Source organism: Podarcis raffonei, chromosome 3 (assembly GCF_027172205.1).
Source record: "Podarcis raffonei isolate rPodRaf1 chromosome 3, rPodRaf1.pri, whole genome shotgun sequence".
Classification (NCBI taxonomy): domain Eukaryota; kingdom Metazoa; phylum Chordata; class Lepidosauria; order Squamata; family Lacertidae; genus Podarcis; species Podarcis raffonei.
In genome coordinates, this window is record NC_070604.1 from 3,502,329 (window position 1) to 3,558,893 (window position 56,565).

The window sequence follows — 56,565 nt, forward strand, 5'->3', positions numbered from 1 at the left end:
TTGCTTCAGGATGAGAAAAGAAATCATGTGGCAGTGGCGCGGCGGCAGTGGAAGCCCCGTTAGCTAAAGTGGTACCTCAGGTTAAGAACAGTTTCAGGTTAAGAACGGACCTGCAAAATGAATTAAGTTCTTAACCCGAGGTACCACTGTATGTACAAATGGTTCTGAATCAGACCTCAGTCATGGTGCAAAGATATAGCACTACAGTTTGTAATAATTAAGATGAAATCTAAAAGTATTCTGTGTGAATTGGTATGGAGGATTTGAAATGCGATGTAATTATGAAATACAAGGGACTGCCACCCCTGGCCAACTCCTCCTCCCTTGACACTGCCCCCACCCCTTGCCCCTCTTCCCTTGCCAAAAGCGCCTTCACTCACAGATCACCCCCATCCTCCACTTGCCTTTAAATGAGGGAGGCACTTCACAGAGTGGCTTGCTAAACCTTTCTATGAAATGCTTCCCCCACTCCTTGGTTCAAGGCCTCCCCCCAGCGCTGCTGCTTCCTCACTCTCTTGCCTGCTGTTGGTCACACTGGAGTTGGTGTAGTCAGCTGTTTAAAGGTAAAGTTACCCCTGACGTTAGGTCCAGTCACGGACAACTTGGGGGTTGCACACTCATCTCACTCTATAGGCCGAGGGAGCCGGTGTTTGTCCGCAGACAGCTTCCGGGTCATGTGGCCAGCATGACTAAGCCGCTTGTGGTGAACCAGAGCAGCGCACAGAAATGCCATTTACCTTCCCGCCAGAGTGGTACCTATTTATCTACTTGCACTTTGACGTGCTTTCAAACTGCTAGGTTGGCAGGAGCTGGGACCGAACAACAGGAGCTCACCCCGTCGCAGGGATTCGAACCGCTGACCTTCTGATCAGCAAGCCCTAGGCTCTGTGGTTTAGACCACACAGCGCCCTCAGTCAGCTGTTTACAGACACGCAAACTGGATTAAGAAGTGTTGGATACCTAAGTCAAAGGGTTGTGATTTGCTTCCTGCAGCGGTATTGTTCAGTGAGCAACACAGAATGGCATGATGCAACACAACCCTGCTAAAATATCCCAAAGATGTATTCAGTGCTAGCCATACAGAACTGTGAGCAGTCATTGAGTAACACCCCACTTGGTTAATTAGACTAGAGATAGATAAACCTGTACATGGCCTTGCTGAATCAGCAGCGCAGCATTTGGGGAGAGATAAGGAAGCCAGGGAAGAAGTCTGATGTGAAGAAACTTTTTGGAGAGGCAGATACTAGTATAAATGAAGTGTGCTGGATTTCAGCCTTAGGGATACTATAAAAGGGCAGTTTTGCCTCTGTGTTGATGTTAGATTTCTACTGATGTTAAAAACTCTTTCACTTTTATTCCAAATCAGTGGAAGGCTGCAAATTAGGAACAAAAGGATTAGAAGCGAGCCAAGAGTTGTATTCTGCCTATCCAGTCTCCAGTCCAGCAACAGGAAAACTCTTCTGTCAAATCTAACAGCTGCTTCACACAATACCCTCAATCATGCACACAGACCTGTGTATTAAAGGCATATTAAAGTCATGCCATAGTATTCTCCTGCATATGTGTGGAAGTACAAAACAGTTGTGCAATTTTGAGGCAGAAGGTGCACACATTTCACCTCCAAACCCATGTAAGGCAAAATGTTATGTGTTAAAACAACTGAAGGTTAGTTGAAGGAGAAGGAGAATTGGCTGGGCCAAGAAGAGCATGGAGTAAAGGGGGGGGGGGGCAGAACAATGTGATATGAGCCGATAGCAGAACTGTGTTAATAATAAGTTAAAAAGCAGGTTAATCAAAAGCTAGACTGAGATGCTGTTTTACCAATTTTGGTTTTCTTTCACTCACAGCCAGCACTGCATTTTCCAGCAAAGTTGCCAAGTAGAAGACATTTCCATATCATATGGAATTCTTTCAATTTTATCTCAGGCACAATCATACTTACAGAAAGTCTGGACGTTTAGGCAAATAACTGATTTTTTTTTCCTCTTTCAAAGCCGCTTGGTTGGAGAATTTATGTCTTCTCTTAAGCACCCTAACTCCCACTAAAGGTTATGAAATGTGGCTTAGTTGCTTTGCAGATACCTTTTTGCATACCAAATTCTTCCCCTCCTCCATTATTACAGGGTGGTGTTTTGTTTCATGTTGTAAACATCCTTCATGTCTCAAGCCACAGCAGGGCATTTATTGCCATCATGATTGTAGCACAAAAAGTGGTTGTGTGACGTGATACAGATACTCAAAGCATATTATATATTATGAGATTAATTCAGAATGATGCAACTCTCTTAAATGACCACACCACTTAGGGAAGGAATATCCTTTTATTACTTTTGAATGCTGGAGATGCACTTTTGCCACAATACTGCAGTATAAAAGCACTTGTAAAGAAAATGTATGTATTTAATTTATTATTACTTTCTTACTCAGGAAGCAAAACTAAGATTGTTTTCCACCTGCATTTATTTTGTGAAAATGGTGGACTACAAGTTATGTTTATGCAAGTACAACTGAAAGGTACCCAATTCATACTTTTTAAGGAGATGTGACATTTGAACATATTATTATTAAAATTTGTATACTGCCCTTTATCTGCAAATCTCAGGGTGGTTCACATAAAATCACATAAAATTATAATTCATGAGAATCTCTTGTCCACCACTCTTTCAAAGGACTCTTGCGTTTCCATTTCAATGAACCTCTTTTTCCATGGAAACAGGGCTCAGGATTCCCAAGGAGACCACCAGCCTCGCTCCTCTCCTATGAGTGAAGAAAATAAAAGTAACTGTGTTGAAAAATAACATAGCTCCCTTGGTCTCATGTAAGCAAGCTGTAATTTAATCACTTGGGACCAATCAGAGCTTGATAAAGAACAGTGTTATCCTTGACGTAATTTTTTTCCCTTCTGCCTCTTAAATCCTGAGATATATATATTCAACAAACCTCTAGTTCCAGTGAATTCTGCACACAAAGAGACAGGATAACTTTTAATTGTGCTTCAAGCTTAGCTTCTTACTGAACTTTCCATGCCAGTGGCAACCCACAGGATGATCTTCAGATGTTCTTAGCTTCTCCTCACCAGGAACGCCCAATAGGCAGGCAGGAGAGGAGCTAGAGTCCAGCAACATCTGGAGGCATGGTTCTTAGGAAAATTCTATTATTCCAGTTGTCTAAGGACCAAAGACTATGTGATAATTATTGTTGCAGTTGTTATGCAAGTGGCCACTGCAGGGAAACCGGAAGGTCCTGGGAGTGGAAAGGAGAAAGCGTTTAGCTTCCACCCACTGCGATCTTACAAACAAATTGTCTTTCTGAAGCAGCTATTTGCATTTCATGGGAAGCCTTCACAGCCACCATCTTTGCTTCCTTCAAAATGCAAATGGCAAAAAACCCCCAACAAATATTAAAAAGCCACCATGTCTCAGAGGGGAAACCATCAATTCAATCCCTGCATTGGAGGGGGTTGGACTAGATGACCCTTGGGTCCCTTCCACCTCTGAGATTCTATGATTCTATGAATCCCTTCCCCTCCAAGTTGCTCAGGCTTGTGGTAAAGGGCAAACACAATCCATATTCCTTGTATAACATATGGCAAATGTTTATTGAATACATAAATCGTTCAGGCTGTGGCAGGAATCCACCCAGCACTCATGGGAAAATGTGGCGTGATCTCTTAGAGCAATCAAATGAAACTTTAACACCTGGCATGATAAATGTCTGTAATTTTATCAGGACAGGTTACTAATTTTTCTGTACCATGAAAATAAATAAAAACAGTATTTTAAAAAGTTGCTCAGGCTTCCCTGTAAATACTATTTGCATTAAAATATGCAGTTAACCTCACACCTAGTATGACCCTAAAAGAATATGATCAGCACCAGGTTAGAAGAGGCGCTATTCTTCGCACCCTGTGCCTGTCTCATGTGTTCCTAGTTCACAGGCTCACTTTTGCTTATGCTAAGAAAGAATAGACCTAAAGAATGATAAATCAGACGCACAGCCTGATGCATTGCAGAGGAGACTGATCTTCCTGCATTTCTTAAACTGCACACTTGCTCCACAGAAACAAGAGAGCGTGTAATTGTAGGAGCATTCAACATCCATTGTAGGAGCATTTCAAACAGGCACAGATCTTTCTGGTATTTGTTTAAATTTCTCAAGTATTTTAAACCTTGCATTGTAATGTGAGTTTCACTTTAGAACCTGAAGTACATTGCCTGCCTATATATACCCTAAAAAGCAAAACACTCCACAGTTAAGTATGTGGAAAAGCTGGATGTGCATTCACATTTTGAAAAGGGCCTTTGTGAACATGAAATTATTTCATGCGATTTTTTTTTCGTAAGAGAAGGAACTACTTTAAAATATGGATTTGTTTATCATTTATGTACGTACCTAAGTAGTGCTTTGCTAGCTATTACCATTGTCTAATTGATCCCTGTGGAACCTTTTCAGACAAGAAGCATGTTTTTGAATATTGTCCAAGCAACCCAGGCAGGCCTTGCTCAAAACAAGACGAAAGAAGAAAGAAGCGTTTTATCCAGTCCTGCTGTGCCAGGTCAAGTTGAAGGCACTCAAATCTGAAAAGCTCACACCCTGTCTCCCACTCTCCACTCCAGTATTTATTTACACTGCCTCATCTAACATTATCTCCATATTAAACTGCTGTTCTAAAGTGGAGAATGCTTAACATATTCTGCTCATGAAACATGTTGGAGAAAAAAGACTACAGTGAAAGATTAACTTATTTTAGAAACCTAATCACAGATATTAACAACAAACAGAACTGAAGTCATAACTATTGTTGTCAGAGAATTACAATGCTATTTGATCGCGTTATAGCACTATCATACAATTATATATAAAGATACAGCTGCCGAAGATGCTGTGGTTTGTTAATCCATGGCTTTCCATGATGTCCAAACCAAGTATTGCTTACAAACCAGGATTGGGTTTAACAAACCACAGTACAGCAGTTATCAAAAGAAAATTCTCTGGGCCATACTTTCAGAATAATCTTGCACCACACCCAGTTTTTTATTGGTAAGGAATACACTGAAAAACAAAAAAGAAACAACTCCTAGCTGTGCTTGATTCATAATACAGAACACAATTACTTTATAATAGGATCATGGAATATCCAGAAAGTATAAAATAATGCAACTACATAAGAACATGAATCATTCCCAAAATATAATTATAAACAAGCCTCTTATATTTGAACCTTAATATGTGTACAAACTCATTGAGAGGTGTGAACTTGCTTTTGCTGGATAATCTCATTTATATTAGGTCTAATTTGAGACAAAGAAATCATCTCCTAATCAACAAAAAGAAACCTTTCTCTTTTCTGAGCTATCATATTCATCAGTTGAAAATCCGTGTTCAGAACAATATGTCCTAAATATCACTTGGTGCTCTTGTTCTCATTTTGAAAAGATATCTATCCATATTCTGCATATATATATATATATAATATTATCTGAAACGTTTAAATGTTTCTTTGATTGTCCTTGAATCTTGCCAGATCTTGCTAGTGTGGCACATCAGTCACACCCTTTGAGAACCAGTCCCATAGTATCTTCTCAAAGCCAAGAAAGGGGATAAATGAGTGCCCAAGGCTCAGTCTACTCAATAAACTATTTTGATTCATGGTTTATGGAGGTTTCATATGTCTTTATTAAGACTACTGTTATTTGATCCATATATTATAGGATTTATATTTTTATTATCTTAACAGCAAAGGCTTACTCTCAATGGTGCAACTGTTTCTTTTAAAATTATTGAAGGATATTAACAAAGTGTAAAAAGGTAAAGGTATCCCTAACCATTAGGTCCAGTTGTGACCGACTCCGGGGTTGCAGTGCTCATCTCGCTTTACTGGTTGAGGGATCCGGTGTAAAGCTTCCGGGTCATGTGGCCAGCATGACTGAGCCGCTTCTGGCGAACCAACGCAGTGCATGGAAACGCCGTTTACCTTCCCGCCAGAGCGGTAATTATTTATCTACTTGCACTTTGACATGCTTTCGAACTGCTAGGTTGGCAGCAGAAGGGACAGAGCAACGGGAGCTCACCCCGTCATTGCGGGGATTTGAACTGCTGACCTTCTGATCGGCAAGCCCTAGGCTCTGTGGTTTAACCCAGAGCTCCACCCATGTCCCTTATTAACAAGGTGTATACTCAGTCAAAACAAATTAAGCACCTGTTCCCTATTAGGAGTTACTGCCTTAGGCAACAGTCTAAATTGTCTGAATTTCCTTACACTCATTAAGTTATTGGCAACTTACTGTTGTGTTAAGGACTTTACCATTTATTTATTTATTTATTTTATTATCACATTTATATTGTATTTTTCCTCTCTAAGAAGCTCAGAGCAGCATACATGGAATTTACTCAATGGCCAGGTGTTGTTTTCAGTTTTATTTTTGGATAGTGTCTAGTGATTTCAGCACTGAAATCAATGAGACTGAAGTCAAAAGTAACTTGACTCACCTATTTCAGTGGAGCCAAAGTGCTGCTACCAACATAAAGTGGAATATGTTCCTGCTTTTGCATACACAGAACGTACCAGATAGAACCAATCTGCTGTAAAGTCAAAGTATTAAATTACCGCAAACAAGTTTCTAATCAAATCTTACAGCAACACACTTTTCAAATTCAAAGACATTTTATTTACAAAAATAGAATTAAAAAAACTCATTTTTATCTCTTGATAAAACATAGAGATTGCAGACAATATGAACTTGGTGGTGCAGTAAGCGTGGAGTAAAGCAACAAAACGGAATACAGAAAAATGGGGACAAACTAGGTGAGCGGCAAGGACTAAGATGAACAAGCTTACTGTGTGTTTTCTCAGAAGTGTGTTGCAATGTATTCTTTGGGGCTTATCCATAGGCAAGTGTTCACAGGATACGGGCCTTAAAGTCCAGTCCTCTACATGTCTACTCAGGAATAAGCCCCTTTTGAGTTCAATGGTGCTTGTTCCATGTAAGGGGGAACAGAACAGTGGCCTTAGAGTAGGGGAATATACTAATGAGTGCTGCTACTGCAATGGGGCTTCCCCCTTCCTCTCCTCCACCCCCACCCCAAATTGGCTGTGGGGTATAAGAACAACCTCCAGAAATGCATGCGGGGGAAGGTTTCCGCTTGCAAGCTGAAAAGCTTGTGCTAATGACTGCCATGATGAATTCCTCCCTCAGCAATTTTCTTTCTTAACGTAAGCATACAACTATATCAGGATAGAATATTTTTAAGAATGAACAGATTTCCCTTCAAATCTAAACATCAAAAAGATAGAAACCCCTCTAAGGAGACTGGAGCCTATCTCAAAACAATGTGGAAGAATGCCACTGCTCTAAGTTTTGGATTATCATCAAGACGAGCATTATATATGCCCCTGTAAGCCCCTTTACTACCAAGGCTGCTGCCTGAAGATCTCTTTCTCAGTCTCTCTGCCACTGAAATGTTACCTCATAATACCACTAAGCCTCCCCTACACCATGGAAATGGAAATGGAAATGAACTTGGACAACTTTGCTGCACCCACAGAAACAGAGGGGCTTTTCCAGTGCAAAATGTCACTCCTTGTTGACTGGTTATAATTTGCTCCTAGCAAGCAGTGCAATGGTAGAAATTGCACCAGTGTGATGGACAAGAACATGGCCCCATCTTATGGGGCAACAAACCACAGACCCAGGCCATAAGAGCTCTCAAGTAAATTAAAGTTGACATACTGATGGTGATCATTATAGTGTGAATTATTTAGACTTGTCTATACAAATTGGGATGTACACACATATACTTTTTGAAATTCAAAAACAATTAACTTTATTTAACTTTTTATATTTCAACACATTTAAAATAGTTTACTCTATTTAAATATGACTGACAACACTATACAAATATTTCTTAAATATATTTAAGAAAATGTTTTGGTCTTCCATCTGAACAATAAATACAGGCACTTCTACGTATATAAAGAAAGCAGTCATTGTTTTGAATAATTGTCTGATATAACACAGATGAAGATATGGCAGATAGAGTGTTTTAGGACCTGTGCCTTTGAGATACCCTTAATAATTATAGGGGTCATTTGAGTGATTTGGAATCTCAGAAATTGCACATTTTCATAAGGTTCTAACCCTAGACCATAAGGAAGGCCCAGTTTTTGTAAGCCAATTAACAATTCACATATCAGTTAATTTTATCAGTGAAGTTGCCTGATTTTTTTAAACAACATAAAAGACAACAGAGCAAATGTTAAGCCTACTGTGGAAATAAAGAGACTGTGTAGGTCTGGTACCAGTTTAAGAAAAAGTGTAAAACGCTTGACCATTAGCTAAGTCTGATGCAAAGCAACACTTAACCTCCCAAAATACACTTTAAACTATACAGCTTCTCAGCCATAGATATGTATCATCTGATATTTTAAACACAGTTACATACAGATTACACAGATCTCCATCACATTTAACTGAATACTGTTCAGTGGGAGGATATAACGAGACAGTGGAAAAGGAAAGCCATAAAAACCAACTGTTTGGTGACATGAGTTGCATTTTACTCAGGAGTAGGTCCATTTAAATCCATAAACTTAAATTACTTGTAACTTAATTCCAATAGGAGTACTCAGAGTATGAGAGCTGAATACTCCACCCAAGTTTATTTATTTTGAAGTTACTTTCTGAGTTCCAAAACAGTCTCCGAGATATCTTATCTCAGGAAAACAAATCAGTGTATAGCTTCTATCACCACAATTAAATAATTATTATAATTAGAAAACAGGAAAGGTCTTCTAATATTTGAGCTAAATGGTCATTAAATTAATAGTTTAATCACAACTTCTGAAGGGTATGCTTTTTCAGGTTTTTATTCGGTGAAAGTATTGAACACATGACAGTGGAAAGATAAAGGATTGCATCTACATGCCATATCCTCATGATGTGCATTGTTACTGATGTAATTGTTCTTTTAGACGTTCTGGACAAACCATTTATAGCGAGTTTTGCTTTGCAAAACAAACCATTCAAAGTACTAACCATTTAGCCAAGAAATTAAACCCAAATTTGGAGAGAACTTTTGAACATATATGTACTCAACAGCTTAAATCTGGATCTTGCAAGTTCGTCCAAATCTTAATAATTTCTTGGGGTTGCCTGCTGTGGACCAACATTAGATTTGTGTAGGAACAAATATTATCCCTGTGTTTCTCTTCAATGCCAAAAGTCTTGAAGCCTTTATGTTTTTCGGGAGCAAGCCCAAGTTTCTGAAGGCACATTCCAGTATAGACATCATCAATGGGATAGAGTAGGACTTGGTCAGATGCATTGGCTAATCTTAATGCAAGATCACCAGAATAGAGAAACCCACCACCTCCTGCATATGGAGGGTAAGAGCCTTCATAAATACTTTCTGGGATATAGTACTTCAGTGTCTTGTCACGATGAGGTCCAGCATCTTTGATCACATCACCTATGAACAAGTCTTTGGCTTTATCCTTGGTTAAACTCTTCAAGTAATCCAGGATCTGATGCGTGTTCACAAAAACATCATCATCTCCCTTAAAAATAAACTGGGCACCTGGGCAGGTATTGCTCACCCATTTCAGAAACAGTACCTCTTTCAGGGTCAAATTGAAGAAAGTATCTTTGTAGTCCCATAAAAGAATATCTTGGTGGGTTTCACTCTCAAATTTCAACATATCTGAGAGATCAGGAAAGTTATCCTCCGGAGAGTTCTGGCCTAACAGGAAGACCCTCACAACAGTTGCATCTCCCGATTTAATTTCTTTCCCCCAAGACTGTCGGATTGCTTGTCTTCTGTCAAAATGGGGAATAAGTGATTTGACAGCCAGAAGCAGAAAAGGTTTATGTTTGCACTTGTGTGGTTGGTCCACTAATAATGAATAGTTTCTACATCTCAAGTAATGCAAGAAGTCTTTAAATCTATCTGGCAAGTCTTTAAAGCCATTAATTTGTAGAGCTACAAATGGGTCAGGATCACACGCATTTGAAAAGCTGCCATTAGAAGATAAGCTTTCTTCCACTGTCATATTTGTAAGCAATGCAAAAATCGGATTGGATAAGCGTTCCAGCTTCTGCTGCTGTTTATTCCAATATGCCTTGTGAGGAACAAATTTTCTCCAGAATTTGGCCTGTGGTATTATAACGTGCCTTTTTGAATTCTTTGCTTGGCCGCTGCTCTTTGACACCTCCACAATCACATATATAAAGAAGTTGACCATCATTAGAATTCCCAGCAACTTTAATCTTCTGCGTCCAACACTCATGTCTCATATCTAGAAAAAAGAAAGAGCCATTAACATCTGAAAAACATGTAATGGTATATATAGCAAGATATTGTTCCAGATGAATGCAATTATTGTGTGACTAGGTATTTGGAAGAATGCGAAGCTCAGTAAATCAAAATCTCATCCTGAACTGGGAATACAGTAATGCACAAGCTGCTTACAGCAACCAGTATGAATGAAAGGTATAAAACTGAACAAACAACAAGATTTTATTTCATAGAACTATAGAGTTGGAAGGGACCCAAGGGTCATCTAGTCCAACCCCTTGCAGTTTATTGAAATAGTTAAAAACCACATTTTCATATAAAATATCACAGGGCAATATACAGACTAAAAACACAGTATTAAAATAAAAATGTGAAGCGTATCACTGAGAATTGATTGGCAAAGAATCTCAGATCTGAAAGGCCTGTCTGAATAAAAGTTTTTAGAAGGTGTCTAAAAATGTGCAAGCAATGCTCCTGCCAAACCACTATAATAAAATAAATGCTGGGTAGGAATTGTTTTTGTTTGCCATTATGTTATAGTATGTTTGTGTTTTTCTATTGTAAACTGCCCTGTGATTCACAGATGTATGGTGGTATAGAAATTTAATAAATAGATAATAAAATATAAGCTAGGAGTTCCACAGGGCAGGGGGGCACACACACTAAAGGTTTGGCCCTGATAAAGGCAGCCAAACTTCAAGGGTACCTCCATCTCTCGGACACATGCTCTTATATCCCACTAGGAGAACAAGCTACCTAACAAAATAGTTCTTAATGTACTGGATTAGTCAGTTGTATTACTGATAAGGCATACCATATTATCCACCAAAGTGGAACTGAATATGGAGTATAAAATAAACTTAGAGAAAGTTATTTTCATAGTACTACTTGTAGTTTTCATTATAAGTTTTGACTTGCAAAGCACTGCCCATATGCTGCATTGCAGTGTGTGGAATAAATATATTATTACAAGTACAGTATTATGTATGCCTCTAGGCAATGTACAGTTTAAAACAGATTAACGGTATAGAACATCATGATCAAATTACAGCTAGCAACACAATCCCACCACAAGCGCTCTCTCTCTCTCTCTCTCTCTCTCTCTCTCTCTCTCTCTCATACACACACACACACACACACACACACACACACACACACACACAAATCGCTCTTAGGTTATATAATTCCAATAAGCAATATTAAAACACTGGCTGAAAAAGATGCTAAGATTTTTTTAATGTTGAAAACAATTAAAAGACTTCTGAGAAAAGAAAGGTTTCTCTCTGGCACCAGGGAGACTTCAAGGGGTGGGGCAGGAGAAGAAGCTCCCTTGGGGAGAATGATCCACAGGCAGTGAATGGGCATGGCCGAAAAGGCCGTCATTCATTGACACTGTCCAAATCTCAACAGAAGAGCACTCAGCAGATCTCTGAGGATGATACAGATGATACAAGCCTTCTTTTGACGTTCTTCAATATGATCAGATAAAGGATCTTGCTATGACCATTCTAATTCTAAGTCACTGTTGCAACATGAACATGTAATTTCAGAACAAATTAAGTAAAATGTTGCTTAATAACTAGGATGTTAATGAAGGTCCCCTGAACCCCATCTTACCAATGTTTGATCTTACTCTAAAGGAGGCAATTGTGAAAACAGCTCACAACAAGTGTGTAAGTGGTTAGAAAACTAGCCTGAGTTTACCTTCATATAGCTCTAGCTCATTGGTTGTTTTTTCCTCCCATTTCCAAAGGGAGTGTTTGAACAAGGAGAGGCTTTTGTCAACTCTCATTTTCATTTTTGGAGGATCCAAAAATATTGCTTTTGATCATCCTAGGGGAAAAAGTAGCACAATTTCCCCAACCTATAGCCCCCTCAGATGTTTTGAGCTACAACGCCCATCAGCACCAACAAACATATTGCACTAACTGGAAGTTATGGGTCAGGAAAGGCTGAAGGAGTCTGTAAAGTAAAACTTGATGTATACAGTTGATTTAAGCATGCGAATTATGTAACAGAGACCTTTCATATATTGGCACCTTAAAATTTATATGAAGGATTGTGTGTTTAACATTCCCCTCCCCCTCCCAGCCCTGAAAAATATTTCAAAATTCCCTTTCATATAAAAGCTTGCATTAAATTCTAATGCAACAGACTGGGAATTAATGCTTTTCAATTTGCTCCTAAATTTTATCATTCAACCGCAGAGACCCAAGGGTTGGTCGTCTTCTGTAGCTGCAGCAGTGCCCTTGTAAGATTCTAGAACTAGAGCCAGTGTGGCATTATGGGCAGTGCCAGGCTTGAACCAGAAAGACTCGGGTTCAGATCCCCCCTCAGTCATGAAGCTCACCTTGGCCTGCCACTCATTCTCAGCATAACCAACTATCAAGGCTGGTGCAAGGATAAAAATGAGTGCTGGGGGTGGGGGAGACAGGACGGGACACATCCATCTGTACCAGACTATCTCGGCGGAGGAAGGTTTGCTGTTTGCTAAATAATACCCAAACCCTTCCCACATGTGTGTAGCAGGTCAGACTGAAAACAAGGGGTGCCTTTAGACATCTGTGGCACTTTACAGCGTAGAACACATAAATAACAGCAGCAAAGTTACTTGTTTGGAAGTTGTAATACCAGTTCCACCGTACAGTACTGGTTAAGCAGCAATCTTTACCCTACAGGCCTAAGGGAATGTGCAAGAGTAGCAATTAGAATTTCTTTTTTAAAAATACTCAATGGCAGTCAGGGCATTACTCAGTTGGATATCACACAAATAATTCCTGAATGCCCCTTGGAATTATGCCACTTGCATTACTTTCATTTAAAAATATTTACAACATGCTTTTCTGCTAAACAGAACATTTAAAGAAGTGGCCACAATCTCAATGATATATGTATAAAAAGTTCATGTAGGTAGGATAGATAAACCCAAATAGCTGAGAGCAAAACAAGCACAGAAACAAATGCAGCAAACAGAAAGTAAACTATTCCCAAAGCCCTCAAAACAGTCTTTGGCTGCAATATTATACTCACTTATCTGGGACTAAGTTCCATCGAACTCAGTGGAGCTTACTTCTGAGTAGAAATGTATAGGATTGCGCTATTAGTGTGGAGACAGAAGCCAGGAGTGAAGAGGCCAGATTTCACTGAGGTGAGGGAGATCCAGAGCCTGTGTGCAATGGCTGATAAGGCCCTGCCCTAGTAAAACACCCACACACACACCAAAATGCAGGAGAACACAGCCTTTCCTCATAATTAAAGAGTCAAAACAGTCTGTGGAATTAACTACCAACTAATTATTTTATGCCTGATTTTTAATTAAAGCATTCCGAAGATAAAGGCAAGCTCCTTAGTTATTTAAAAGAGAGCAAAATTATTTATAGGGTGATAAAAAGCAACTACGCTTTTATCTTGGGGCAATAACTTTGCCCAGTATTTAATACTAAACTGGGAATGAGGAACAGTAGCAGGAATGTAAGCTTACCTTAAACGTAGCTTGAAATCAAGATGGATCCTAAGAAACTAGAGGCTTTCCCACCTCCTCCTTTCCACTGAAGTTCCCTGTTCCCCCTTGAAAAGCCAATCCAGAGGGCTTGTAAACCCTAAGGAACAGCATGGGGAGCTACTACTGGAAGGAGTTGGCAAAAGCTGAGAAACCCGCCCCCTGCCAGCAGCTGTCTGGATCCAACCTGCACCCTGGTACACAACTGTACTGTGTGTGTTGTTCTGTAGCCACCTTCATCTGGTATGCCTAGAGGTGTCTTGACAGGCAGACGGTGATCTATATTGCTCTCATTCCTTCTCCTGCATGCTTCCTATACACACAAAAAATCAGAGAAGGAGCAGGCAAGTAAAAGAAGTTAGGGTCCCCACCATTTAAGTCCTCACTACTGCTAACCATGGGAGAAATTTAAGAAGCAAGACAAGATCAATCAAGAGCAGTTAGATAGGAAATTATAAATGCTTCTTGTGCAAAATGCCTTCATACCAATTTTTTCCTCCTCCAATTCCAACCATTTTCTGGGGGTTCCTCAACACCTGGGATAAGCTTTGGGGGTTGTATAGGGAGTGGGAAAGTCATGCTGCACTGTAAAAAACCTAAAGTCTTAATATAGCAATTCCGGTGGCAATTCTTATTCACCACAGATTATCAGGCAAGTGGCTGTTTGCAAGTCCAGCGTTAAAATATCCATTTGAATTTTCCCATAAAGGCGTAACCTTAAATTTTCATTTTATGTTCACATTGTATTTTTATATTTTATATTGGGGGGGGGGTACATGGTGTGAAAAAGAGTAATTATTGTTGATAGTATAAAAATGCTGTAATAAATAGTAAAAATAAATAACTGAACTCCAGGACAGAACCACTTCTAAAAACAAAATAATTATGACCAGAGTAATTGCCAGGAATGAGCTATTTAAATGTAAATTAATCCATTTACGTCTAAATAGGAGACAGGTGCAAAAAAAATAAGGTAGGCATCAATCTTATGTCTGATTTTGTTGCACACTAAGGAGAAGGAATCTTGGCTATCTAGAGGAATTTTACTCACTTGTTGAGATAAAGCAGACTGCAGGCTTCAGCTACACTTAAGGGTTGTGTTTGCATGCAAAGTTAAACCATGATTTTAGCCCAATTGTGGTTCTCCTGATCCCCCCAAACCAATTCTGGGGGTGCTGGGGAGGAGAGGAGAAGCCCCGTTGAACAACTGGAAGCCCTTGCACAGGGCTTCCATTGATGGAACTCGTTAGCTGAATCCTGTCCTATGTGACTTAGTTGCATCTGGAGTATTGTGCCCAGTCGGGGGCACCACATTAAAAGAATGACACTTATTAACTACAGTGCTTCCAAAGAAGGAAGATCAGCATGGTGAGAGGTCTGGTAACTAAGTGATATGTGTTATGTACATTTAGTCTCAAGAAGATTAAAGGAGTACATGACTGTGGTCTTCAAATATCTGAAGGGTTCTCATGTATAAGTGTTCCCTGTTGCTCCAGAGGGTGGGATTAGAACAGATGGGTGGAAAATACAGAGAAGCAGATTTCTGTTAACATTAGTAGAAACCAGAGTGGGGGCCAGACATTGCACACCTAAGACTGGGCCCAGCCTCCTAATACTGCTGTGCTGCCTTGCATATTCCTTTCTTTGCTCACCAAACCTGAGAATGCGCCTGGCTTCTCTGGAGAAAGGGAGAGCAAGGCATTGCGGAAGAGTCGTCCAGAGAGTGCCAGTGTGGCCCTCACTTTGCAGCACTTGAATCACAGCTTAAATACACAATTATAAACTTCTTCAAAACACTAAAGTTTTAAGAAAATGTTGACGTGTATTCTGAAGCAAAAACTGTGCAAGCACACTCTGGGTGACTGCTTCCACAAGACCTCACTCTAGAGAACTCTTTGTCAAAGTGAAGCCAGGCCTTCTAGTGCCACTGCAGCTGGTGGGAGCAGGTGAGTGAGTAGGGGAAGTGGCAGCAGTAGATGGGCAGACCAGCCACCATATTTTTCGCTCTATAAGATGCACCCTACCATAAGATGCACCTAGTTTTAGAGGAGGAGAACAAGGGAAAAAAATATTCTCTCCCTCTCTGCTCAGCGCCTCTCCAGCAAAGCGGGAGGAGAAACGGAAGGGGCTCCGTTTCTCCTCCCGCTTCGCTGAAGGGGCCTGAGCACAGCGGGAGCGAAAGCAACACGAAGCCTCCTGAGCACAGCGGGAGGCTCCCGCTGCGCTCAGAAGCAGTGGCGTAGCGTGGGTTGTCAGCACCCGGGGCAAGGCAAGTAATTTGCGCCCCCTAACCCGTGGATTTTAGCACTCGAGTGCGAGCGCCCCCCCAGATGTTGTGGCCGGTGCGGCCGGCCCCCCTGCACCCCCCCACGCTATGCCACTGGGGCTGGGGGCGAGCGAAGGAGCCAAGGACCCCCCCCAAAGGCTCAGCAGGAATTTATTAAATTTATTATTTGCGGAGCCCCCGGGCCGAGGCAGCCGAAGCCCCCTCCCCTCGGGCGCCTCCCCGCCCCCTCCTCTCCTTGGGCTGTAGGTGGAGCCCGCGCTCCGAGGCGCTCCAGATCCGGGCTTGGCGAGCGCCTCTCCTCCTCCCGGCCGGGTCCGGGGGCTTCCAGCCGAGCTCCGTCCTCGCCCCCCCCGCCCCGCGGCTGAGACTTGCGCTGAGAGCCGGAGCCAGCGGCGCCCCCTTCCGCCGGGAGACCCTCGCCCGCCCGCCGGCTTCCTCTCGGAGGGTTTTGGGGAGCGCAGGGCGCGTCGAGGCCCCTCGGAGCTCTCCTCCCTCCCAGTCGGCAGAAGCAGCCGCCACCTGTGGCTGGGCCGAGGGGATGGCGTCGGCATCGGGGTGCGGAGGCTGCCCGCGCCCGGCCAGGCGTCGGCGCTGCTGCAGCGGCTGCTCCTCCTGCGAGCAGTGAGTGGAGCACAGCCGCAGCGGCGGTGGGGGGCGGCGCGCGCGCTAGGGCGCAAGGCTGGCGGTGGCGACGGGGAGCCCGGCGGAGGAAGGAACTTGTCCCTTCCCTCTGGACTCGCGCCCCCCCAGATGTTGCGCCCGGTGCGGCCGGCACCCCTGGCACCCCCCACACTACGCCACTGCTCAGAAGGCTTTGGGCGTCTATCCCTGAAGCCAGGACAGCAAGAAGAACCGATCCCTCTTGCTCTCCTGGCTTCAGCGAAAGCTGCGCAGCCTGCATTCGCTCCATAAGATGCACACACATTTCCCCTTACTTTTTAGGAGGGGAAAAGTGTGTCTTATAGAGCGAAAAATATGGTAATTATGTTAGCGGACAGCCAGCTGGTTTGTTAATAGCAGTGGTGGTGGTTGGCTGGCCCTGTGACTAGAAGATGGTGGGTCATATGATCTCTGAGTCTTCCCCATCCACTTCATTCAGTGTGGGCCTGGAAGAAATTTTCTCACAGCATTATTACTGATTGAATTAGTTTTTTTATGTGCTGCATTTTAATCCATGGCTTAAGTATTACGTGCAAACACAACCTCACTGCTTCAGATGGCACACAGTTGGCCTTTTGACTATGAATCAACAGCCAATCAGATAAGCAGTTAATAATATTGTATATAGCAAAAGGAAACTTACCAAGTACTTCCAGATGGTTGAAGGCAATATGGAAGATACTCAAATTAAGCAAACATAAAACTTCATTCTAGCTCAATGTTTATCAAACTACTATATAAAATACAGACAGGATGGCATTAATGAGCTATGATATCAGGCTAGCAAACCTGAATTTATTACAATTTCAGATTGAAAGGAGAGGTATTGACTCTTCCTAACAGAAAAACTGTAAGGCATACAGGGGAGAAGCTGCTACATAAAACTGCACTGGCACTTTCTCCTGTATGCCATGACATCAGAGTGCATTGTTAGCACATATTAGGAGCTGGATACACTGAAGTGATATTTAAAAGTCCTCTCCAGACTTCAGAAAGAAGGGACACCGTCTGCAACACAGCATGAGTTTCATGTACCAGCACCAACACAATTGGGTAGGAAGTGTAAGATTTTAGATATCCAACACACTCGTGAAAACTGATTTCAAGTAACAGCAAACTATATAGGTAGGCCAATATTATGTATTCAGGTAGGTCAATATTAGTAGCTGCTGCCCATATTTGGAGCTACAGAGATTGTGTAATTCAGAGGCTTTCGCAAATGTCATCTGATAAACTGCCATGAAAAAGAACAACTCTTCTAAACAATTTTACACAATAATTTACATATGTGTAGTTTATTTTGTTTTTTGAGCTAAATTTGTAAATACAAAGTGTGTCATGAAGCCCACAGCATTAAATGGAACTTCTGCATAATGATGTGAGACTGTGCACTTATGTGGAAGCAAGTCAAACTGAACTTTGTGGAGCTTACATCTTGAGTAAACATGCATAGGATCAGGCTGTCCATCTCTAGAAACTAAACAGTACAATCCTAAACATGACTACTAAAAATATATCGTATTGAACTTGATAGGGCAGGTAAATGGGGTTGGGGTTGCAGTCTTTAGTCAATCTACGAAATCGTTTTAAATTACAATGCACAGTGCATTGTTTCTGGGATTCAAGCACAAAAATGTATGTGATTCCTAAGGAGTCACTTGCTTTCAAGGCTTCTAGATATTCACCTTCAGATCCTCAACTTTCAACACAGGGTCTGCTTTCTCCACCTAACTTTCAGCTGCCTCCACTTCCTAAGACAGTCTAGGTGGGAAGGAGAAACTAGATAAGATGATGATGATAATGAATTATTAAATTTCTATACTGCCCTTCATCCAAGCATCACAGACAGGTTTACAATCTAAAAAAGGCAAAAATACATAACATAGCAACAAACAAAAACAATACCCCCTCTAACAGTTTAAAAGACCATAGATTGGCTAATTAGCCAAAGGAAAGAAGAAGATGTATGTTTTTGCCTGGCACCTAAAGATATGTAAAATATGTAAGATAAGGTGCTTGGGGAGAGCATTCCACAAGCAGGGAGCCACCGCAGAAAAGGTGTTCAGTGTGTGGATGCCTTTTGTTGAATATGTACCATTCAGGTTATTATAACTGTACAGGCAGCGACCATTTTGTGAACGTCTGATTGACACACAACCACCAACACTTGGGTCGTTTTAGACCCAGAAGAGGGCAGAACAAGGGATGGAACAGCGCACGCTTATGCATGCTCCACTAATGGGAATGGAATGGAACCCCCGTGCAAAATGGTTGCTACCTATATTATGTGTTTTACTTATTTTAAAATTATAATTGCTTTACTTGTTTTTGTAATTGTATATTGTTGCAACCTGTCCTGGGACTTGATGGCAAAGGGCAAGAATCTCACAAATAAATAAGTAAATACAGCTGCTTTCATATTATTGAAAAAAAGTTTCGCTTCTATTATAAAAGTGGACTTATAGCTAGCCTCTGTTAACCTGGCACTTGAACAGTAAAGTTATCATCAATTTAATTATATGCAAAGTTGTGTATAAGTAAAAGGATTGGGGAGGGGGGGCAACAAGCAAATAAAGATTTGGGGTTGATGTTCGTGAATTTTAAACAATTAGCTTCAAATCATAGATAGCATATCTTAGATTAATGTACACTTTATAAAGTCAAGAGGTTGGCAGCCTTCTTCAGCAACTTCCATAATCTCTGACCATTGGTAATGAGGACCGGGGCTGATGAGAGCTGTGTCTCATTTGAAAGGCCACAAATTGGGGAAGGCCAAATTCAGTATTCTGCAGAGTATTTTCCAAGTGTCAGACAACAATAAATTCAAGTTAGCAGCTCAATCCTGAAACTGCTTCACTTGTTTTATGCAGTTTTAATCCTGGGAAGGATTACGGTGTAAGAAAGAGATACAGTACTTCTAACTTTTCTTCTTTCACTGGCCACTGGATGGATTGGTGGTTTTTTTTAAAAAAAAACTCTTTATGGGTTTTATATAAAGGACCACAATTATAAATAAATAAACCAAATAAATAGACCAAAACCATCTTGTATCATCATTCATGGATAACAAAAATAGCATATCTCAGACATTTGGTTTGTGTGGTTAGTGGCCAATATATAGGTTCCTGGTTTATAAACTAATTTAAACAAGATAAAAGTAACAGTTAACATTCAATATCACATAGCCAACTGTCCAGTCAAATATCATTGTGGTTATGTTAAAACTCAATATGGATAATAATCATTTTCTTTTTAGGTTACAAATAAAGCAAAATTGGGTACTGATATATACAGTAATTGAACATGAGAATGGAAGTGAAAATCTTGTTTAAATAAACCAAATTGAGCCAAAGGGCTGAGGGTGGGGGTGGGATTGTTCATACATACTAGCTGTAATAATAAAATTTCAGGTCTTATATATATGTCCATAAATGTACCAACCAAGCACGTACATAGATCAGCACAGGAAGATCGACCTGAAACCATTTTGACTCCCAAGCTGACCAAATGTTTCTCTCCAAGGAGGAAGGAAGTGAAAAACCTTCCTTGTTACAGGAATTGGGTAATCACCATTTCAAAGGAATGGGCAGGCTACCAGGAAAGGCAATCAGATAAGGCATTATCAGATAACGTGACTGACAGGAAAAGCAACAACATTCAAATTTCTGTTGTAGACCACCTTTTCTGTGATGTAGGTATGATGTTTGTGGGGGGTTGTCTTGGGTTACACCTTCTGTGATGTATGTATGATGTATGGAGGGGTGGTCTTGAGCTCTAGGGCAGGGAATTAAAAATGTCTATTTTCTGTTATTTTCTCCTACCAAGAGGGAACCCACGTAAGGACTCTATATGGGCTCTTGGATACCCCATAAGGGGAAAAGGGCAGATTTTCTTTACAACATAGCATATGTAATAAAATCAAACCCCTGGGGTGAAGCCACCCTTCTTGATCTGTCCACATGTCAACCACAGCATATTTGTTAGTCTCTCAAGAAGCGCTACTTTCTAGACTGTCTTATATTGGTTATCTACTGTTACACCAAAAAGATCTTTCTAGTGTCGACTATGTTACATTGCGCAGACTGCAATAAATGGCTTATTAATTCTTTGTTGTGTAAACTCAGATCATTGCCTTAGCCCCTCCACATGAAAAGAAGAAACATGAAAAGAAACTACACATGAAAAGAAACTACACAAAGTAAATCATGCAAGTATTAATTTTTTCAGCTGGAATCCTTCCCAACCCAGCCACAATGTCTAAGGGATAATATTAAATGCTTGTTCTGTAATGCTGATGAAAAAAGTTGTTGAAGCAATGGTATTTGAATAGCTAGATCAAACTGGTTAGAGCATGGGAATTTCCAGATGCCCAAGTAGGTTAATTTTGTTCCTGTGATATGACTATAGAAACTCTGATTACTTAATCACATTTTCTCCCTTCCATGAACACAGGTTCTGCTCACAAGGCACAAAATTCAGTTTGCACTTACGTACGTTAATGTCTAATTTTCAAGTATCCAATTCTACAAGCCTCTGCATACTTTCTAAGGAGTAAGTCCTATTTACTCAAAAACACTTATTTCTGAGAAAGAATTCTTAGGATTGCTCTGCCTGTCATTCACCTTGATTTTGAACAGGTTTACTTAGAATCTGGATCCCACGAGGTACTTTTTGGTAAGAATATTTAAGATTGCAGTCAGCAAAGGTTGAAATGGTAAAGCATTTCAGCTTCTGGTTAATTTAGTTCTCATAAGCCCATGCCTGTGTCAAGTTCTTAGTCAATTTCTTTTCCAACAGGGATTGCGGTAAACCTGCATTACAGTTCCTTGAAATGGGTTCTATATACTTTGAACTATGAACTCCTGATATGCTGTAAGTAGCACCACAAAATTCATGTAATGGAAATAAAATTGTAATGTAATAAAATTCATGTAATGAAATAAAATTCAGAAATATTGTTTTAAAAGAAATAACAAAGATATGATGACAGAATTTACAACTAGCTTTTGATAGTTGAGATAATGAATTATATGGTAAAAAGAGAACTTTTATTTCAGTAACAACAGTCAAAATTAAAGAGAGCAGAATTTGAATTAATCTCTGACTGCTTTTCAACAGCTTGCAGAGCTCCTAGCAGCTAAACTACTATGAAAAAGAATGATAAAAAGCTGGAGTTCAGCTACTAATTAACAGAAGCTGGAAGAAAAGACAAGAGGGGTTAAATGGATCACTAGTTGCTTGGCTGCCTCTTCTGAAACTTTGGGTTTTTTTCCACCAGCAAAGAACAGACCTTTAACCCAAATATTACTGTTTGCAATGCATCACCATCTAACAAGATAAGCAGTGATGTTGTGAATAGGTAAACACCATGAGCCAGTTACAATTGCTTGGACTATGTTTGTGGAAGAATATCAGCAATTCAATGAGAGGGCAGCTCAGAAGGGCCAACCCTGTGTTGCACTTTGTTATGCATCCATCATGTGTTCAGATTCTTAGTAACATCTGAATAGTCAACGATGTGTCAAAGAGAAAGGATTGAGTAATGAATCATGCAACACTTTCCAAGTGCCATGGTGACTAAGATTACAAGCCTTCCACAGTGAAGAACCCAAACTCTTCAACTATGAAACGAAAAGAAAAAGAAAAAGACTAGCCAGGAGCCCTCTGTTCATATCTCTATACTGGGGGTGTCCAACTTCCAAGAGATTGCGATCTACTCCCACTATAAACAAACTGGCAGTGATCTACCCATTGGATTGACTGGAGTTTTTGAGCTTTTGGGGGGGGAGGATCTGCCAAAGTTGTTGCGTTGGTTTGTCGGGGGGGGGGGCATCAGTGTCCCTCAATTGACCAGGATCGACCAGGTACATCCGTGATCGACAGGTAGATCGTGATCGACCTGTTGGACACCCCTGCTCTATAACATGTACTCTTATGATTTCTGAACTGGGCTACTTGGCTTACGTCCTCCCCTTCCATAGATGGCTAACAAAAAATGGAAAGAAAGAGCAGTTATTGCTCAGCACTCCTGGAATGGGATCATGGACAATGCAAGTGAGCTTAGTCCCAGTTTATCCAACAACTGTTGAAGAGGTGCTGCATTCCGCTAGTGGATCACCCACATTATACTGCAGGGGCCTGAAATGAAGCCTTGATGTTTTCCATGAGTAAGTTTAGACCTCAGAAATATTTAACCATGCCAAGTAACATTCTAAAGGTAAAGGTAAAGGGACCCCTGACCATTAGGTCCAGTTGGGGACGACTCTGGGGCTGCGGTGCTCATTTCGCTTTATTGGCCGAGGGAGCCAGCGTACAGCTTCCAGGTCATGTGGCCAGCATGACTAAGCTGCATGGAAACGCCATTTATCTTCCCGCAGGAGCGGTACCTATTTATCTACTTGCACTTTGATGTGCTTTCAAACTGCTAGGTTGGCAGGAGCAGGGACTGAGCAACGGGAGCTCACCCTGTCGCAGGGATTCGAACCGCCAACCTTCTGATCGGCAAGCCCTAGGCTCTGTGGTTTAACCCACAGGGCCACCTGCATCCCATAACATTCTATTCATTCTACTCATGTCTAATTAGGCTCTATACTAAGCTACTGATGATGAAATTATTTCATCAAGTTTCCCTCTGCTTAAAAAAAAATCCAACCAGCATTAAAACACTGGTTAGGACTTCTATTTGATTAAATACCAATTGCCTCTCAAGGGGTTTCTGCTCTATTTTTTCTTAGCTGAATATACAGTAATGCAACATTTCATTATTCATCTTCTGTGCTGCATCTAAATGTTCTAAAGATGTGTGACTTATCTAGCTGTTGCCACCAATGCTAGCGCTAATTTCCAGAGTGAAAGTTGTTACTCTACAATAGGGGTCAGCAACCTTTTTCAGCTGTGGGCCGGTCCACCGTCCCTCAGACCATGTGGTGGGCCGGACTATATTTTGGGGGAAAAAAGAAGAACAACAAATTCCTATGCCCCACAAATACCCCAGAGATGCATTTTAAATAAAAGGACACATTCTACTCATGTAAAAACACACTGATTCCCAGACCGTCCATGGGCCGGATTGAGAAGGCGATTGGGCCGCATCGCCTACCCCTGCTCTACAAGGTTAGCATTTGTTTAGTATCCATGTTGTTCTGTCCACTGTGCACAATGGCCAGATTCAATGGCCTTCAGGTGACCAAAGGAACTACGGCTTATTTTAACACACTTTGTCCTCCTTCTGTCCTCTTATTCCCACTCTCAGCTGTCTCTCCACTTGACATCCAAAAAGGAAACACCAGGGAAAGTGGGGAAAGCCTCTGTTAGCACATGTTTGCCACACTAGCAACCCTTGGCTTACTGTGAGGTGTCAGATGAGTCACTGGTTAAAGATGCACATGAAAAAACTCTTGAGGATAATTTAGTAGCTATGATTCTAGAAATGTGTAAAGAGCCAGTATGTTAAGTTTTTCTTATCTGAAAGGGAAACCAAGTAACCACATTTCAGAGCTAAGATGAAACTATTAGGACTGCAATCATTACACACTTGCTACATGGGAGCTAGCCCTTCTTCTATAACAGCAGACATCATGGATGCATACAGGGAAGGTGGGGAGAAAGCATGGAAAATTGCTTGTGGGCACATGTATAATTTGAAATGGTAAAGGGACCCCTGACCATTAAGTCCAGTCGCGGACGACTCTGGGGTTGCAGCGCTCATCTCGCTTTACTGGCCGAGGGAGCCAGTGTTTGGAGGGTGATTCAGTCAGCTGCTTCACTCCTTTTCTGGTCAAGTGGTAGAAGAATGCAGAGTAGTCTGCATTCCTGAAAGACACTCCAGTAGTAGTGCTTGGAACAGTAGGGCTGCTTTGCCAGCAGCCTTGGACCAGCAGCTATAGTGTCATAAGTGTGATAATGGCTGGTTGAGCAATGGCTAAGAACAAGTAGCATGTATCAGTCTCAGTCACCAGCTGAAGTGCCTTCAAGTTTTTGCTCAGGGCACATTCATCAAGGCAGGCATGCTGCTACTGTCTAGTATGACAAATTGCCAGCTATCCTCCAAGCTCTGAAGGTGCTGAGGTACATGGGAAATCTCCAAGCAACTGTGTGGTGACCCCGCCCCCGCTCCCTCTCCAGTTCCAAGGTTTGGAGAAAGGCTACATATTGTGGATGGGAGAACCAAAGGCCTGAGGGTCAAATGTGACCCTCAAGATCTCTGACTAGCTCTTGGAACTCTCCCCAGGCCACATCCCTCAATGACCTTGTGTCCTTCAACTCTAACAATGACTCTTGCTTACCTTAGGGTTGCCATACACCCAGAATTTCCTGGACATAGCCAGGATTCAGCAGTCTGGGCAGAAATCGCTGAAATGTCCAGGAAAATCTGGATGTATGGCAATCCATGTCAGCAGTGTTGTTTTTGCCGATTTCCCTTAAAAATAGCTCAACAACTTCCGGGGGGGGGGGCGGATTTTGTCCGGATTTTCACCTTTTGAAATATGGCAGCCCTAGCCTGCCTGGATGGAAGAGGGAATGGTGTGGATGGGTGGGTAGAAGGTAGCCTACTGTATAAACTCACAAGATTACATTTATTACGTTTCCCACCCTGGCCTCTAGCCCTGGCCACAATTTACATGAGGTCCCTGGAAAGTTGCCCAGAAGACAATGTGGTCCTCAGGCGAAAGAGGCATGCAGGCAAAATGTTTGATACCAGGGCCTAAAGCCCACTGTGTGCCTTCAGGAAATACTGCCCAACAGTGCATGATCTTCTCTACTTCTTTCTGGATCAGAGAAGGGGTTATAACTGGTGGGGGGAGGGCTAGCAACTGCAATGTTTGGCTAAGCCAGCAAGGTTAGAATTACACAGCCCTATTCTCGACTCCGTTTTCTCTGCTCAGTGATCTCATATTATTATGTAAGTACTCATTGAAAGTATGCTCTCTCTCTCTCATAGTAGTTGAATTAGTAGCATGCACTGGTACTTCCCCCCTCTCTCAGATCCAGAATTTACATTGTGTTGGTGCCCAGCAGAATAAGTGGTGCTTATTTATTTAGGAATATTTTTAGCCCCTCCCTTAGTATTGCTGAAGTGACATTGTTGCTGCCAGGATGGCTAACCTAAATACCTCAAGGACCATCTCTTCCCATGTTAACCTACCCGAACCCTGAGATCATCTTCTGAGGCCCTTCTTCTTGAGAGGTCAGGAGGGTGGCAACATGAGAATGGGCCTTCTCTGCAGTGGCTCCCTGTCTTAACATCCTATACCCTTTTTAAAATGCTGGCTCTTTTTTTTGGGGGGGGAGTTATTGGGTTGTTATTTTTGTTTTGATTTTATGTATTTGATATTTTATGTGAACTGCCCTGAGACCTTCAGGTATAGGGCAGTATAGAAATTAAATAAATAAATAAAACAGTTAGAAACAATAAAATCAAAGGGCAATAAAATAGCAAAAGCATAAAATTGCAACAGCATAATAAAACAAAATTCAGCCAAGGTGGTCTGGGGAAATAAGCAGGCATTTGCATAACAACAATAATGTGTAAGAGCCTTTGCCAGAAGCTTCCCTAAGGAAGACATTCCAGAGGCAGGAAGCCAACACCAAAAAAAGCAGAGATAAAGAGAAAAGGTTCTCCAAAGGTCTACTTAGCATATGGGCCAGTTCATTCGCTGAAGGCAATACTTTAGTACCTGGGTCCCAATTTATATAAGGCTTTAAAAGGGTAAGCACTTACACAATGAATCAAGTCTAGAAACTTGACAGGGCTACTTCTGGGTAAACATGCAGCCAACGCTGTTGAATATTCCAGGTACAATCTTTGGCCCACCAAGGACTATAAGGCCTACTGCATTCAGCTAAAATCTGACCTGCTATTTTATGAATTGCCGCAGCTAACCCTTATGTTTATGTTGCTGTTTTTGAGCAACTCCAGCTAGTGGATCTGGGGCTCTGGAATGAAAAAACAAAATAGACCCCCATCAGCCTAAAGTAATGTGTGGTGTATTGTTAGGTATTTATTATTGTGCACGGCAAGCTAGGACTATCTTTACTGTCAATCAGGTGGCAAGAACGTTTTACTTTTGTAACAAGGAGAAATATCAACTATCTAGTTGTCCTTGCTTCTGGACAGTGCCCAAACTTAAGTCTTCATGTGTTATGCTGCTTGGTACACTTGCAGAAATCCTCAATTTCACAATTGCTGCCCCAAGCAATTACAAATCATTGCAGCTCACATGTGTGGGCTACACTCCCAGAAGTATGACCAGAGGTTCTTTGATAAGGTTAGAAGAGAATGAGATTTTTAATCGCAAAGTTATGGGTTTGAGCCCCACATTAGGCAAAAAGATTCCTGCATTGCAGGGGTTGGACTACAGTACATTACCCTCATGGTCCCTTCCAACTCTACAGTTTGATGATTCTGTAAGTTTTAATTGCTACGGCAACCAAGACAGGGTTAAACATTCAGGACATTTTATAATCAGCCCTTTCCCCTGGCAATTCAAAGCATGATTTTAAATCCCCTTGATCCACCCACACAGGACATCCTGACTTTTTAAGAACATGGTCTTCTAAGAGATTCTCACCTTTTATTATAACTTGTTCCTTAAAGTGTGTGTGTCAGACTAGCAGACTCATGATTTTTACAATCCTGATTAACTACAAAATAGCATATAGATTTCAAAGTCTGAAAAGTGGAGTAGCGTGTAAGAGCTATGCATTGACAAACACACTTCTCTATGTTTGTTTTGTCCTTTGTCCATAACATTTGACGTACACTTAAACCTTTATTCAGTAATAACTTTGACTGAGTTATTACAAAGGATTTACTAAACAGGATTTACTTCCAAGCATAAACTCTTTTTTCAGTTTCTGTAATCTACCTTTAATCTGCATCATGCACAAAGAGCCCTAAGGCTTCTTTCATGAAAACACATATGCAAACACTACCAAGCAGCATATTTGGAAGACACTTGAAACTGAGCAGTTGCCTTCATTTACCAGTGTCTGTAAACAGAATGGTCACAATTATCAAGCTTTGGTACTTCCAGGAATCCTAAGAATTAAGCATCCTGGTTGGGGGGTGATGGGTGTTTAAAGTACACAAAACATCTGGCTGGTATCAGTTTGAGGGAGGTTACGTCAGACTCTTAAGCAGTCAGCTTTTCCCCAATCTTTAAAAAATATATATTTTTGATTATAATGTACAAAACAAAACAGGTGAGGATGTGTGTTTGTCTCTCATAAGTAAGTGTATTAAGTTCTGTCCCAGAACCTGGGGAATGCAGATGACGTGTTTATAGCAGGCTGAAGTTCTTTCATGTATATCACAAACATCTCCCAAGTTGCCACAAAATTCCAGTGCCTTTGCCTTCCCCTTTGCTTATGTTAAAAGTTTATTTCTCTACCATGGCTACATGCTACTCTTTGCAACCAGACTCTTAAGCAGCCAGTTGATCCCTCCCTACCTGTAGCATGGCAACTTTTCTCCAGGTTGTTGTACAACTGACCCAGCATGTGACATAAAGGGGAAGGCCTATTAACACCCTGATAACATGGTGACACACTAGGGAATTATGGAAATAGTCCATTCACTTCCTTGGATTATGAGAAGTTTCAAAAGACACCCTTTTGCTACCTTTCACCTAAGCCATACCAGATATATTCTACTCTATGAAAATTAAATGACACTTAATGGGAAAAACCTACAGCATGGGGCATTTTATGAACGCTAACATTACTGTTGTCATGCAGGTGATTAGTTAGAGGTAGAGGTAAGGAAACATAAATATCCATGACTATATCCCTATCTATGAAACAGTGGTATTTACCACTTTTAATAACGTGCTTCGTAACATAACAAAAACTCATCGCAACACATAATTTCTGTGATCTTTGGCAAGAATGGAAAGATTCAAGAGCACAAAAGAATCAAGGATTCCCCTTATCTGATGAAAGGTAACCAATTCTTGTCAAAACAGATTCCATATTACCTAGCTGAATCCTAAAGTTAATCATTAAACTACACCATGGTGGGCTGTTATCTGAAGGTCATGCTAAAGGCTTTTAAAACAATTTCTGCTATACATTCTTGTGTTAAAGACCAACTAAATTTAAAGTAGGTTATTTTAAGGCTTATTCATGTTCGATCTCTGCACCTGTATCAGTGTGGTAAATTCTTTATGCGTGAAATCACCCTCATGGAGTGAGATCATTGTGTCAAACCCTACAATAAGATTAACTCCACTAAATGTGAAAGAAGAAAACTTGCACAGATGCTACAAAAAGAGCTCCTATTGAATTCCAGAGGATGCTTCTATGTTTGGAGCAAATTGGCATGGATTATGCTTGCCACTTCCAATTTAGAATGAATTATTTCTCCACTTTACAGCAGAGGGCTGCAGCTTCTAAGGGGCAACTGTCAGTAGAACTGCCCCACTTCACAACAAGGGCTCTGTGTTGCAATTTTCTTCAATATACTGTAATTCATGACCAATGCCAGAAGATCACAAAGTAAGAGCAGCCAGGGCAAGCGCCTGCTATATTCCTCCTTTCAAATTTTTAACTAGGGGGAGCCCTGTTTAGTTAACACTAAACAAATCTCAAGGCCAACTTACTTTTTCACTCAAGCAGAAACAGAAACAGCTCTGTGTCATGTTGATACCTGAATAACAGCAGCAGAAATCTGGCCCAACCTCTTTTTATTATCCAGATTTCACCATCACCCTTAGTCAACCACCCGCCCCCTCCCAACGGGGCAACCACATACATGTGCACTTAGAAGTCGTCGCCCCCGCCCCCAGTCAAATGTAAAAGTCCATGTGTCTGGGATTGCAACCCAAATGTCTTTGCAGACAAAACCCCTCTACATTTTCACTTGCGCCCACATGAACTCTACCATTCCTGAATGCAGTATAGACAAGGCTGATGAATGGACTGTGCAGGTCGGACAGGCAGCGGACTGCTGGGGGGGGGGCGGGGGGAGAAAGAGAAGAGAAGAGAAAAGAAGAGAAGAGCCAGAAGAAGACAGGCTCCAATCTCAACGCCACAAATCTGAGTCTGGCTCGCACGCGGCCACCTAGGACGCCCGAAGAGGAAATTCCCCAGTTTGTCTCGTAGACCTCAACGCCCATTCTTGAAGCCACAGGCTGAGCTAGAATTTTCCACCTCCAAGCCCGGGGAGCGGGGCGGAAAGCCAGCAAAACACCCGAAGCGGGCTGGCGGCGGAGGGCGCCCGCCGGAGCCTGGGGCTGGGAGGGAGAGGGCGCCAAGTCCGCCCGACGCCCGGCCGAAAGCGCCGCCTCCCCTTCTCCCCACCGCGCCGGAGCAGCCCGCAGGTTCCCCGGCGAGGAGGGCTGCGGCCGCGGGTCCAGTCCTGCCTTTCCCGCCTCGCCCGCCCGCCCCTCGCTCCACACCTTGGCGATGGAGGCTCGCCTTACCTTGGCAGACAATGGCCCGGGCCGCCGCCGCCGCTGCTGCTCCTACTCGTGCCGTCGCCGGTGGATCCGCCACCATCGCTTTTCAGGGGGCGATGGCCTCGTCGGGGGCGCCAGAACCCGCCGCGGCTGCTCCCATTGCGCGCCGCTTCCGCCGCGGCGGCCCGGCGTGCCTCCTGCCCGCCCCCAGGTGCGGCTCCTCCGCTCTTCTCGCCGGGAACGAGGCCGGGGCTGGAGGCCTGGCGGCGGGGCGCGCGGCTTCCCTCGGCTCTCCCCGACGGCAGCAGGGAAGGGAGAGCTGAAGTCCGGGAAAGGGCGAGTGGCGACGCCGCCAACGCCGCTTCCGCCGGCCTCCCTCCTCCCTCCTTTGCGCGCGAGTGACTCACTCCCTCGCTTGCTCGCGGGGCGACTCCGAAAGAGAGCGCGATGCTCTCAAGGGCTCAGCGCGGACAATGCCTAACCCAGCAGCAGCAGCAGCAGCTTGGGCGCCGGCGCCGCGGGCCCGCCAGCTCGCCGGGTGCCGGGGGACATGCTGGCCAGGAGGCTACCTGCGCGGAGGGGAGGGCAGGGCGGCGGCGGGGGCGCGGCCACTTGTTGCTCGGGTGCCCTCCGAGGCTGCTCCGCTTCCCGCCAGCCTCTCGCCCCGCTCGCGCAGGAACCCAAGGCAGCCCCTCAGGCGGCCACGCTGCCGCTGCCACCGGAGGAAACAGACGGGGAACGGCGAGAGGAGCGAGCGAGGGAGCCAAGCTCCACCTCCTGGGCGGCCCCTCGGAGACAGGCCTCACGGGGGGGGGAGGCGGAAAGGGAGAGGGCGCCCGAAAGAGCCCCGCTCCAAGTTCAGAAAAGGAGGGAGCGGGGGGCGAAGGGCGAAGAAGAGCGCGGCGAAGCGCGGCCGGCGGAAAACGCCAGGCTGGCAATTCCCGCCATACAGCAGCTGCGGATCTAACGAGGAAACAGGCCCGTTGCGGCCACGTCTGAACAAACAAACTTGCTCAAACTTCCCTTGGCCGCTGGGGCGAAGCACGGCCCTAGAAGGAGGGGCCGGGATGGGGGTTTGAAGGCACCTTGGCAGGTGCGGGATGCCGTCGGGGCGCCTGGCAGGGTTTCTGCTGTAAACCCCGCGGGTGAGATGCCAACGAGGGCGTTTGCAGTTGCAGAGAAGGGTCTTCCGTGTAAACGGGTCGTAAAGATCCTTCCCCCGCCCCGGGTTTGGCATCTTAGCCCCCACCACATTCCTGCTTCTTCAGCCCTCTTCACCGGCTGGTGGGTTTTGGCTGTTTGGGTTGTATATTTCTGCCAGCTCCTCAATCACAGGTCTGCCAACCCTCTTTCCATTCTGGGCATGTATAGAGGCATTTTTGCACCTGGGTGCACCTTTAAAAATAATCCCAGGAAGCACACAAGAATAAATGTTACTAGCTGTTTTGTATTTTTCTGTTGTAAACAGCCCTGAGATCTTTGGATGAGGGTGGTATACAAGTTTAATAAACAATAATAACAATAGCCTTAGTTATTCTGCTGCACAATAGGGAAAAATGGAATCTTGTGGCTTTTTGCATGAGGCAATATCCATTCCTGTTTGTTGTTGCTTTTTAAATACTGAGATCTTGTGGAAGAGTGGTATTTACCTGACTTGCATAAGGTATGTTTAAGAGTTGTACTGAGGTGGCAGAATTATAAATTAGATGTACTTTCAGCGTACAGCAGTTGGAGGAAATTGGTGTGATGAGTGACCATCTACTGTGCTCAGGTGAGGGGCAAATAGACATTAGGGGTGTGGTGCTATGAGGCTGCTTATTGAAACATCATGCGTGACAAAAGGCCAACTCAAAAAAATACACTAACAATCTTCTACCGGGGTGATTGGATGGGTGGCTGGGTTATTTTCACTTATCAGATTTTTTACATTAAGGGGAAATCTGGATTAAGTGTGTGTAAATCAATAAATACAGGCCAACGTTTTGATGCCCACAATGTTGTGTGGACTCTGTGAAAAGCATATGTTCACGAACTCATTCCAAAATTACGGTAACTCTTTTGTCTGGAAGCCCCTCAATTGCTTTGTTGCTTTCCTGTTCTTCCTTCACTATCATCAGGACAAATTAGGGCTTCAGTTTTTCATCTACATTTGGTATAATTACACACAAGCAATTAGTGCACCAAAACAGAATCTCCTCTAGGGGTTTGCTGGAGTAAATTCTCATTAGAATTCAGCACAAATACAAGGAAACGGATCCTTGCATATCGTCTCCAGCTGTCAGCCAGTCTAAATTCTACAAGACATCTGCTAGTTCTGAGAGTCACTTCATTACCAAAGTCAATGTAATAATTGCTATTAACAGGACAAGAATTCAGACCTTGGTATGGAAGGGGAAAGCTATTTTGGGGGAAAAGAGTAAGAGTCGATCAGGTTCCAAAGGTCAATCCAACTCTCATGTAAATTTGAGACTAAACTGTTACAAAGCAGTGTAGTTTGAGAGCATTGTTGTGGTATGTTTGTACATTCAAACAATTTATGTATAAACTTAAAATAGACTCGCTTGAGTTGGTTGTATGTCCATAGCAGCCGACTCATTTTGCAGTGAGCCATATAATAGCAAAGTGTATGGGAGAGCTAGGATTCTATTGCCAGTCCATTTTTCATCTAAAAAGTATGGAGCCCCTTGCCCCCTCCAGCACTTTCAGCTCATCTACTCCTCTCTCAGCCGAGTGCAACAAAATTAAGGGTTCAGTTCTGTGCACTCCAACTTTAAAGTAACCCCACTTAGGATAGAACTGCAGTGACAACATTCTTCCCAACACAAGTCATACAGGAAAATGTAAACAAGTTCTTAGTTCACACTGTAGCACTATGTCTTATAGAGTATATTTTTGTGTGTAAGAGAGTTCATGTGTCATCAAATTTCTAAATTAATGCCATGCAGTTTAATGTCAGTATATATTAATCTTTCTAAAACTTGTAGAAGTTCTCAAGAGTATAGTAAAAAGTGTGTATTTTAAGCTTAGAAAAAAATCTAGATTTAATGCAGAGCTTTCCAAACGTTGGTGACACACTTTTTAGACATGCATCGTTTCGTGACACAGTAATTGAGTTTTACTAGCAAACCAGAGGTTAAACTAATCCCTTTCCAGCCCCAGGAGGAGTGTGGGGAGCGTTCGTGTGACACACTGCAGCCGACACACTGTGTCACGACACACAGTTTGGAAAGCTCTGCTTTAATGTAAATCGGGGTCCCCAACCTTTTTGGGCCTGGGAGCAGATTTGGAAATCTAAGAAACTGCTGTGTGCACCACAAAGTGCTCAATTCACACCAGATAAATTAGTGATACTCAGACCACTCCTGCATGCAACAGCCCCTCGCGCATAACAGCTATTTACACTCCAAAAATAAATAAAATAGAAAAAAGGAGGCAATAGTCCACCCCAAACTACAGGCAATGCCACCCCACAAAACAACAACAAAGCCAAACTCCAGGCAGGGGTGCTGGCAGGTGCCAAGGGATGTACCTGAGGATGCTGTGGTGACCATGGGCACCATGTTGGGAAATGTATATGTAGATCAATTTAATGCATTTCCTCCCCTCAGATAAGTAGAAGCCATGTGTAGTTAATAAAAGCTTTGGTCTCCCTCTTCCTAGGGACATTCACAAGCTTCTAAAGGCTAGGATCCAGAGATACTTTAGACTGGACCTAATGGTCAGCGGTCCCTTTACCTTTAAATGCCAGAAAACTGGAATAGACATGGAGTTTCTGTAACTGAAGCTGTCATGCAATTGAAGGTACCATTCCATGTTACAAGTACCACTACATCCTCCTTGCTGTCTCTGCTGGTTCATCTGTCCTCTTTGTGAGCAATTGATCTCATGCTGAATCAAGTTCCATAATTGGGGGAATCACTGCAGAGAAGGCTCTGTTCAACATTCCTAGTGATTTCTGCAAGTGGGTATCTCAACAGGTCCTTTAGAGTAGAACTTAAGGTACAGGCAGGTTGATACATGTGTAAGTAACCTGCCCCAAACTATTTGGGGCTTTAAAATTCATGACCACTTTGAATTGGGTGTGGTAACTGGGCACTGGCAGCCTACGACACTGGATCAATACTGGTGTACAGGCATCTCAGGTGTGTTCAAGTCATGTGCGACCACGCATATGCATGGTACCAGAAACCTTGAAGTGGGGGAAGAGACCTGAAGAGCCTTATCAAAGCCCTGCTGTGCCTCCGGCTCACAAGGAGACCCTCCCTAGAGCCTGAAGGGGATGTCCCCTTTGGGCTCTGGCGAAGATCTCTTCATGAGCTGGAGATGCAGCGGGGTGCTCCTCACTTAGACACAATTCACTTATGCATGCAGATATCTTTCTGTGGTTTCATGTAGAGGTTAAAACATATGGGGGACAGAATAAAACTGAGACACCCCATAAGTCAAAGGCCTATGAAACAAATTCCTCAGCAGCACCTTCTGTAAATGATTCTCCAAGAAGAACCAGAGCTACCACAACACTGCATCCCAGCCCAGACAACAGGTCCAACCATTTCCAGCATAAGTCATCCACTTGGGCAATTATGGCTGCTTCTGGTCCAAAGCTAGGCCTGAAACAAGACTAGTATCACCTGACACTGCCCGCTCACATCAGCTTACCGAAAATGGAACATTAAAAACTGGGAGGTAGATCTCTCAAACCAAACGTCTAAATTAAGCTTTCTTACCATGGGTCTCACAACTGCCTCTTTAAAAATTGCAGGGATCATTCTCCTCTCAAAAAAGGTTTTCACGACATCAAAGATTCACACACCCAGCCCTGCCCTGGCAGTTTTCATCAGCTAAGGTAGGCATGACTCCGGAAGACAAATAGTAGACCTTATCCCTCCAAGTAGGTGGTAGACATCTTCATGTTTCACAAGCTGTGACATGACCATATGGCACACACTGTCACAACTATGGCATCAAAGTAGGCATGGCTGCAATGACTTTATCTGCTAATTACTTAACTAATTCTTTGAGGATTATTGTTTTGTTTTTTAATAAGTATTTTTGTGTTTATACTGTAAACCTCCCTGTGATCCTCGGATCAAGGACGATATAGAAATTTAGTAATAAATCCCTCGCCAGGTCTGCACCCAGGAGGCCCTTCACTACATGAAAGATCTCTGCAGGACTATGTTGAACAGACAGTGGTGGCAAAGTATGATTTGTTTGCCACAACTTAATAAGACTGCAAGTGGGTTTTCATCTCTGTTCTGATGTAATCATAATGAGTCTTCTTCCATTTATGTTATAGACCCTATGGTTTCAAGGAGCTAATACTGGCTCAATGACTAGACTGAGATTATTTGAGAGTGATCAAAACAACATTCTCTCTGACCCATCTTTCAAGATGCAGGGGCAACAGAGGTTGGAGAAGGGCTGGAATCAGCCCAGGACACTTTGATGCCTGAGGTAAAGGATAAGATGCTACTCCTCTCCCATTCTACATAAATAAGCCAATTGGACTGGTAGCTAAATTATGAAATTTTGCATGTTAGCTTGGGAGGTCAGGGCAGGCAATGTGGCACATGCAGTTCTATTTTCCTCCACTTTGCTGCCCCTCCATATCTCACCCCGTCCAACTCCCCATCCAAGCATCTGCCTCACTCTGCCTAATGGTGGGGCCAGTCCAGGGAAGAAGAACTCAAAAATTGCACAGCAATTATACTAATCCCTTCTGTCTCTAAATGTGATCCCTATTTAATATTTATATAGCACTTTCCCCAATGTCAACCTTCATTAGAGCTAAGATCATTACTTTTGACAAAACAAGTATGCAAGAGTACAGTCTACTACACCTGAGTGGTCCTTATGTAGAACTGGCACTTTTTAAAAATAGTTCCTGTGAAACAGTGGTATTAGTATCTAAAAGGATAAAGCTGCACTCCAATTCAGCTCTTTAGTTCATGTATGCTGCTAACTGTTTCTCCTAGAATGTCCTAAATCTATTCTTTGACTTCCTGTGTGTCAAAAAGAGTGGTTACAAAGCAGTATAGTCTAGATATGGTGTCGCCTGGGGATGAATGTTTAGTTGATTAGTCATTTATATTTTAACTGATTAAGCAATCAATGGATTAACTGTAAATCAATTTGTATATTACTGTAAATTCAGTATGTGCCTTTTTAAGCATCGAGGGCAAGGACATATGAGGGCACAAAAGCCCTCCACACTTTCCCCACTCCCCCAATCACTGGAGATGTTATTTAGTATTTCAATGGACTTCTGACATTTGACCAAGCAGATGCACTTTCAAGCATGTCATCATGAAGGTAAGGGCAAGAAGCATGCTTTATTTCAAATGAAAGCTGAGATTCTCAGGAAGCTAAATTCTGCAGAATCGTGGTGAAATTAAATCAGACAGTACAAGATACAGACTTTTTGCAACATCAGATTGTCTCTGCACCGGAAAAAGTAACATGAGAAGTAGACTTGAAAGATAAGACTGATTATGTACGATAAGATAAAAGTTGAGGTGAAAGCCCTTGAATGCTTCTCTCTTGGGAAATACCTGAGTAGGAACTATTGCTTGCCAGATCAAGCCTCACCTTATTGTATTCAGTAAGCAAATCACTGCAAATTTTACCTTCACTCTGTTGCTTATGGACTTAAAAAAAATGAAGGGGTATTTTTCCTTTGATTTGATGGTGTTTACATTGTAAAGCTTGTAATATATTGTATAGCTTGTAATATTGATCCTTGCAGTGTGGTGCTATTATTTGATGAAATGGGATGAGAAGCACTAGTGTGTGATGAGGCAGCTAATTTTTATTTCCTGATGTGCCCAAGTAATTATTTATCCCTCACATTTGTATCTATTACCTTGGAAATGGCAGTCTCTTTTCTCATGTAATGCACAGATACAAATATTTTAAGGAGAGTATTTTCATTTGTTAAAAGGAAACAATCATGCTTCAGAGTAGGAGGGTCCCTCTTTTTAAAGTATAAAAATAATTACACAGTCTTCATCATAACTATGGTAGATACATGCTTGTTTATCTGTCTAAACCAGAGGTTTTCAACCTGTGTGCCTCAGCACCCTTGGGTGATTTAACAATTGGTCAGGGGTGTCGTGGGATTCCCTTCTTCTCTCTCTCTTTCTCTCCCTCTTCATGTCACCCATGCTTTCTGCATATCTACAAATCCTCTTTTTTTCTGCACCAAATCTCTCCATTTTTTTCTGCACCCAAAAGGGTGGAATGGGGGAATCCCCACTTACACATGTCCTGTAATGGAACCTCAGTGAAAGTGGCTCCCAATTCTACGGGGGGGGGGGGACACGGACCATTTGACAACAGTGGGACTGAGCTCTATGTCAACATGTTTTAAAATGCAGTGTCAGCTCCTCTGAGACACCCAGTGACAATAGGGCATTTTTATATCTGAAAGGCAAACTTGGGTACATTTATATATGCTTGCAGAATGCAACTTTTTTTTAGAATATATGTTTCATTTTCTATCTGTATATAAAACAGCATCAGCATTAGACACTGCAACTAGCAGTCTTGCATGTGCAAGCAAAACTGACCACTTGCTGGAACAGGCCAGGGTCCAAATGCTGGAATGAGTTCAGGAAAAATAACTGTTTGCTATAGTAGCTGCTTGCTTCCTAGTGATTACTTTCACATATATATGTGGATATAGCTAAGAATTATATGACAGAATTTGAAGCAATGGGAATTGGACCTGTTTCAGGTCTGCCCTACAGCTTTCTCTTTATCCCAGATCCCTGCAGGCTGCTTGTGGCTTACTCAGTTCTAAAGCAAAGTTATTATGTGCATATGCAAGGCCTTCTCAATTATTCCCCTGCATGGCAGGTGGAGCCTAGCATTCCTCAACACCAGATTCTCAACACCAGATTCTTGACGCCTACTTGAATTCTTGCCTTCATGTCCTGCTTGTGGGCTTCCCAAAAGCATCTGGAAGGCCACAGCTTGAAACAGAATGCTGGACTTGGTGGTCCTTAGATCTGATTCAGCAGAGCTACTCATCTTCTTATTCAGAAGTGGTTCTAGGGTTATGTTCTATTATGAGTCGCTCATGGTTACAACTTGTGGGAGAGATATTTAGAAATGAAAAGATACAAAAACCTGCAAAACCTGTTTACTAGTAGAAAAGGTGGGATGACTATATTCACCATAAGATGTGATCACTCTTTCAAACTGCCCACAGGACTCTCAAAACCTAGTCTTTCTCCAGTTGAAGCTGAGAACACACGTTATATATTGCTTACAATACCCACATCTGCAAACAAACAAATTTGCCTTATTTACCCATGTCAAAATAATATCTTACTGGATTCCAATGGATTTCCCCCATCCCAGTACCTCCTTTGTTATTGTGGTAAGTTTGCCTTGCTTTCTGTTCTTTTAAAGCTTCTGGGTTTTGTAGCGTTCCAAATTTCATAGTACATAACTGAGGAAATTATAGTCCTAGCTTTCAGTGACTTCCCCCAATAAATGCTCATAAGAAAAGGTGAATTTCTTCTTGACTGCACAACATAATTTGGCTTACAAGCTATTTATTTAGCATGAAAGCCACCACCACCAGATTCAGCCTGGGATATGTTCATATTAGCACAACGTGAAGCCAAGGCTGCTGAAAGGCCAGACAGGACAGAAATATGGAAGGGAATGGTTATGTAATGTCTCAGCCAAAAGGATTAACATGACTGAAGGACACAGAGCTCGATTCAGCAATACTGCCTGCCCCAGGCATGTCCCTGTGACGTTGGGTTGTAAGAAAGCTTAGGCATTCTCTTCACTTTTTGCTTCCTTTCGTTCCCCTCAGAAATGATTTTTTTCTCAGCAACCCAAAAAGCCTTCAGCATTCAGTTTTAACCTAAATCGGTGATGGACGCTTACAAGACCACAATCTGAGTCCTTTCTTTGACAAGACTCTTGAGTACTTCGTTGGCACATATACGGAGTCAATTCTGCAGCAACACAAATCTGGAACAGCCATAAAAACTGGGAGTGAGAGTGCTTGCCTGGGTTCTGCTGATGCCACCTCGCAGAGTAAGCCTTCCACCAGGGAAAGCTAATCAAATATTACAGTCATCTTGTAAGAAAGACAACCATGTGTTTCAAACTTTAGGAAGAAACTGTGATAGAAGCCCATGCATAACCCCCTGTTTTCTCCCCAAATGGGATTTAATTGACTTTGATTGGTCTATAAATGTTACACGCAATGGCATGAATCATAGAATCAAAGAGTTGATGGTTATGTCACACTTCAACTTGCTATACAAGGCACCAGAAAACCTCTTAAATCTTCTTCCCTGTGTGCATTAATGTTTTACTTTCCACAAGCATGACCAATCTGGGTCCACTTTGCAATGCACCGTTATCATATGTTTATTGCCCATGCACTCTCTCTGTCACACATGTGACATTGCAGTCCAGGTATGTTTGGGAATAGAGCCTGGAACAGCTAGAAGCAAAAATCTGTAATAGAGACCTTTGTACACTATACAGTATACTGAAGACAAAGGATCTGGGTCACTTAAGAAAACAATACTGTAACATTTCCCCACACCCTAAAGGGATTTAGTAATCTCTTTAAACCACCTGCATCATGTTCCTCCCTCATCCACTGTCATCTGGCAGCAGTCATTTCATACCATCAAGCTACAAGAAAGCAAGTGTCGCTACACCCTCAGTGGGAGATGAGCAACTTTTGGCTCCTCCTTTTCTTGAACTGCTCCTTTCCAGCTGGTCATTATAAGAACTTTGTTCACTGAGGTCTAGTGGCTGAGTGTTTCTTTCTCCCTCCCTCTCAATGCCTTCTTTTGCGTTGTATCTTAGATTATCAGCACAATGTCAGATATGTTCTTGTATTTTATCTTTGTAAGCTGCTCTGGAACCCTTTTTGAGATGAGGTGGGTTGAAGATATTTTAAATAAATCACAATAAATATAACACTACATGCATGTGATAGGTCTGTCCCTGAGAGTACAGTTCTTCCAATATAAGACCAAAGGAAACATTGCTCACAGGGAGAGCAGTGAAAAACTCTGGAATCCAAATGAACATATTTGGGGAGAGGGAAGCTAACCACATCTTGGGATGGTCACATGACTATCATTCTCCATGTCCCTCCCAGGGTAAGAGCTTTTTGTTGAAAGAAACCATTTATAACAATCCATGGGGACATATAACAAGTTGTCGTGTCTACTGTACTGTTAAACAATTAAGTCCAGTATTCCTGCCTTCTAGACTTCTGTCAGGCACTAAAGTTGAATAAGGTTTCATCTTAATATAAAGCAATGTATACTTTCACTCTCAAGTAGTAGTCAACTCACTATTATAATTTCTTTGCAATTTCAGTTGCACATAGAAGTTTCTAGGCAACCACAAGAATAATAAACATGGGTGGGTGGAGAAATGTTCATAATGGGGGGAAACTCCATTTTTACATGGTTTTATAAAAGTATAAAGGTTTTATACAGTAAAATATAAAAAAGATATGTGCAGTTTTTAAAATCTTTTGCCAGTCACTTTTGAACAAATTCATATTTCAATGAGTATTATTTTGGCTAATGGCCCATATTTTCACCACCATTAAAAACCATAAATGTATATATAAGACAAAATGTAACTTACAAGGAATAAGAGAGGAGCGAAGCAGAGAATTCAAATGTGTCGACAACAGCGGACGGTGGTTTTCACATCAATTTGTTCAGTCTCCTTGGACCTAAAATTAAAATATTAATTAATTTAAAAATATGTATATATATTTAGGGTATTGGATGTCCTGGAGGCTTTTTCAAAAAGGCATGACGCAGTCTGCTAGATGCTGGGACTGTAATTCAGAATGTGCATCAAGAGTTCACATGATATAGTGATACAGGGGAGTGGCCCTGTTGTGTGGAAAAATCTTTCTTTGGTTTTGGGAACATATTTGTTTGTGGATGTTGCTCTGTGATCCTGGAGTGAATGGGTCACTCAGTGGGATACAGACGTGGCAGAGGATGTGGAGAACTGAGAAGCAATTAATTGTGGTGTGATGAGCATGGAAGGATATGTTGGAGTAAGCATGGTGGGGGTAGGTGTGAGGGGAGTATGAATATCCTGCTGTTATTTCTGGGAGGAGAAGGTATGGCATAGTTAGTGGCAGTGATCAGAAAAATAGAACGGGACATCAGCTTCATGCCATCCCCTCTACTGACCCAAACTTGCAGGGAACTGGTGACTTGGCTACTGGGACTCCCAGGCCTCAAATATACAAACCAGATCAGACTTTCTTTACTTTAAGAAATTCTATCTCAGTCCAGAAACTTTCTACTCCGTTATAATGAACAAGACACATCTTGAGCACCCCCCCACCCCACCCAATAAACACAAGGTCGTGTTTATTCTTAGTTAATCTCATTGGACAGGGACCAAGAGGAGACTGTTACCATTCATACCTACTCTATCAGCTTACTTGGTTGTTGGCAAGTGTTAATGGTCAATTCCCCTCTGTGTACATGATGAACCTCAGGTGTCCCAAGAAGAATTGGCTTTCCCCTGATTCATCAATTCATTTCTTCCTGGCCAGCCCTTTTCTTGAATCTCCAGAGAGAAAAAGAATGGGCAGGATTCATTTAAGCTGATGTGTACACAGAATGAGGTCCACTTGTGCAATGGGACTCCACCCTTGCATCCCCTAAATCTGTCTGTAGGGTTTTGGGGAACCCCCAGCACAGGTTAAGGGGGTGCATGCAGAGAGAAGAGAGGGTGGCAACCTTGTTTTAAGCATGCATGCATACCCACTTTGGGCTACATTGAATTCCACACAATGAGATCTCCCCTGGTGCTTTTATCACCCCTTTGAATGCCTTCTAGGGTACCCTGCAATGACTTGTTTGCATGGCGCCTGAAGGGACTCTACTTCCAACTTATCAAACCTAGCTTAGAATCTATATCAGGGTGAGGTTAGTTAGAAATCACTTGTTTATTTTTAAATTTCATGCTGCTTCTTATTCTTCTACTTGTTTATTTTGAAGCCTTTAATAAAAAGTTTAATGATAAACCTGGAGCTGACTGAATAAGGTTTTGTTTGCCCACAGTCTCCTTCATCCACAGTTGGCTACTTGTGCCTAAAGCTACCTGGTTAACAGAAGGAAACTGGCCCAGATCTGCTGTTCTCCACAGAAGAGGTCTGAATTCTTACACATTCAGACTAGGGTTATATAATGTGGGTGGTGGCTGCCTCTCGCTCTCAGCTTCACCTACCTCACAAGGATATGTGTACCTTTGTCACACATGGTTGTCCAGCTAAATAAATTTTAATGCAACAAGTACTGAGGCTAATGGATTTTGGAACTGTACAATCATTTCCCCTAAGCTAGTAAACAGCTGCTCATACTGTTTAAACAGAGGTACCACTGATTGTTTCATGACTCAACCACAAAATGTTCAATGTTAATCTCACATCAAGGAGTAGGCAGGAATAAAGTTAAATAGATGGCAAGAAGCTGATAGTTACCCATATTTATACTAATTAATGATGGGTACTCCCCCTTCCCCCAAGATATTTCCCCTTTACCCTGCACTCACAAAGCAGCTGGCAGCTGTAATTTCTGTGCAGGTATTTTTGAAATAAGTCATTTCAGAATGGAAAACTTAATATCCCGTTATCAAATGTTCACAAATGTCACCAATATCAGAAAGTATAGATGTTTCAGGCTGTAGAAGTAGAGTATCTAACTGAAATCATTAGAACAACTGTGAATTATGGAAACTGGTAAAATTTTGTGATGAAATAAATGTCATTCTAACAAATGGGTGGAAAAAGGGAGGCCGTTTTCACGGATTCTCCCCTCTGCTTGCAGCTCCCCTTACTGAGCACATTTTCAGGGGCTGTAGGGACAAAGAAACTGTGTATGTTGCCTCACTCCCTTCTCACCAGCAGAAGCATCCTGTGAATGGAACTCCACTCACAAGATGCTTCCAAGGGTAGAAAGATACAGTTCAAGATTAGCAAAGTCTGATGTAGATCCCTTTTTACAAAAGTAAGTCCCCCTTTTCCTAAGATGGTCATAATGAAAGAACTATCTGTAATAGCATTAAGGAGTGTCTGAGGAAGCCACAAGGCTCTGGTTAAAAATATCATTTAATCCAGAAACACTGAGGGGGGGTTAGTATCTGAAACACTTTATTGTAGTCAGAAGGTCTTGAAAAGAAGTATCATGTGCTGGATTCTCATTTGTATTTCACTAACCTTCAATCAGATGATAAGATATAGGGGAGAAACACAAATTTTCCATCCAGCTGACACAAAAATTTCAGACATTTTCCTCCCCCTCCTCCAATGAAGCACATCTGCCTAATTTCAGATACAGTGGTACCTCAGGTTACATACGCTTCAGGTTACATATGCTTCAGGTTACAGATTCCGCTAACCCAGAAATAGTGCTTCAGGTTAAGAACTTTGCTTCAGGATGAGAACAGAAATTGTGCTCCGGCGGCACGGCAGCAGCAGGATGCCCCATTAGCTAAAGTGGTGCTTCAGGTTAAGAACAGTTTCAGGTTAAGAACGGACCTCCGGAACGAATTAAGTACTTAACCTGAGGTACCACTGTAAATGGTCAAAGGGCTCTTCATTTAACGAGTCCATTAAGAAAGGCATTGACTAATTCCTATTTGACATAATATCAAAAAACCAAGACAAAACAAAACACCCTGGTGCAATGCAAGAACAGAAAGAAGAACAGACCTGAGTGCCAAGGTAAAGAGTGTTCCTCCCAGGCGCCCTCCAGCTGGAGGGTGCCTAGGAGGGATGTGGCAGCTCGGGTGCCCTGCAGGCCCAGTGTCACCCGGGATGATCAGCCCCTCTCACAGCCCCTAACCATGCCACTGGTGTATGAAAGTCCTGGGTTGCCAAGACGACAAGACACACACCCCCAGTCTCACTGATGTCCAAAGGAAAGCAGAGCAATACATTTGGCACCAGCTGGGCTGCAAGAGTTACTGGAAGAAGGCACACAAGGCACCATCCAGGCATCTTAGGGACTCCACTCTGGATATTAGGATTTACTCCTTAGTCTTTCTTCTCCCAAAGATATCTGACAAGGGGGAGGAGATTAAGGATCAGAGTTTTCCTTCATTTAGATGGGCTACCTTCCCTGGCTGATGAGCCCCATCTGCCCCTCATTTCCCTCTACACCACATGCAGAAACTGCCTTCTTGGCCTTTAGACCCACTTACTCAATCTGCCGGAGCCTGTCTTTGTATGCTGAGAAAGTCCCTAATTCACGGAGGGCTTAAGACCCATCGGCTACCCTCACCTAGTTTAGCTGGCCAGTTCCCGGGGTGTGGTTGCTGTTGCATGCTGACAGCTTCTAGGAACCACAGATGAGAGTTGAGTACAGGTTGGGGACTAAAGGTGGACAAACTACCCAAGAAGGAGCAGGACATGTCTCCCACCAGAGGTTCTACCCCTTCCCTACCACCCCATACACCTCTGCAGACCTATGGTCTGTATTTAAAATGCTAAATAGGTACCCAAAAACAAAATAAGAACAAATATAAGATCAAAGTTCCTGTTTTCCAGAAATTGGTCGATTGCCTGCCTCCTGAAGAAACAGGACCGCAGTTTGGGAGTGCTTCTAGATCCAGTATTGTCACTAGAAGCCCAGGTAGCCTTAGTGGCTAGAAGTGCCTTTTAGAAGTTGTGACTGATGTAACCATTACAGACATTGCTGGACAGGGAAACCTTGGCCACAGTAGTTCATGCCCTGGCGTCTTCAAGACTCAATTAGTGCAATGTTCTATTTTTGGAACCTTAAAACATTTTTGTTCAGACAAGCCTATCCAGACATGTAGAAATAATGTGTGTTTTATCTCTTTTTAGCTACTGTTGATTTTAATAATGTTTTGAATGTTTTGAAATACCTGTTTTTAACTGTTGTCACTGATAATTTTAATGCTTTATTTAACATTTTCATAAACCGCTTAGTTTTTTGTTACTATCAAGTGGTATATAAATTAGTTTTTAAAATTGACTCTAATAATTAAAGTGTTAAATGCAAATGGTGCAACAAGGAACTGTACTTTTGTTTTACACATACAATCAAGGATCATTTGTCACTCCCTTAAGTGCACAAATCATGGCACTTTTTTATTATTATTACTACACATCCCTTTTTTAGTTTCCAATGATCAGATTCTTTTGCTAGAATGTGGTCTCACTGTTCTCTCTCTGTGAACCTTGTGTGTCCCACTGTCACACAGCATATAATCTGGCCCTGGCTAAGGAAACTGAAATGAAGAAGAAAAAGAAGAGATAGGAGGCACCAAATGAACCGTTACTCATTCCTGAGTAGTTTCTGTTTTCATAAGCAGAGAAGTGTGGTGTTCACCTCAAGAAACAGCCACAAAGGACCCCATTTATCCTGAAAGCACCCCCCTAATTTGAAGTAAGTAGGGTCTTTTTGGCTGAGGGCTTAGAATCATAGAATCATAGAATTGTGTCTTGTGTCTTGTGTCTTGTAAACCTGTTAAAGCTATTAACTGGCTCCCCAGTGGTAGCACTGTGCTTACCCATCTCTCTTTCACAGGTAAGGAAATAAAACAGAAAGAAGTTAAGTGAATTCCCCAAGGCTATACAGAGAAGTGACTGGTGGATGGGGAATTTGAACACATTCATTTTAAAGCTACAATCCTGTCATGCTATCTCTCTAGGCAATGCGTGTCTCACTCTGGGGAGAAAAACATTACGCAGAAGTCATGGAAACTTGTCAAGCGAGGTTCAGCAGTTGCTATCTGGCTACACTTTGGAACATGGATCATCATCTTGAAGCCAGAGAAGCTGAATTCAGAAGGGAAGAACAGAGAATGTCTGGCCTATGTCTTATCTTTTGTGAGATACCCTTCTAAGTTCCCTTTCAAAGTCAAGAGTGAAATCCAGTTCATATGTAAAAATATTGAGATAGGCAAATCATTATTGCCATATTTTTCCGTGCATAAGATGCCCCCATGTATAATTTTGGGGACTCCAAATTAAGAAAACACCCCTCAGCGCTACCCGTGTATAAGACGAGCCCCTTGTGATTGATTGTGTGATTGCGGAAATGAATAAAAGCCCCCCATCTAAACAATGACTATCATCAGTGCAGGTAAAATTTCTTTTTAAATTTTTTATCATCTACAATACTGTCTTATTTATTTTATAGCACAGTACATTGGTTATTGCTTTCATTTGATGGATCAATGGTCTTGTTGGATAGTAAAATTAATGTTAAATTGCTGTTTTAGGGGTTGTTTTTAAAAGTCTGGAATGAATTAATCCATTTTGCATTACTTTCTATGGGAAAATGCGCCTTGGTTTTGGAACACTTTGGTTTTGGAACAGACTTGCAGAATGATTTAAGTTTAAGAACCAAGGTACCACCGCAATGCTGACTTGGCAGCCCCCACCCCAAACCAACTGCTGTGCAAATCTCCCTTTACCAAAGGCTAAAGAATCATAACATTAACAAGATTCTTGCACTTTGTTACAGCAATAAGAAGAAAGACACATAATCAACATACAGTACTGCATTAGTATCCATGCATTAAGCGGCCTGGGGAGCAGGTATGCGTTGTTTTCCTCTTATGTAAGAATAAAGCATTGCCAAAGGTCATTTGGGACATTTATCAGGGCAGGGATGGAAGCAGACCCAGCTCTCCTGATTTCCAAAGTGAGTACTGAAAACTATGCAACTGCAACACTTGAGAAAGCATGCCTGCCATTCTTTGTACATTGTCAAGGGCTGGGTATACACAACACCTCTAAAGCATATTCCAAGCACATTCTTTCCCCCCAAGGATTCTGGGCCTTCTAGTTTGTTAAGGATTGCTGAGGATTGTAACTCTGTGACAGGCAAACTTTCCTTGAGGGAAAGAATGTGCTTGGAATGTGTTTTAAAGCTTTAGTGTGTACACAGTCCTTGGCAATATAGGAAGAATGGCAGGCAACCTTTCCCAGGGGTTGCAGTCACATATTTTCAGTATTCATTTGTGAAAGAACTCAGCACTCTGATGTGAAACTTTAAATAAATCAGTGTAGACACATCTATGTAGTTCAAGGCATTTGAGCAATAGCCTCTGCTTCTATGCAAAAAGGTCAGCGGAGGGGGGGTGAGCTAGCTCAGATACATAAGGGTAATACTTATTTGTTCAGTGCTAAAAAAGAGGGCCATATTCATTTTTATGGAGTTGCTATCAGCATGTTTTCACCATCCTTCCCAATCTGTCACAGTCTTTCCCCTAGAGCTTCTGTATGCTGCCAAGGAATGTTAAAGTAGGGCCGGCCCACCCATCAGGCAAAGTGAGGTGACCACCTCAGGCAGCAGGATCCACCAGGACAGAAGATCCCAATATTGATTTTTCTTCCCCATTTGTTCCTGATCTTCCCTTACCCCTTCTTCCCTGGTAAGGAGGAGAGACACCATTTTGGGGTCTGCCTCAGTTGCCAAAATGTCTTGAGCCAGCCCTGATTAAAAGTATTGCTGGATGGCAAGGTAGTGGAAAAACTAGCATTCTGCAGAGGTCAGCCACTATCTGCAATTCTTCATATCCACCAAAAGGGCCCACATCCTATAAGCGACCTGTCTTTCATTATAGGACAAATTCAAACATCTCCCGATGTAGTGTGCATGAGTCATTTGCCATGACACTCAAATAGTGCCCCCCTGCCATTTTACAAGCCAAGACTCTGTGCCTTAAATGGGCAGGCAAGACTCTAGCACTGCATCTCCAGTGCCAAAAACAGCTGTGCTCACTGCATTTCTGCAAGAGGCAGGTCTCCTCTGTCCACAACATAAAAATGGCTACCCTAACCATTAGGTCCAGTCGCGGACGACTCTGGGGTTGCAGCGCTCATCTCGCTTTATTGGCTGAGGGAGCCGGTGTACAGCTTCCAGGTCATGTGGCCAGCATGACTAAGCCACTTCTGGCGAACCAGAGCAGCGCACAGAAATGCCGTTTACCTTCCCGCTGGAGCTATTTATCTACTTGCACTTCGTGCTTTCGAACTGCTAGGTTGGCAGGAGCAGGAACCGAGCAACGGGAGCTCTCCCCGTCATGGGGATTTGAACCGCCAACCTTCTGATCAGCAAGCCCTAGGCTCTGTGGTTTAACCCACAGCGCCACCCACATCCCTGTATTACCCAGGTACTATATGGTTGCTATCCCAGAGACAAAAGGTATACCTTTACAGAGCAACATCTGGGGCCAGCTATCTTCTGTTGGGAGGGCAGAGTGAGGTGCAATGTTGACCCACTACTGATTAATCCCTTCCCAAAGTAAAACTAGTTATGGCCACGGTTTTAAACCACCTTCTTCACATTGTGCCTTGAACTATGGGCATTTCCTATGCCATGCAAACACCTCTTAGCAGACTGAGGTCTAGTGTTTCTATCTGAACATGGTGTAAACATTGGGGAGAAGAGGAGCTGTGACATCAGTGATGCTGTGGGCTCTATGCAAATGGTGATTTGCATTAAATCACATTTCAGGCACTTATTCAAACCACCATGGTGTCACAGGCCTTGGGAAAAACTATTCTCCACTCCCAGTTATTAATCACAACAAAAAGGGGTGCTTTTTTCAAGCATCTGATAAAATTATGTCTTTTGTTCAATAGTAAAATCTTTTGTTTCAGTTTGTATTTACAGTAGGGGTAGGCCAAACCAGTTTGAGTTAACCTGGTACAGTTTCATTGGCTAAGAATGATGTCCCCATTCATCTCTACAGAGCAAAAAGAGAGAGAACTCTGGGGGTGGTGTGGGAGTGGCTGGGTACAATGGAATGGCACTATATCTTGAAGTACCCCTTGAAATGTTTTAGGGTAGTTTCACTTCTTGCTGAAAAAAATGGCCCAATTCGCCACCCCATTTCTCTGCCTTGAGTATGGAAGCTAAAGGAAGGGGTCTTTCCAGCTTAGCTCTAACACCATTTGACCTCATGGTTCTACTGAATTTGTCTCTTAACCAAAAATGCTGTAGATTCAATTGACCTTTTTGACTGTTGCAAAAGAAAAGATGTAGCAAAATACAGAGGAGCAAGCTGCATTCTTGGCCGAAAAGTTGGAATTTTGCATGCACAAAAAGACAGATGATGCAGAAATACAACTTTAAACCTGTTCCTTCATAACAAAGCTGTCATGACAGAAAAAGCTTTCAAAAGTGAAATCTTCTACAAAAAACCAGATCCACTGTACTGAATGAACAAGAACATCCTGTTTGTGCTATTTTAATTACATTAATGTTATTCAATTAGGATTATAAGATGCCCAGGGTCTGTCATAAGACAGAACACCCTGGTTTCACTATAATGTAAAACAGAGCGGCACCAGAAAATGTCAGAGAAGAGCTCTATCAATGGATGATCAGTTCAGGAAAGGGCACTCTGAGGATCATGGAAAATGTTCCTAGCCAACCGTCTCACATATCTGCCACCATTCATAATAAGTTCTCACCCAACAATATTTCCTCAAAAGGCAAATGCTTTCATTTACTAGCTCCAGTCCCCAGCCAACCAGGAGGCAAGAACAGGCAATTATTCTGCCAAAAGTGTCTTTGCTGCTTTCCCTGCCTTTCTTTCTCAGCCTCTGAAGTGAACATTAGCACATTTGGCCAAGCGCAACTTTTCCATCACTCTAGCACTACTTGAGATACTGCATTTTCTCCCTACCCCATACGTATGAAAAAGAAGAAGACCTTCTTTAGCTCAGCTGTTAGCAATACTAAAAGGTAAAGGGACCCCTGACCATTAGGTCCAGTCGTGGCCGACTCTGGGGTTGCGGTGCTCATCTTACTATACTGGCCGAGGGAGCCGGCATACAGCTTCCGGGTCATGTGGCCAGCATGACTAAGCTGCTTCTGGCGAACCGGAGCAGCGCACAGAAACGCCGTTTACCTTCCCGCCGGAGCGGTACCTATTTATCTACTTGCACCTTGACGTGCTTTCAAACTGCTAGGTTGGCAGGAGCAGGGACCGAGCAACGGGAGCTCACCCCGTTGTGGGGATTCGAACCACCAACCTTCTGATCGGCAAGTCCTAGGCTCTGTGGTTTAACCCACAGCGCCACCCACGTCCCTTTGAGCAATACTTAGGAGGCTTAAATCTAGTGCGCGCATCATATGCGATGTCAGATGTGGCACAGGCAGAGATAGATTTGTGGCTCACACAGATGATCCCTGCAGAAAGCAGGACTGAGCTCTCTGTGCACCAGCTGATGTGTGGGGAGTTCAGTCTTGTTTGGTCACTTCCAGCCCCATGGGGCAACACCGACAGGTCTCAACCCAACTGTCAAAGTTGGCCTGCAGGGTGGAGGGGAGATAAATATCTGGTTAAAGATAAAGAATCCCCACTGCTGACCTAACCAGTATAGCCACAGAATGATTCTCTGATGCAATGCAGTACCACGAGAGTGCCTACAGATGACCACAGTGGCAGGACAGAAATGTAGGGAAGGCGGTCATCCCTCAGATCAAGTTGTTTATGGTTTTATAAACTAGTGGCAAAATATTAAATGTGGCCCAGTAGCATAATGTGCAGTACTGTCGGAAAGCAGAAGTAGCTAGAAGTCATGCTACCGCCTTCTGCACTTGCCTGCTGCTTTCTTGGACCAACCATAAGGGGAGCTCCACATAAAATGCATTAATCCAGTCTTGAGGTCACCAGTGCATCATCCACTGTAGCTAAAATATCCCTATCCAAGAATGGTTGGACTTGGCACATGACTGGAAGCTGGTAAAAAGCATTCCTAGTCATTTGGACCTCCATGACAATGATGGATCAAAGAAGCCTCCCAGACTACAAACATGCTCCTGCAGACAGAAGGTAGCTTCATCCAGAACAGGAAACTGACATATTTCTCATACAGCATAACCAATCATCCACAGGCCTCTGTCTTGCCAGAATTGTATTACATCTGTCCACCATGGTGAACAGAATGCTTCTTTCTGCATGCAGACTTCTCAGAGGGAACTGAAGCAGGCTGAACAAGCCTCCACTTTCTGAACTCCCTGATCCAGTAGAGGTACTAATTTGTTTAGCCATTTGTCCAATAAACATCATGCCAATCTTCCATTCATCTTTTGACTTTCTTCCAGTCTTAAAATATCTCCTGTAAGCGGTGTTTATTATAGTAGCAATGGCAGGAACAGCAGCTTTAAAAAACAAAACAAAAAACTATTCTGCATTTAAACATTAAAGGTGTGGTATGCATTTATAGTGCTGCAGTAAGTGCAAAGATGGTGAACTGGAGGCAGAATGGGGAGGAGGAGGAAGTGTGTCAGGACCAAAATTTCCTGCATTTTGAGGCTGGACTGCACTGAGGTTGGAATCTGTCTGACTTGGGAGACAATGGAGGAATGTACTTTTTTGGGGTGGGGTCAAGCTGTTGGATGATTTTAGTGCCTGCTGTAGAGACCAATGTGGGAGAGACCTGTTTTGTTGCAGCTGGGGCAGATGAAGGCGTCCCACTGGGACTATGGTGTTTCTTCTCTCTGTGCTCCTACCAGGGGTCATTTCTCCTGTGCTCACTGCTATGGATGCACAATTTGATTGCCTATCTCCAGGGATTGCGGTCAGTGTGGATTTATGTATAAGCTAAACAAGCTATAGCTTAGGGCCCCAATCTTTTGGGGTCCCCCAAAAAAATTAAAGGGAAAAAAACTGGATGTACATTTCCAAAATATAAGATAAAAAACAAATAAAATCAAACCTACATGCAGCAACATTGTTTTGTGTTGTGTAGGCTCCTATGATGTACATATTTTGTTATGTGCAAATGGCTTTAGATATCCATTAAGTCCATAATTACCATATAGCATATATTCAACACACAAAAAAGTGATAATTTGTTGTTGACAAAGGACAGCTGGACATATAAAGAGCCCCATTACCTTCAGTAGCTTAGGGTCTCATTAAACCCAAATCTGGCCCTGATTGTGGTTGTCTGCAAGTGCCTGGAGACATAGCATGGTTGATGTTACCAGCCTTCTTGTCACATTTGCAGACATCTCTGTAATGCAGTGTTGGTCTGCCAATTGGCCTGGTGCTGGAAACACATCCTTGGGAATCCTGACATCTTCCACTCTGTGGACATGACCATGCCAGCATATACAATCGCTGAGACAGGAATGTGAACATGCTGGGAATGTGAGCACATCTTTGTTTGGATTCTGTCTTGTCATTTGATACCCAAAATCCTCCTGGCATGGCTCATGTGGAAGGCATTGAGACATCACTCCAAATAGGTTGTAAGTTGCACACAACTCACTTCCATAACGCAGTGTGCTCAACACGCAAGCCTGGTAAACTTTTATCATGGTATTGGACATTAGCATCACGTTCTCCCATACCCTTTTGGAGAGGCGAGCCACTGCCATAGCTGCCTTGCCAGCTCAACATTGATGGAGAGATTGCTGGTTATGGTGGAACGTAGGCAGACAAAATTGTCTACCACCTCAAGTGTGTGATCACCAATGCTGATGTGTGGAGTGCTAGCAATGTCCTGACCTAAGATGTTGGTCTTCATCAGGGTATTGTTAAGGCTGAACTCCCTGCAGGCTTGGGCAAAATGACTGATGAGTCTCTGAAGAGTTTGGCTATGGCTTGCTGAGAAAGAAGAGGACCTTTTTAAAGCAGAGAAGTGGAAGTAGCAGGAGGAAACATCTTCAACTATGTCTGAATGAGAATGGAGAACAGAAACTAAAAATGCAATCAGGCTAGATTCTAGAAGAAAGCCAAACAGGTGCACAATACTAAAGTGTTTTAGGAGCTTCCAAGCGCTTTTCACTCAGGCCCAGCTCATTCTCAGCAATCTATCAAACAACCTAGAATGTAGGTTTTCCACTTACTGTTAGGGCCACTTTGTGAATTCTCCATCAAAGTAAGATTTAAGTGTTAAGTGTTTTATAGATTATAATTGTTTCACTGATGATTTGTTAATTATTTTATGTTTTATGCTGTATTTCTGATGTTCTGCTATGTTCTATTATGTTCTTGTTATTTATTGTTTGAGATTTGAGATTCATTTGAATAAAAAGCAACATAGAAATATAATAAATCAAATCAAATCAATCAAGTTAAAGCCATTAGATCTAGTAAACTTGTGACCTGTTTCCAAATGTTTGTGTTAATAGTATTAAGTATACTATTGACAATTCCAGCAACAGTAGCTTCTGGAGAGAGGCCGTTTAGCAAACTTTAGCTAATTAATAATTATCTACAATGTCTCAGAAATGTCTTGTGGATTTGGCCAGGCTAAGTGTTGAATCAAACATTGCCAAAGAGATTGATTTTCATGCGGTAGTTTGATTTTTTTTGCAAAAAAGGCCAGAAAAGGTCTTTTAAAAAAAGTAAATAGTAAGTTAATCTTTTTTCTTTCTTTTTTTAACTAATACTTATGTCTTCTGATGATCTGATCTGCACTGCAATATAAAAGGATATTTCAATCTGAATTATTTTTCCTCATCTGTACATAAACAAAGGTGTGCGAATTGAATGTGCTTTCTTATTTCTGACCCTCTTTTATTTATATTTATGTCTATTTTTGTGGAGGAAGTTTGGGAGCACAAGGCCTCAAATGCAGAAAACTGACAGAGGGACCCCCTCCGGCCCCCTCTCGCCCCCCAGGCCCTTTTCAACCCCCCAGGCCACGGGAATGATGGTGGAAAGTCAGCGCCACCAACGTCTCCCGGCTCCTGCATTTATATACCAGGAGCAGAACGACGTGAACAGGCTTTAGCTGTGGGAAGGGAATAAAACACAAGGAAGCCATAAATCCGAAGGCTCCTGAACGCTGCTTGGGCCCACAGGGCGAAGTCGACAATTTGTAGTTTCAAGCCCTGCCACAAAATGGCTGCCCTGCAGGCGGAGATTTCCAGCCCCCTTTCCGCCTCCGGGATGCTTCAGTATTCTCCCTTCCCCTCCCCACCACCACTGTCCCCGCTCACAGCGGCTCCATTCCCTGACCCTCTTCCAGCCCCACGGCTGCTTGATTTCTGCCCCCTTACCTCTCTCGCCCTCTTCCCCACAGCGCAAGCGCAGCCGCCCCCTCCGGCTCGGCCTCTTCCCTTCCCCCACCTCCAGGGAGAACAAGGCTGGGAGCTGCTGGGAAGGCAAGGAGGCCCTGGGGCCAAAGTCTGGGGCCCCCATAGCCCGGGGGCCCTCCAAACGGCCACCCAGAGAGCAGCAGACAGTGGGGGCCGTGGCAAACAGGCCCTGCATCGGCACCACGGGCTTGAGGGTGTGCTGGATTTTCCAGCTTTCAAATTCCAAAATTGAGAGGTGCTAAAAAATTGTACCATGACCAAAATACATTTGGGTCAAACTAACATAATTTAGTTTTGCTTGGTGAGTAAAACTTGTGTAAAATGGCACAGAAATCATTAAAAAAAAATTGCCAAGTACTTGCAGATGTATACTTATTCTTACGCATTACCTGACATTTTCAGAAGGTAAAATTCAAATTCTTTTCCGAAAGCAGTTTATGTGCTTCTGCATCAAACGTAGACTGACCAAGCTAAATGTTGTCCAATCACAAAAGTAACTGCAGATTTGAAATTCTCACACTCAAAAACTTGGGGATATATAACCTCTCAACTACGTAACAAGGGGGATGGGGGATGATAAATATATATGACAGTTGACGTAAAAAGGTTATGTCACACTGTGTCAAAATGGTATTTCTTTTAAAAACACCAAACTGCTCTTGCACGCTGGCTTAGATGTTTAGAGTGCAACAGATCAGACACAGGCCATCAACCTGTTAAAGGAGAAACCTTCTATGTACATCCAGTGCTGTGCAATCTCATTACATGCCACTCCTAACAGCATCACCACCATTTCCTTATGAGGCACAGATAGATTCAAGCCCCAGATCAGGGAGCAAGGCTGACCAGTAATATCCGTATTATCTGTAGGAAAGATCTGCTTCCAGAACTGTTTTAACAAAAATACAGCCCTGCATCTAGGGAACCTCTGTCCCCGCACCATCATTTGGGGCTGATACAGTTGATTGGGCAGCCATTCCCAAAGTTTAGCTGGATTTCCCTTTAAATGTGTTAGGAATTTTTTTTTTTGGTGGGGGGGGGGGAGTGTGTTCCTGTCACTCAGCCATTAGATTCCCTTGTGCCACCTCCAATAGCCGTTATTTTCTCCCACAGCCTTGGAGCCTATTCCTGCTCCCTGCTATTCTTCCACACACTAATACTACTCCCCTTTGCACCCCTCTTAATGTAAAATGTTTTTCTCCTCTGCCTTTGATTATTCCCCAATCCAGTCATTCCCGTCTTTCTGCTATATTCCACTTGTTGTTCTCTTGCACATTTGAATCTTCTATCAATAGGTGTCCCTTCCTGGCAGGCAAATAAATTTCCAAAGGGAAATTGATGGGATAAGACAATGTCATTTTAATATCCAGTGATCTTCCTTTGAGTGTACTTCTTGCTACACCTTTGCTTGCAATAGCACATTTTAAAAGCTGGAGATCTGTGTATATTTGTTTTAATCAACAGGCGTTCAAAATCTAATACACAGAAGAGACTGTTATGTGCAAATTACAATTGTATTCAGAGTATTGAGGACCACTTCAGAGAAGAGGTGGCAACCTGATCAGCCTTGGCTGATGGAGAAGGGGGTGGGCAAGGCATTGCAAAGAGAAGGATCTTCTACTGGAATGAGATTATAACCATTTCCTTTTTAGTGTGTTTTACCTCCATTGTGAAATTTTACCCTTTTCAGCAAACAAAAGCTTTTTCAGCAGTGCAGTATTATGTAACTTGTAAAGGAGCAGCACAATTAGTGATGAGAGATGTTAGACTTTTGAGAAAGCAGATCTTGAAAAAAGCAGAGCCTCCAGCCAGCACAAGCTAGAAGTGTCATTCTTTATGAATCCCCTTAGAGTCAATCTAGTGTGAAAGCTGCTTGGCAGATTTCTCCATTGCCAGCCAAGCCCTGTCCCCAAAGATGGGAGGATATGGTATTATATATATAGTGTGTGTGTGTGTGTGTGTGTGTGTGTGTGTGTGTGTTTGTTATATATACAGAGAGATAGAGAGAGAATGCTAATGCATTCAGAATAATGACCAACACTTTTTATTGTTTACTAATCATATTTATATCAGTCCGCTATTGGTCTTGTCTGCTCAATCCACTGCACCCTGTCCTTGCATGCAGGAGAAGTCCCTAACCACCAAGGGTTTGAGACCCATCGGCTACTCTGACCAAGTTTAGACAGCTACTTGAAGCCGTTCCTTGGGGCTTTGCTGCTGTCGTATTCTGACAGTTTCTAGGAGCCATAGCTGAGCACTGAGGGCAGGGTGGGGACCAAGGTGGACAAACTACCACAGAAGGAGCACGACGTGTCCCTCACCAGAGGTTCTACCCTTCCCCTAACACCC

The 56,565-nt window shown here is 42.6% G+C and overlaps 1 protein-coding gene and 1 long non-coding RNA gene across 6 annotated transcripts; one reads left to right on the top strand and one right to left on the bottom strand.

Moving 5' to 3' along the window:
- Window positions 1-6,645: 6,645 nt before the first annotated feature.
- Window positions 6,646-54,735, bottom strand: B3GNT2 (UDP-GlcNAc:betaGal beta-1,3-N-acetylglucosaminyltransferase 2). 5 transcript variants are annotated; one of them, XM_053380370.1, is made up of 3 exons: window positions 54,606-54,735; window positions 40,787-40,877; window positions 6,646-10,294 (listed from the first exon to the last, which is right to left on the bottom strand). In XM_053380370.1, the coding sequence occupies exon 3, from the start codon at window positions 10,283-10,285 to the stop codon at window positions 9,092-9,094; it is 1,194 nt and encodes a 397-aa protein (XP_053236345.1). In that variant the 5' UTR covers window positions 10,286-10,294; window positions 40,787-40,877; window positions 54,606-54,735; the 3' UTR covers window positions 6,646-9,091. The 5 variants fall into 5 exon arrangements, with proteins under 5 accessions (XP_053236345.1, XP_053236344.1, XP_053236348.1 ...); XM_053380369.1 differs by lacking the exon at window positions 54,606-54,735 and adding an exon at window positions 54,178-54,263; XM_053380373.1 differs by lacking the exons at window positions 40,787-40,877; window positions 54,606-54,735 and adding exons at window positions 13,775-14,105; window positions 17,383-17,552.
- On the top strand, window positions 17,626-22,386 carry LOC128409875 (uncharacterized). Its single transcript, XR_008329329.1, has 3 exons — window positions 17,626-17,792; window positions 21,537-21,611; window positions 21,858-22,386. It is a non-coding gene; the product is annotated as an uncharacterized LOC128409875 (long non-coding RNA).
- Window positions 54,736-56,565: the final 1,830 nt, after the last annotated feature.

Excerpts from the sequence above, each read along its gene's own strand:
- B3GNT2 (XM_053380370.1), bottom strand. The coding sequence starts at position 10,285 with ATGAGTGTTGGACGCAGAAGATTAAAGTTGCTGGGAATTCTAATGATG.